General features: G+C 35.5%; 9 protein-coding genes across 12 annotated transcripts in view; 5 read left to right on the top strand and 4 right to left on the bottom strand.

The window, feature by feature from the left end:
- LOC132308619 (multiprotein-bridging factor 1a-like) overlaps positions 1–678 on the bottom strand; it is a 2,434-nt gene extending 1,756 nt beyond the window's left edge. Inside the window, exon 1 of the mRNA XM_059806749.1 lies at positions 465–678. Coding sequence (XP_059662732.1) covers positions 465–606 — 142 coding nt within the window. The 5' untranslated portion in view covers positions 607–678. The remainder of the gene's footprint in view (positions 1–464) is intronic.
- A 5,827-nt stretch (positions 679–6,505) lies between these two features.
- LOC132308618 (uncharacterized) lies at positions 6,506–9,514 on the bottom strand. Of its 3 annotated transcripts, none has more exons than XM_059806746.1 (4): positions 8,622–9,513; positions 8,309–8,497; positions 6,802–6,966; positions 6,506–6,712 (listed from the first exon to the last, which is right to left on the bottom strand). In XM_059806746.1, the coding sequence occupies exons 1-4, from the start codon at positions 9,441–9,443 to the stop codon at positions 6,686–6,688; spliced, it is 1,203 nt and encodes a 400-aa protein (XP_059662729.1). In that variant the 5' UTR covers positions 9,444–9,513; the 3' UTR covers positions 6,506–6,685. The 3 variants fall into 3 exon arrangements, with proteins under 3 accessions (XP_059662729.1, XP_059662730.1, XP_059662731.1); XM_059806747.1 differs by having other exon boundaries at positions 8,309–8,491; positions 8,622–9,512; XM_059806748.1 differs by lacking the exon at positions 6,506–6,712 and having other exon boundaries at positions 6,823–6,966; positions 8,314–8,497; positions 8,622–9,514.
- A 16,725-nt stretch (positions 9,515–26,239) lies between these two features.
- LOC132308617 (polynucleotide 3'-phosphatase ZDP) lies at positions 26,240–34,995 on the top strand. Of its 2 annotated transcripts, none has more exons than XM_059806743.1 (12): positions 26,240–26,733; positions 26,825–26,884; positions 27,783–27,845; positions 28,026–28,088; positions 30,385–30,456; positions 30,643–30,699; positions 31,249–31,325; positions 32,570–32,651; positions 32,827–32,982; positions 33,282–33,421; positions 33,641–33,710; positions 34,685–34,995. In XM_059806743.1, exons 1-12 carry the CDS (start codon positions 26,410–26,412, stop codon positions 34,730–34,732), a joined length of 1,212 nt encoding a protein of 403 aa, XP_059662726.1. In that variant the 5' UTR covers positions 26,240–26,409; the 3' UTR covers positions 34,733–34,995. The 2 variants fall into 2 exon arrangements, with proteins under 2 accessions (XP_059662726.1, XP_059662727.1); XM_059806744.1 differs by having other exon boundaries at positions 26,242–26,733; positions 32,827–32,943.
- Positions 34,996–35,271: 276 nt separating this feature from the next.
- Positions 35,272–37,423, bottom strand: LOC132308616 (uncharacterized). The gene has a single exon (XM_059806742.1). It carries the CDS (start codon positions 37,335–37,337, stop codon positions 35,514–35,516), a length of 1,824 nt encoding a protein of 607 aa, XP_059662725.1. The 5' UTR covers positions 37,338–37,423; the 3' UTR covers positions 35,272–35,513.
- Positions 37,424–40,673: 3,250 nt separating this feature from the next.
- Positions 40,674–45,286, top strand: LOC132308615 (uncharacterized). Its single transcript, XM_059806741.1, has 8 exons — positions 40,674–41,091; positions 42,485–42,619; positions 42,834–43,025; positions 43,237–43,298; positions 43,477–43,634; positions 44,223–44,371; positions 44,454–44,597; positions 44,971–45,286. Exons 1-8 carry the CDS (start codon positions 40,738–40,740, stop codon positions 45,154–45,156), a joined length of 1,380 nt encoding a protein of 459 aa, XP_059662724.1. The 5' UTR covers positions 40,674–40,737; the 3' UTR covers positions 45,157–45,286.
- Positions 45,287–45,996: 710 nt separating this feature from the next.
- Positions 45,997–49,015, top strand: LOC132308614 (peptide-N4-(N-acetyl-beta-glucosaminyl)asparagine amidase A-like). The gene has a single exon (XM_059806740.1). It carries the CDS (start codon positions 46,428–46,430, stop codon positions 48,255–48,257), a length of 1,830 nt encoding a protein of 609 aa, XP_059662723.1. The 5' UTR covers positions 45,997–46,427; the 3' UTR covers positions 48,258–49,015.
- Positions 49,016–49,593: 578 nt separating this feature from the next.
- Positions 49,594–51,844, top strand: LOC132308613 (peptide-N4-(N-acetyl-beta-glucosaminyl)asparagine amidase A-like). The gene has a single exon (XM_059806739.1). The coding sequence runs from the start codon at positions 49,746–49,748 to the stop codon at positions 51,588–51,590; it is 1,845 nt and encodes a 614-aa protein (XP_059662722.1). The 5' UTR covers positions 49,594–49,745; the 3' UTR covers positions 51,591–51,844.
- A 2,526-nt stretch (positions 51,845–54,370) lies between these two features.
- LOC132308612 (uroporphyrinogen decarboxylase 1, chloroplastic) lies at positions 54,371–60,085 on the top strand. Its single transcript, XM_059806738.1, has 6 exons — positions 54,371–54,496; positions 54,584–54,744; positions 57,766–58,148; positions 58,270–58,554; positions 59,072–59,307; positions 59,699–60,085. The coding sequence occupies exons 1-6, from the start codon at positions 54,474–54,476 to the stop codon at positions 59,865–59,867; spliced, it is 1,257 nt and encodes a 418-aa protein (XP_059662721.1). The 5' UTR covers positions 54,371–54,473; the 3' UTR covers positions 59,868–60,085.
- Positions 60,086–63,840: 3,755 nt separating this feature from the next.
- LOC132309979 (protein LIGHT-DEPENDENT SHORT HYPOCOTYLS 10-like) lies at positions 63,841–64,380 on the bottom strand. The gene has a single exon (XM_059808222.1). It carries the CDS (start codon positions 64,378–64,380, stop codon positions 63,841–63,843), a length of 540 nt encoding a protein of 179 aa, XP_059664205.1.
- Between the last annotated feature and the right edge of the window lie 5,953 nt (positions 64,381–70,333).

The raw sequence follows: 70,333 nt of genomic DNA, 5'->3' as shown, positions 1-70,333 counted from the left end.
TATCACTAACCATAAATATTTATTCCAACATCATTTAGCAACCACACCATGTAATTACATGATCCTTTCTTAGGACTTCCTCTTTTTCTTTCTTTCTTTATCATTAATTTTTTTTTGGTGTGGGAGGTGAGAAAATCAGAAATTAGAGGAACAATAAATTCAGAAGAGCCATAGGATATTTCAAATCCAATTTGTTCTTCTGTTATTATTTTTCTTCTAAACCAAATTAATTCTACACTAAACTTTGGCAAAAAGGAAATGAAAGGAGAGAAAATAAAATGTACACCAAGGTGAATTTAAATTACACAAACAAAATAGAGAGATGAATTAACCCTATGTTCAACAAATAAACGTCACTATCACATAGTGTGTGAGAGAGAGGAGATTAATTTTTTTGGAGGAGGATGCATAAGAATCAGAAACCCTAATTGAGGGGAAAAGGAAAGATAGAGAGAGAAATGAACATTTTTTGACAGTTTCGATGTCGGCACCAGCACGACGAGCAGCGTTGACGGCTTTCTCATCTTTCCGGGCGGCGGATGTCGGAGCCTTCTTGCGGATCACCACCGGTTCCCAGTCCTGAGTGATCGGACCAACTCCTGCCATTCTCTCTCTCTCTCTCTCTTTCTCTCTCTCTTTCTAGAAATCTCTGTCAATCGATTCAGGACCAAAGGGCTAGCTCACCCCCTTTTATATATAGATAAATATGTAGATTTAATTGGGTAGTAATTGTGAAATTTCAAAAATACCCATATGTGCAAAATGGCAAAATTAACCTTATTAACCATATAAAAATATAGCATAATAAATAAATAAATAAATAAAAGCCCTTTCAAGCCATAATTTGTTGGCCCAAAATACCCTTAATATTTTAATATTTTGATTATAAATAATTAATACTTTATAATATATATATATATATATATATATATATATATATATATATATAAAACTGAAACTAATATATATAATCAAGCTATAAGTAAATGCAGAGTGATTTTTCCAGACATATGTTAAATATTGTAATTAACATTGATAGGGAAAAATATAAACCTACCCTACCCTCGATAAGATCGATTAAATTTCATTATCAAGGATAATGAAATCAAATCTGACGTGGTTCAACAAGTAAAAATAATCCTACTATAACTGGAGGAGGTCAAAATGATTAAATCATATCCTGATAAATCTGGTAATAAATCTCCTATGATTTCGCACAAGCGGAAGATAAGGTCAACCATCGACATCAGCAGAACGATTTTGGTTCTAATCGACAGTCATAAATAAGGCATTAAGCCATTAAAGAAGATACGACGTAAAAACTATTATTAATTCCTGCCTTCTTTTTAGACTTCCGTGACTAATTTGATCGTCGGAGAGCTCTTGGCAGGTACCACACCGGTGCCGTCAAGGTTCATCGATCTTCTCCTCTCTTCCTTGCAAGAAAACGGTATCGTATCGGACTGCGCGAATTTCAGCCTCAACAGTTGGCGCCGTCTGTGGGAATCACGATTCCCTTGAATCAATTAATCGTTGGGTATATACGTTTGCAGTCCGGTATGGTTACCGAAGGAATACCGTCACAAGGATCTGGTCAAAGGGTAGAGTCAGGTGAAAACCTAGACGTCCCAAACGACCAGGCACGGCTTGCAGCGTTGGAACTACAGGTTCAAACTCTGAGTCAGGGTATGAACCAGTTGATCCAGTAAAATGCAACGCTCTTGTAACACCTTGTTCCACCGGCTTAACAAAACTTTCCAGGACAAGATCTCTCAAGTTCAAACAGAGGTAATGAAAATCTTGAAGAAAGGGATAATCATTCCCCCCAAAATGAGACTGAAGTAGAACAAAGCCAGGTGGGAACCCGACATAGAAAGGTGGTTCACCCATCTCTCCTACGGAGTTCCCGACCTCCTGAAAGCATAGCCTTCTGTCTTAAGGAAAAGACAAAGAAAGTTACCCATCTCGACTTGCAGATCAAGGATCTCAAGGGGAAAATGGAAAATGTAATGCAGGCTATGAAAGGGAAAGGTCCTGCCGCCGTAGATGACCTGGTACAAAGGACCAACTTGTCTTTCAGCCCCGCTGTTATGAAATGTCCACTATCTAGCAAGTTCAGGATGCCCTCGTTCGAAAGCTTCGATGGGACCAAAGATCCCCTCAATCACCTGGAAACTTTTCAAGCTCTTATGCATTTACACGCTGTGCCAGATGAAATCATATGTCGAGCTTTTCCCACTACACTTAAAGGATCAGCGAGAGTTTGGTTCAACAAGTTGAAGCCAGGAACCATCAACACCTTCGAAGAATTGAGTAAGCAGTTTGTGAGCCACTTCATTGCAGGTCAGAGGCATAGGAGGCCGGCTACCTACCTGTTTACCGTGGAGCAACAAAAGGAATAGTTGATTAGGGAATACATCACCCGATTCAACGCAAAGACGTTGCAGGTAAAAGAGGCGGACGACAAAGTAGCTTTAACCGCTTTCATAGGAGGACTCCAAACCTCCAGATTCTTGTTCTCCTTATCAAAAGAACCTCCCACCAGCATGATAGAGTTGCTGGTCAGAGCGCAAAAACACATCAACGCTGAAGACACCATGAGTGCACGGAAGGAAGGAGAGGACAAGAAGAGGCCAGCCCCTCTCGCCAGGGATAAAAATAATACCAAATATAAGAAATCATTCTTCAGCCAGAGTGACAGCACATATCATGAGAATGACTCAGATGAGTATATCGACTAGAAATTGTCTCGCGGCTGGAATTAGCCTTATCAAGTCATTCACAATAAAGACTGGGGGCATTTTAGTTAATCATTTTAAATGGATGGTAGCTCCATCACGTGTTAGTTTTTAATAATGATGGTCTTTAATAAAATTCCTTTTAGTTTATACGTGCAGTATCCCCGTACTATAAGGGATAGTAAATGAGTGTCCTATATTACAAGGACCCGGGCTGAATGAATCCCGTAATCCGTATCCCCGTACTGTAAGGGATAGTAAATGAGTGTCTTGTATTATAAGAACCCAGGCTGAATGAATCCTGTAATCCGTATCCCCGTACTATAAGGGAATAGTAAATGAGTGTCCTGTATTACAAGGACCCGGGTTGAATGAATCCCGTCATCCATATCCCTGGACTATAGGGGATAAGTATCTTGTATTATCAAGACCCGGGTTGAATGAACCCCGTAATCCATATCCCTGTAATATAAGGGATAATAAATGAATGTCCTGTACTATAAGGACCTGGGTTGGATGAATCATATAATTAATATCCCCTTATAATAAGGGATAGTAAATAAAAAACCTTTATTAAAGAGGTGAGCTGAGTAAAACTCGTAAAGTTCAATTCCCTTACTAAAGGGACGAGCTGAGTAAAACTCGTATAATTTATTCCCTTATAAAAAGAAGAGTACTGTTCCCTCGGGGGTGCAAAAAAAAAAAAAAAATATATATATATATATATATATATATATATATATATATATATTATTACTATTCATGAACAGTACCCGAGGGTACTGTTCCCTCGGGTGTAAAAAAAAAAAAAAAAAACTATTCAGGGAACAGTACCCGCGGGTGCCAAAAAAAACCATGAGTTACTATTCACATGAATAGTACCCGTGGGAATAGTACCCGCGGGATATTGTTCACAGGGGTATTAAAAAAAAAAAATTCCCTGAGTTACTATTTACGTGAATAGTACCCGCGGGTACTGTTCACCAGGGTTGAAAAAAAAGAAAAAAAAAAAAAAGTATTATTATTATTTATTACATTCCCAAAGCTAGACGTGCAAGCTTGGGAATGAGGGGCAATTGATAAGAAAAAATATAAACCTACCCTACCCTCGATAAAATTGATTAGATTTCATTATCAAGGATCCCGACAAATCTGGTAATAAATCTCCTATGATTTCACACAAGCGGAAGATAAGGTCAACCATTGACATCAGCGGAACGATTTTGATTCCAATCGACAGCCATAAATAGGGCATCAAGCCATTAAAGAAGGTACGACGTAAAAACTATTATTAATCCCTGCCTTCTTTTTAGACCTCCGTGACTAATTTGATAGTCGGAGAGCTCTTCGCAGGTACCACACTGGTGCCGTCAAGGTTCATCAATCTTCTCCTCTCTTCCTTGTAGGAAAACGGTATCGTATCGGACTGCGAGAATTTCAGCCTCAACAAACATTATGTAACTTTTTAAGTGTAAAATTTGTGAAATAATTAACAAACTTTGCAAAGTAAATCAATATTCATAGTAAATTAAATTGAAAATTTAATATGTTTATATAACTGAAAATTTATAAAAGGCGATCAAAACTTACATACGAGGAAGTTAGGGATGGCAACGGGGCGGGTTTGGAGCCGGTTTCCCTAAATTCCGCCCCACCCCTTTTATTTTTTGTCAAGTCCATGCCCGCCCCGAGACCCTCGACAGGTTGGATTTTCATGTTCAGCCCCGCCCCGTTGGAAAATGCTGTGCCCCCGTGCCCGCCCCGCTAACAAATTTTTTTCTCCCACTTTTTGGAACTTAAGCTCCTGCTATTTAAATGTGGAAAGCCTGGGAATGGCACAACATAAATGAAATTATGTATCCCAACAAAAATAAAAAAAATAATATGCACATAACATAATTCAGAGAATATAATAAATAAAAATAAAAGTTTAATACAACCAAATCACAAGAAGTTCTAAACTCCAACTTCCACCATAACCAAAGCAAAAGCAAATTAATACCAAGTTTATATACCGTTGGGGCGGGCATGGATACAAATTTTGTACCCGTCGCGGGTCACGGGGCGGGTAAGGGTTCAGTATACATATCTTAGGAGCGGCAATACAACCAAATCACAAGAAGTTCTAAACTCCAACTTCCACCATAACCAAAGCAAAAGCAAATTAATACCAAGTTTATATACCGTTGGGGCGGGCATGGATACAAATTTTGTACCCGTCGCGGGTCACGGGGCGGGTAAGGGTTCAGTATACATATCCTAGGAGCCCCGCCCCCGCTCCTAGGATATGTATACTGAACCCTTACCCGCCCCGTGACCCGCGACGGGTACAAAATTTGTATCCATGCCCGCCCCAACGGTATAAAAAGCATATATATATATAATACAGTTATATGCTTAGGAGGGCGGGGCTCCTAGAATATGTATACTGAACCCTTATCCGCCCCGTGACCCGTAACGGGTACAAAATTTATATCCATGCCCGCCCCAACGGTATAAAAAGTATTTCCATATCCGTTATTAATGGGGCGGGACGGGACGGAGCTCCGGCAGGGCGGTAAAAATTGACATTCCTAGAGAAAGTAATTAAAAACGATTTAAAAAAATTAAATCTAAGAGAAACATAGTATAAAATATGAAAGAATGAAAAAATAAAAGAATTTATATGGTGGATTATATCCATAAAGCATAAATGCAAGGATGATGATAATGAAGAATTGAAAATTTATAAATTCCATACATGTTCCATTAAATGTATCACAATCATTTACTTACATATAATATAACATAACGTGTGTGTATAATATATATATATATATATATATATATATATATAAGTAACCAACCCTCCACTATTGTCACCTCCATCGCCACAAGTGTAAAAATTTCGGTGAAACAAATAAATCAAATCGAATTGATCCGGACTAATTGGACGATTTGATCCAATTAGTCTAATCCTAATTCTAAAAATACGAAACTATTTATAAAACGATTCATTTATGGTTTTGAATTCTTCAGGACCAATCCAAATATAAATTAATAGTTTGCTTTAAGACTGGGATTTTCATATTATTATATATTGCATTAAACAGATAATATATTATCATCTATAGTTGTTGGAGGAGAAACTTCTCCAAATTGAACTGATGTGGACATTTGATTTTCATTAATGAAATTGTATCTTTTGCCAGGTGTTAAAAAAAAAAAAAAATCAGGGACTGATTGGGTTGATTATTGGCCTTGAGCTAATTATTAGACAGAATTATGCAAAAGCCCAGAAAACAGCAGCTTGATTTGGTTTGGTTTCATCGGGTTTACAGTCCAGGACCGTTTATTCCTCAACCGACCAAATCCAAAATTTGTGCAGCCTTAACAACGGCTTTGACTATGTTTTGATCTCCACTCTTTCCTCCAAAATCCTAATCACAACCGTACGAAGATGCGTGTCTATTGTTATCTTGATTCAATTTTGTTATTTTCATAAAATAATAAAGGTTTTATGAGTTTAACTTTCAAGAGAAGAAAAATTGTTCAGAGTAAAATAAAGTAAAAGTTGATTCGAGTCTAAAACATTAATTATTTGTTAAGGGATTAGATTTATAATTAATTACTTTCTCATTTTCAATCTTTTCAACGGAGTTTTAGCTTAAAAATTGTTTAAATTTGAAGTCAAAATTGACCACAAAATCTGAACTCAATTTTCAATGGGTAACTTTTGATCCAAGTTATTTCAGATGAATTGATGATATGCTAATTGAACAAAAAGATTTGAAAATACACAATCCAGAGTTGGATTGTCGCATGTTGTCTTTGAGAGAGACTAACTTTTCATTGCTGCTATTACAGGCTTACAGCACAGTCCTCGCAAATATGTTCCACCAATCCCCTTAATTTGTTTATTCACAGGAAAAAACAGCAATCCTTTCATCTAAATCTTCAATTAGAATTCAAACCCCATCTTCATTCAGAGACACCTGCAATTACATCAAATAATAGATATAATCTCAGTGAGGATTTCAACCAAGCAATCGCTGATCCACACAGGTGATAAAGATCATCTTACCATCCAATCCCTCTCTTCATTCGTATCCATCGCCACCACCTCCACTACTTCCTTGTCAATTCTGATTTTCATTATTTCCTTGTCACCATCAAACACTATAATATCCTTGAGATTCTTATTCATTTCATTTACAGCACTTCGAACATCCTCTACCTCAACAGGTTCCTGCGTTAGACATTTGTTTTTTTATGGTAAGAAAAGATATTTTCGAAACCATCATAAAAAAAATAATAATTCAATCAACCTTCTAATAACCCATAATCATAATTGCAGAAAGCAAAATTTATCAATTATAAATACTAGACACTAGTTCATCTCCAGAACTTGCACAATGGAGAAGTCTCTCTCAGGCACACAATTTTTTGTTAAGGAAATGAGATTTAACCTGTATCTTTTCATCTAAATCTCAAACCTTGTACTAATGTAAAATGTGCTCAAAACCAGCTGGTATGTATTTGCTCCTAGTGCCATCATTGACATAACAGGGTTATCACAACTGAGAATGATCTTGAACGTTGTAACAAGAAGGGAGAGAAACGAGTAAACAATCACATATCAAAAAGAAAAAATGTACGGAGTATGATAGTGGGTCATTATAGGAGCTAGCATTTTGAAGGCAGTTTACTATCGGCCCTGTCAATCGAGGGTGTTGTGCCTGGTTAGAAACCGAATCCTTGGCATTATTTGCTCAACGTAATTGTTTTCAAATTAAAACCTTTTTTTCTTAATTGGCAGGTCGAATTCTTACAACTACCCCAAACAATGGGTGGTGGCTCCTATAGGAGGCATTTAAAATTGAACAACAATGGCCTTGCATACTGCCAGATAATAAGCTCAATTAATAGAATCTGAATTAACTATATAGTATTCATGCCAAATAATATGGCAGGAATTTTCAATTGCCAAAAACATGACACAACTGAGTTAGACACTTAAAGAGTAATGTTTTCAAATTGTTCATTGACTAACATAGGATCTTTCAGGGGGAGAAAATTAACTAAATGTATAAGAATAGTCAAATTATCTACCATGAAACATAGTCGGTTCCATAACAATTGTTTCTTATCACACATTGTTAGCTAATCAATGAACCACTCCCTCTCTATTTCCCTCCATATCACACTCGAGACCCCCCTGTCAAAATCTTGCATATATTTTCAGGCATTACTCATCTTCGAAGAATTCTATAATGCAAAATAGTTGAGAGTTAATTAATACATATACCATTTCCAAAGTTCCAAACCCTTTTCCAGTTTCACAAATCTATGAAAAAACTAGTCCAAACGGGCAGCTTAACTGGTAAGACCTTTGGGGTACTGCTGAAGGGATACTCCCTTTAGGTCTCTAGTTCAAGTCTCGGTGAAGTTGAGGTCTGGGTGTGTTTAAATGATGGTTTGCTGCCTACTGCTGCAACCCAGAGTCTGAATTGGCTACTTGATTCTTTGTTACCAATAAAAATAAATACCATGTACAGATATTCTTAAAAGTCATTAAAAAAATAACTAACCTTACCAACACTCCAATCATCAGTAGTAACATTGGACGTGCCTAACAGAGTTCTATTGAGTAACTCTTTCTTCTGAGAAAGATCTGAAACCTCAAGCGGAATCATTTCACCATTTTTGTAGTTCTGCAAACTCGAATCTTTGTTATGCGCATCTGAATGCTCAGTACCACCATCCACATTCGCCTGTAACTTTTAAAACCAAACTATTACATAAATTTCAAATGTGATAATCACACACGTATATGTATGCAACAGCTGTAATGAATTATATATATATATATATATATATGCGCAAAAGTTGTAATGAATTTACCTGAGACTCGCAAGATTTAGGCAAAGTGTGACTGAGGGGATCGCCCAAGGACAAAACTATGGTGGGGAGCCGATGTACATCCCAACCAAGAACTTTACATATAACCTGCCCGTAAGCTCGATGTGCCCTTCTCTTCTTCGTCTTCGCTATCGTAATTGAATGCTGAACAAGCGCAACGCAGTTCTTGAACCTCTTACCAACCTTTGTTCCTATCCCACAACATACCAAACAACCAAAATCACCATTTTCGCAGTTCTTCTCGTAGTAACCTCTCAATTCATCGTCCTCCTTAAACACCTTCAAGAAAAAACTGTACTCTTCACAGTCACCGTAAGCTACATCATCTTCATCTTCCATGTCTTCGTCATTGTCATTATCACTGTCCTCATGGCTAGCGAAGAACTCTTGGGTAAGCTTCAAACCCTTTTGAAGGACTTGATTTGCAGCGAATTTGACTTGTTCTTCGGCTGAGGGTAACCGGATCGGGGTCGCGACAGTCGGGTGGGGTTTCAAATTGGGCCATGCGGACTTGGCTTCCGGATTGGTAGGTGCCGGCAACTTGCAAGGCCATTCGACGTCGGAGACTGGTGGTGGGTCGGATTCCAGAGGCTTTTTCTTGAATCTTGTGGTACCGATCCTCTTAAAATTTGTGTGATTGATGGGTTGAAGCTGGTGACTTGATGGATTGTGAATGGCAATAGGATTAGGACTAGGATTAGGATTAGGATTATGATTGGGGTTAGGGTTTCTCGGGGGTCCTTGGTGCCAGAGAGAGTGGAGGTAGATGACTTCATCTCTCAATCTTTGCTCGTATGGATCCATTGGAAGACACAGAGGATGGAGGAAAATCTAGGGTTCAGAAAGTGACCGATTGTCAAAAAAATAAATAAATAAATAAATCGTAAAACTGCTACATGGCAATGCCTTATATCTTCCCGCAAGGAGACACGTGTCCTTTTAATTTTTTTCTTCCTAAAACTATTTTCTAAATTGATTATTGAAAGGGAAAAAATATCTAAAAAATTAAACTATTTTCTAAATTCATTATTGAAAGAGAAAAAATATCTAAAAAATTAAAACCTTTGATATGCTGTTAAATAATTCAATCTTCTTTTCTATTCGTGTCTAAATAATGTATTTAATCTTGTCCAATAATTATAAAGTAGTTCTTGTAATGTATTTTCTTAATATTTTTACACCAGCATAGAAGGTCGATGATGTCACAGTAAAGATAAAAATAAAAATAGGTATACAATTGTAAATTTTGCTAAAGAAAAAACGATGGGAAAGGTCAATAAGGGTTACTTATTGGCTTTCATACAAGTACAAAGATATTAAATTGATTATTCAAAGGGATTATTTGTAAATGTGAACAAAATTAACAGGTTTTGGCAATTTGGCAGAAGAAATTCTTATTGTATTATTTTGGGAGATCAAATTTTAAATGATTTGTTGTAGAATAACTTCAGTGCTGAATGATAAATAGTAGACCCAAAAAATAATCTTCATACATAAAATATTACCATCTAATAACTTTGAATATTTATTATTTAAGTATCACCCCGTGATTTTGTCCTATTATTTAATTTTCACTCCTAATCAACCATTCCCACAAGTTTTATAATCTTTTAACTTTTGTATTTTGTATATTCCTTTAACTTTTGTATTTTAATTTTTTTTTTTTACAAAGGGTAAATTGCACCGACACCCACCTAGATTTGGGTTAAAGATAGTCATATACAATTTCGACACTTTTCAGACAATGATATCCTCCAAATTTAAGAAACTCAACAAAGACACCCAACCATAATAAAAGTACTTACTTGCTATTTGAATTTTGAATTGACTTATATAAATCATTAAATTACTCTTATAATATCTTATTAATTGACCGAAATAACCTCAAGAATAAAAAAAGCAAATAAATCCATCAGCACCCCATCACACCTACCACCAATGACGGATCTAGGAATTTTTTGAGGGGGGCGTGTCGAAGAATAAATAAATAAATAAATAATTGTAGACAAATTAAATTTTTTTTTTTTTGGAAGTAGTGTCATTTTTTAAATTTTAACTAAAACTTTAGATAATAATATAAATTAAAAAAATTTCAGTGAAGAAATAATTGAGATAAAAATTAGGGGTGCACACGGTTTGGTTTGGAAGGATTGGAAGTATTTTGGGACCAAACCATTTATAACGGTTTCATTATTTTTGGAACTAGACCGAACAATAATGTCCATGGAACCAAACCAAACCGAAATCGCAAAAAACCGGTTTAGTTCGGTTCGATTTGTCGGTTTCAGTTGATTTTTATTTTATTTTATTTTATTTTAGAGGGGGCAAAATTATAAATAAATAAATAAATAATATCAACTAACATTGATATAACACGCAAAAAACAAAAAAAAATTAAGAAGAAATAAAGGAAAGAAAATTGAGATATATTTTAAAAGGAAAATTTGAATTTTGTAAAAAAAAAATTAAGGAATTTAAAGAACAAAAGAAAAAAAGGGGGCACGTGAGAACTTTACTCGATTTAGGTTTAGGATGTGATATACATATATAAATATATATATATATATATATTATAACATAATAATGGTTCGGTCCGGGCTAGTCCGGTCCAACGTGACCCTAAATTAGGACCGGACCAAAAAATTACAGTTCAATAATTTTGGGCCCAGGACCGGACCAAAGCGTTATACAATTAGCTCAAACCGCTCAATTCAGTATGGTTCCGTTCGGTTTTTCGGTTTACCGGATTTTTTAAACACCCTAGTAAAAATGTGAAGGAGGGCAATTTAAAACATTGAGTGGGGGCATTTTTTAAAATTTAACTGACATTATAAGTAATAATATAATTTAGAAAAAATCCAGCCTCTCTAAGCCTGAATTGATTGAGTCCGTCCCTGCCCACCACCACCACTACTGTTTTAGATAGTTGCATAAAATGTTTATTAGAAGTTTATGTTTTTTCTTTTATAACATTAAACTTTGAATTGTAATGTAATATTGCAGTGATTGAATGATTTTATTATTTTAAATGATTTATTTCTTTCGCGTTTCCAAGCTAAATATGGATTCAATTTAAAATCTCCAATATTACATATGTTGTTTTTTTAAATGTAATATGTATATGATGATTTAAAATAATGTAATTACTAAGTTGTCTATATAATCAATGTTAAGGAAATGTAGATGTGAACAGGAACAATGGGACACCAATTTCTATGTGTGGCCTTACAATCGCATGTTATTAGTGATATAATGAATATGATAACTCAACTCAACAATTTTATAACCTTTACGACGCCAATTTTATAATTCTCTAACACTAATATTCTCTCTCATGGGGGTTCTCAGGTGAGCTGAGGTTCTCTGTGTGATCAGAGTGTGAATTTCTGTTGGATTTCTTGTTTTAATCAGTGTTTTGGTTTGTTGAGGGTGGGTTGTGATGTTTGTTCCTACTTATTCGTGATTCCGGTATCGCTATAATCGTGAGGGGTTCTTCTTGTGGGCATGGTGGCTTCTTCGATTTTGTGTTTTCCTGTGACTGGACTATTGGTGGCGTTCGTTGCGAGGTGTTTTCCCCTCTGCTATGTCCGGTCTGGTTGTTGGAGTTCCTTGTCGGCGAGTGAGGTGTTTTTGGGTTGTCTGGATCGAACTTTAGTGGACGTTGTGTAGGTGGGTCAAGTTATGGTGGGGTAGGTGGGGTTTGTGTCGTGGAGATCATATCCACGTGGGTATGTGGCTGACCATGTCGCTGAGATTCCGTTGTAAGGTTTGCTTATTTGTGTGTGTTCTTAATTGGTGCTACGTGGCTTTTCCCACTTCTCTTATATTCTTCTTTGTTTTACTGGTGCATGTGGGTTGTTGTATAATGTGTTTCTCAATTGTGGTTCTATCTATTAGCTATGTGGGTGGCAACATCCTTTATTTCCATGTGCGTAATTCTTATGGTTCGGATAGGATTCTTGTTACCCACGATTTGACCGCCTTCTATAGCTTTCTAGGTTATTCTTTTGGTGTGATATCTATGTAGGGTAGCATGTGTTTTTCCATAGTGGGTCAGTGCTCGATGTTATTGAATTGCAGACAGTTCCGGGCCTCTGTTTGTGGTCTTGTTTTTCCTTTGCTCTGTGTTGGGTTGATGGCAACCTCATTAATTGCTCAAATAAACGGGTTAACTCTTACGAGCATCGAGAAGTTGCCGGTTCAGTTATCGGTTGAGGACACTACTTGTAATACCCCGTAATTTTTAAAGAATGTATTTAAATTAATCTTGTGTTAGGTTAATTAATTTTATTTATTTGTGCATACTACATTATTATATTAAGTTCATTTAATTGTGCATGTAAATTAATTGTGTATGTTAAAATAGTAAATTTATTCATTTAATTATGCATGTATTATTAATAATAATTTCATTTGTTGGTTATGCTTAAATTAATCATTATTAGTTAATTAAAGTATTATATTTGTGTTATATAGTATTATGATGATATAATGTATTATTTGGTAATAATAATAATTATATTAGTTTAATAATAATAATAATAATAATAATATAATAATAATAATAATTATTATAAAAGTTTATTAATAATAATATTAGTAATAATAATAATAATATTTATAATAATAATAATAGTATTAAACCAAAGTCATGATGAAATTAGAGATTAGGATAGGATTGCATCAATGGTTATGGTTGGAATTAAAGCCATATAGGTAGGAATATGAGAAATGGGTGAGAAGTTATTATAAATTAGATATTTGTAATATTTATATTATATATTTTGTGTATAAATTAACTAGCTTGCCTTAGAAAAAAAAAATAAAAGGGAGTTAGAAGCAAAGTATAAATTCTAGTGAGCTATTTTATAAGAGTGAAAGGAAAAGAGAAAGAGAAAGAAGCTTGGACCGGTGTAGGCGATTTTACCCGACTACGCGCAGACCGGCGGATTTATTTTAAATCCAAAAAGGCAAGTTATTATCTACTTTTCCCCTTTGAATTAATAAATTAATTGTTTAGCTTAGTTTTATGCATAGAGCCAAGGTTTAGAGGTTAATAAATTATTAATTTTATTTTATTCAATTAATGGAATTTTAATTATATAGGATGGTATATATTTATTTAATGTCCTATGAAATTAATAATGGCTAAAAATAATTAAATAAGACTTTAGGGATTTTTCTAGAATTTTCTAGATTTTTCCGGGCATTTTCTGCAATTTCCGGCGACCTTCCGGCGAGTTTTCCGGTCGCCGGCAGCGGGGGAGACGACCGGAGTGATCCGGTGCAACGCGGCGCACCATAGGAGGGTGTACGCGCGCATCTTGGCCATTAGTGGAGTCTGATTGATCCGGTGCATCGCGGTCCATGATACCGCGGTACACCCGGATCTGTGGGCGTTGGATGGAGGGAAGATAGGGTGAGATGATCCGGTGTGGCGCGCATGTAGGAAGGATGATGCAGCCAACCAACCGGAGAACGCCACGTCAGCAGGAAGCCATCAACGCGCGCGTGGCAGCGCGTGCGCGCGCGTGGGACTCTCCAAACGCGCGTGGGAGCGCGTGTGCGCGCGTGGCTGACGCCAGACGCGCGTGGAGGCGCGTGGGAGAGGGGGAAAGCTTGGCGGCGCGTGTGGGGAGCTCTGGGAGGCGCGTGGGGGCGCGTGAAGGGCCTCTGCGGCTGCTGGAAAAGTCCAGAATACCCCTAGGGACTGTTTTGTCATTACCAGGACCTTCACTATACATTTTGGGGCCTCGGGTTGGCATTTTTGGAATTAACGGGACATTATATTATTATTTTATTTCTCGTTAATTATTATAATTGTCCGATTAATATTTCTAAATATTAATTGTATCAGTTAAAGTGCGAATCGCTAGTAAACATATGTAATTGATTTAACGACTATTAATGGTATTATTTTATTAAACTGTAATAACCATTAATGTTAAATTAATTAGTGCTTGGTTTTCTTCATATAAATAACCCATTATATATTATGGAATATTTATACTGTTAATCGTATATAAACCATGATTATTATGCTGTGTGCATTTCAGGGAATAAATGGACTGTTTATTATGTCGCATTTATATTATATGGATGTGTTGCCATATAGAACCATGTGAGCTGACTAATAAGTTTAGACTCATTTATACCTTATGCATTCGTTGCGATAGACAGATGTGTGGCTGTCGGGGTATGTGGTTTAATATTATTGGCATGTGTTGCCTAATTGACATACTCGGTATATTTCTTAATATTGTTGGCATGTGTTGCCTAATTTATATGCTCAGTATATTCATCAGTACTTTGCGAGGTGTTATCATTGTGTAGTTCGTTATAGTCTGTGTTGTCAGTACCGTGCACCATGTATAATAGCTGATTTCCCGGGTAGGGAAAGGCGACACTTAACCACCTAGTGTGAGTCTAAGTGATCACCGTCTATTCTGGTTGAGGTCATGTTATACATCGGATAGTTCCCGTAGGATGTATACAGATATAGTACTCAACCGATTCATAATGATTAATTTATTTGATTCTCTGATTTGGGTCATAGTAGAGAGGACTTGCTCGTGGGGTTGACCCACCATTGTTGTTATTTCAGGATACGGTCAGTATCCGTTTCAAGGCTGAGGTTAGCAGTGTGGGACCATCATCCGAACTCATCTACTCCTACGATCCAGTGCAGGGTAGAAGTTTTATGTAGTATTTCAGTTTCAGTTTTTATTTACTTTTGACGTTGAACTCTCAGGGTTATATTTAGGGATCCCTGACGTAGGATTTCCAAGTTGTAATGAAGTACTGTATTAAATAAAGGATGGATGGATGTTGTATTATTTAATGTTTCTTTCCTGTCTAAATTCTTTTATTTCCATCATTTTGTATTCCATGCTTGTATATTGCCAATTGTTTTTGATATCCCTCGTTTTTCGTGTATAAGCCTGATCAACTTATGCGTGGGAAATGTGGGGGTGTTACACTACTCAAGGTGTCTCTTTGTGTTGTAACAGCCTGTATGGCCGAGTCTGGGCTACGAAAACTATTACGTTGGTTGGGGCTAAGTATACTTTTGGTAGGATGCTTTCGAAGCTGTGGCCCAATGAGAGACATAAATACGCTATCTCATCTCGTCTTATTATTTATAAGATTGCCCGCAATTTATTTCAGCTGGTTATACCGGACAGTTCTGTTCATTACCGGATTTTACATGGCTGTCCTTAGCTGTTTGACAGGCATTTTGTAATGACCCGGTTATTTTCATTTCTTTCCCTTTATTCAAATTTTGCGAATAAATTTTTTCCATTATCTTTTCCTTTTCGGGTTCGATTTTCCGCCTCTTAGTGTCGTCTCGATTGCTTGGAAATGGTTTCTGAGACTCTTTCCTTTGGATTGACAACTTCCTTTGAGGATCGAGTCATTTCCACATTTTTTGTTTTTCAACACTATTCATTTTTTCGTCTTTTCCCTTTTTCGTCCTTTAGTCGATTTTCATTTTTCCTTACTTAACCTCACTTTTTGTGCTCTGATTTGATTCCGGCTTGGTATACATCCATGATATTTCATTTCTATGATATCTACATTTTTACTTTTGTAGAAAAACAAATTGGATGTTTACTTTTCTTGTAAAATGCATGAAAGCATGACTTTTTGGTAATTAACCTAAACTTGAGGGGTTTTAGTGTAATTATGCAAAGTAATTATTTTTCGTCTTAGGGACCATTTTGTAATTTAATTTGAAAGATATTTTCAAAAAGGACTTGTTTGTAATTTTCGAAAAGTGTGACAAGTGTCACACTCTCATTGGTCCACTTGTTAACATTTGTGTAGAAATACTTTGATGCCTTGGATGATGACATGTGGAGGGTGGAGATTCACCCACTTGTTAGCCTAGGATTGGTACACTTGTTAGCAAGGATGGTTGACAAGTGTAGGTTCAATATTAAGTCTTGGAAGTTTACATAGGATGGTGACAAGTGTAGGCTTTAGATTAAGCATAGGAATGAACCATAGATTCATGATAAGTGTAGGTTCACCATTTTGTCTTGCATTGTGTGTGTGTGAGAGGTAATGTAAGAGCACATAGTGAGTGGAGGATTTCTAACCCTTCCACTCACCATTTTACAGTTTATCATTTTCATTTTCACTTGTCTTCAAGAACCATAACCTAGCCATCATTGGAGAAAAGCTTGGTTAATAGCTTTCTTCTTCATTTTAGCCTCCTTCCACTCACCTTAGACATAAAACCTTGGAAGACAAAAGCTTCCTCTCACTCCCCTCTTCATTAACCCTAAACTTGTTTTCCATTTTAAGCTTGGTTGCTTGGATTATAGAGATTCAATTCTCTATTGAGGTATGGGTGGTTATATGTTTATCTTCTTTGGGTTTTATATATATTGGAGCTTAATATATATTGATTACATGCCTTTTTAAATTCTTGTACTAGCATGTAAATAAAGATTTTATATGCTTAACTTAAGATTTGTGGATTAAAGCATGTATGTGACTATTAAATTGTATAGGTAGGCTATTGTCTAATAAATTGCCTAATACTTATGATTCTATTGAGGTTTTATTATGAATATCTGGAGATTACATTTATGATGTTAAGTAATATAAATTTCATTGAAAGCTTAGTATGAAAATCTTGTGTGTGGCACTTATAATTACTTGTAGGTAAATTACTATATTTCATGATTTGCAATTATGGCCTATATTGATTGTAAATTGATATAACATGATGTGTAATATCATTAACTTGCCACTTTAGACATGTAACCTTAAGACATGGGTTGTGTGGTTTTACCCTTCTTGTGCTTGGTAGGTAGTTTCATGCATTGAGATTGCATAGATGTCATGAACTTATTGATTTTTGGAAGCTTGTAAGGATATGAGATGTTGATGGCTAGGGTTTGGCTCTAGTACGGAGGATAGGAATTCTCTTAAGTCACAGTGCGCACTAGGCAGTACCTTGTAGGTCGTAATTATCCAAAATAACTTGTATGGTCTCGTAGCCACATATCCTAGTCTTTCCATTATTTGATTTACATTATATTCCAAGTTGTAAATCATGGATTTCTTGTAACTTGTGATTTGGTGATTTTAGTTTCAATGCGGTTAGTGTACTTATTCATGTATACTTGAATGCTATATGGTTGTCATTTCAAATATTTGTATAGCTTGAGATGATCTCTTAGAGTACCTTGAAAACATAGACATTAGGTGGATTGCACCCTTGTGATAATCTATGTTTGGTTCACATTATATTTGAAACTATAGGGTATGTGCATGCACCACATCCTACGAGTAACTTGATTACTCACCCTAATTGTGTGGGTTATTTTACAGGTAAGGAGACAATAATTGTGGATGCTCATCATCCATAGGGGTTCACGAGTACTTGAAGCATTTTTGTATATGGACATGCACTTGTTTAGCATGTTTTATCTTTTAGATGTTATATTCTGTATGCCATGGATGTATGGTATTTTAGAAGCTAAGGTGGCTTCCTTTTTGTAATAAGTATCTAAGTACATTTGGAAGTGTTCATTTTACATGTATGACATGAGGCCAAGGGCCATAAACTTGAAAGGTTACAAGTATGTTTCCTCTAAAACTCAAGTATTGCCATTGTAGCTTATTTGTGATAAATGGAGGCTTTGTATGCTAAAACTTGTTAATGGAATGTAAAGAGGCTTTAGGCCATGTTGGTACATCTATTTTATCATACTGCATACACTTACATACTCACTTTGGCAAACAACACCATCCTTGATGAAACAAAAACTCTAAGTAGCATTTTTAGGGAGTTTTACCCTATTATGTTCCAGGGGCATTTCGGGTATTTCACAATGCTTTTTTTTTTTCATTTTTCCTTGTGAGTCACGTAGAAACTCAATTTTGAGGGGGGTTTCTTCTTTGTATTTTTCCAGAAAATGCCATCTTGACCCTCAAAAATCCAGATTTGTCCGAAAAATCCTTGCCGCCAGGTTTTGCAGATTTTTAGTGCAAATGTATTTGGTACTATTCATCGACTTTTTTTTGAAAAGTATGACGACCGATCCGAAACTTCCGGGGGTCTTGTGGGTGTATTTTAAGATTGCATTTTCAATTTAGGCAATTTAAAAACCTCCCGAAGCCCTATTTCCTTTCTTTGGGCAGTAGCTCGGAGAAATTTTTACCCCCTTGACCAAATTTTCTTGGGGGCATTCTGGGCGTTTTACAATGTATTTTTTTTGTTTTCGTCCGCGATCGGGGTAGGAAACTTGATTTTAGGAGGGGGTTCTTCTTTAAGTTTTTCTAGAAAAGTCCGTTTAGATGCCCGTTTTTACTCTCAGTTGCAGCAGTAGTGGGTTGACGGCACTGTAGCTGTCACGGCTTTCGTCGGGCCGCCGCGACGTTGATTTTGTTTTTGACCTTTCTCCTTCATCCGAACTCCAAATCAAGTGAATTTTTTTTTTAAATTGATTAATTTTGCATTTTCTATCCAACGGTGTGCTCAGTTGCACCCAAATATATCTGAATAATTACCAGTTTACCCTTTTAGCTTTATTGCTAGTTTTTCTTTGTTTTGTCGTTTCTCCTTCGTCCGGAATCCGAATAATGAAATTCTTGAGTCCATTATGATTAGTTTTTCATTGTCTTCCTAGTGGTGTGCTTGATAGCACTTGAATCCATTTTTTTACAAAATGACCATTTTGCCCCTAGTTCATTTTTGTCCGTTTTTGAAATGACACTTCCGCATTTGTTTTCCTTTGGGTTCCATGACCTCATTGAGGGTCACATTGGTGTCTTAGAGACGCATTCTATCTCTAGAGACCGTTGTTTCATCTTTCGCTTCCGCATTTCGGATCCGTTATCGGATCATCTTTTGGTCATCACTGACGTACCAGGTTTACAAAACTTAGGCCGCGACACATTTGTTAGTTCTTAAAGAGTGGGTTGATGATCTCATTCAGTCTGAATCAGCCTTCCAACTTTCTCCTTTTTGGGTTCAACTCTGTGATGTTCCAGCGAATTATCTTTCTGAAATGGTTGGCTGCCGTATTACTGAGGCCTTTGGTCGTTGCTTGAAGGTTGAGTTGCGAGACAGGGGTATGATGGTATGATGGAGAGTAAGGAGATGATGTTGGGTGATAGTAGGGTTTTACGTCTCAAAGTGGAGTTAGATATTTCTAAACCGCTTCGCCGGAATGTGCGGTTACTGGGTCCATCGGATACGGAGGTTTGGGTTCAAATCCAATATAAAAAGCTTCCGTCATTCTGTTACACTTCTGGTATTATTAGGCATCAATGGCAGAATTGTTCAGAAGGTGCTTCTCAGGCACAGTCGAATATCATGGCGCATGGGTCATGGTTAGGTGTAAAGGGTTACTTGGGCAAGGATATATGGAACCCAAGGGACGATTGTAATACCCCTAATTTTAAAAAGGATAAAATTGGAATTTCAATTATCTTTATTGCATTTTTATGTGACTAGTTGCTTAAATGTTTAATTGTTTTATTTGTTTTAAACTGTTAGTCTTGTATTTGAATTGCCTTATTTGGTTAAATATATTTTAATTAAATTAATTGTATTTTTGGTTGCTGTAGTTACTTTAATTGTATTATTAATTATTTTCTTGCATGGACGTAACTGCTTAATTAGATTAAGTATATGAATTATCTTTTAGGGTTTTAGTATTTTTATGGGCTTGCCGACATAATTAATTGGGTTTTAAGTTTAGGGTTTTTATGGACTTTGGAGTTGGAATTAGTTATAAATATATAACTTATACGCCCCTAAGGTTTGATAACCCTATTCACGGTATAGTGAAAATACAGAGAGTTTTGAGAGAACTGAGCGAGAGAAAATAGAACAAAACTTAGGAGGAGAATAGAGAGGGCCAAGGGAGAGTTGTGGTGGCTTAAACCAAAACCATAGGAGGTTTGAAGATGGTCAGTGGTTGCCAGAAATTAGGAAGACGACAACACAGTTTTGAGACCAAAACTACAGGCAAGTTCTTCTCTTTCTCCTTCTCTTTGGCTCGTGTTCTGTGCACCTAGATAATCTCTAGGGTTTAATCAATTAGTAACTGGACTTTACATGTTCAATATATGTTATATTAATGATCTGGTTGTGTTGAAATCAAAACTGTTACAATTTCTACATGTCTCATTTCAGTTTTCAGTTCTTTAAGCATGTTGCTCTGTTGTAACTTTAGACTTTGTAATTAATTTCAACTACTGCAAACGAACCATGGGGATGTCATAGGGATTTATATAAGATCCTTAGGTTGAGTGGTGAAGAGGAACAGAGGGTTTGGAAGAGAACTGAAATTTCTTAAATTAGTTTCAGTGTTGTTCTTCAAACATACTGGTTTAATAGCTTTGTTTAATCTCTGTAATTGATTTCAAATTGTTGTAAACAAATCATGGGGATGATTCTAGGCTTAAATAAAACTCTTAAATTAGTTTTAAAACCAAACTGAAAGGCAGCAACTGGCCGGAGTTGGAACAAAGGTCAGAACGAAGCTGAAACGGAGAAAGCTTACAGGGGGAGAGAGAGAGCCGGCTCTGGAATGCCAAGAGCCGGCTCCCACCTGTTTAGAGCAGGCTCCAAGGTGGTTTAGAGCCGGCTCTATGCCGCATTGAGCCTGCTCCATTTTTCTAAAGCAGGCTCTTTCCTTGTTTTGTGCGTACAGGATCTTTTTAGCTAATGTTTTGAGCACTTGGGGTTCCTGAACAGTTTTAAAATTCTAATGGGCTTTTCAATAATTAATTCAACATGTAATCAAAGTCTTAGATTGCATAAAATACCCTCTTTGTATTAATAAAATTAACAGTGCGCTAATTAACAACTTGCGCGCGGTTAACTACTGGAAGGAAGTTAAATTGCCTAATTTCAATTTGACAATTTAAGGTGCTACAATATGATTCTAAATTAAAGTTTAGATGTATGATGGAGACTTTTAATTAACAAAATTAGACTTGTAGCATATTGTGGCTTTGTGCTAAAAGATTAAACCGTATACTAGTATACAACTTAGCACGCTGTTACCGGATGGAGAGAATTAAATTGCTTGAATTAATTTAGCAATTTTATTGGACTATAATATGATTGAAAATAACTTATTTTAATGCATGATAGAGTCATTGATACATTAGATGTAATCTACGCATGCTTTGGATGCTAGTTGTTGAGCCTTTAAACCGTTTCCTGCAAAATCATGGTTTAACTCTTGGATTTAAATTGCTGAAACTATAAAAAAATAAAAAATAAAAAAAAAGGTCTTCTGCAATTCTTTGAGATGGTTTTGGATTGTAAATTGCTCTACTGTTATTTATATGTTGTAATTTACATGGTTTGGATGTTAATAGTTAAATCTTATATATTATTCTACAAGAAATTGGATTATGATTTTGAACTGTAATTGTTGCAGTATTGTATAAACTATTCTGCAATTACCTAGCTTTTGGTTTTGGATATTAATCTGCTACACTGTTATTTATATGTTGTAAATTACATGGTTTTGGATTTAAATTGCTGAATAAATATATTCTGTCAATTACATGGATATAGAGGATTGTATGCACCGGTATGGGACGGTGACATACTAGGGACAGTTTAGCTCAAAACGCCTAAACCTAACCTAACGGATTAAAGGAATGGATTTAAAAATATTGAATCCTAATTGTGTTAAGTCAAATCAACTGCAACTAAGTTGAGTGGCTTCCCGAAATAATGGATGATAGTTAAGTCATATCAACTGAATAAGTTGAGAGACTAACTAGCTGGTTTATTGTATGTCAGTTCAATAAATATTTGAACTACATACCCTGGTTCTGGACGGACTTTATATATATGTTTATGGTACCACGAGATGAGCTTGAGTCTCAGACTCGTTGGTTAGGGTGCGCATATGCAGTGGATGCATAGCTGGCTATAGTAGTTGAGGTGTACCCTGTTAGGTCTAGGTACTCATGCCCACCTCTGGGTGCGTTTTCGCATGTTGCCTTCTATTCAGGTTGAGACCCCTGCTGTAGTTCAGTGAATGTCCCTTAGTGTGGATATATATATATATATATATATATATATATATATATATATATATATATGTATGGACTAGATAGCTATTGTTGAGATATCTAGGGTGTATCTGCGTATCAGGTCACTGTGTGGATTGTAGTTAGAGAAGAATTTGCATGTGGGCCTGACCCACTCTTATTTTTACAGGTGTTCGTTAGTTCCAGTGGTAGAGCTGGATCGTGCTGAGCAGATACAGTCATTCACTCCACCGATGCTGTAGAACTTTGTTTCCTGTTTTAGGCTTTGGTTTTATTTCCAGTCATCTGAGTTCAGTGGGGTATTTTAGGGGTCCACTAGATGGATTCCCGAGTTATATAATTTGGAGAACGATTTGTATTCGTGGATGATCAGTTGTAATAGAATAGTTTATTTATCAATGGAATTAATTATTCTGAGGTTTCAATTATTGGATTATCATTTTAGTTTTCATTTCAGCAAATTTTATTTATCTCATTTGTTTTAATTGTATTCCGTGTTCGATTATTGCTAATTGGTTTGATATCCTCGGGTAATCGGGCGTGGGCCTGGCCAACCTGCATCCGAAAATTCGGGGGTATCACAGTGATCGTAATGATGTTTTTGCTGTTAGTCCTGGTAATAATTAGCTATATGTGGAGAGTGTTGATTATGAGAGAGGGGACATCACTGTTCTTGTGTTTCATGGTCAGTTGGCTGCTACTTAAGGAGCAACCCAGATTGTGTCAAATGCGGGGGTGGTGGCTGGGGACGGGGTTGGTAATGGTACTGCTATTGGTGCAGTGTCTAAGGATTCTTTTGAGGGGTTTCAGTTGGGTGTCCCGGCGGTGGTTAATATTCCAGAGGGGAACGGTGTGGTTGGGTCTGTTAATGCTAATGTTCCAAACTCCCCTACTCAAAGTGTTGTGGCTTCCATTCATGTGGAGGAACATGTTCAGTGTTTGCCATCCATATCTCATGTTAATGGACGGAACCGTTGTGATCATAAAGCTCCAAGCGATATAAAAGGTAAAGGCCTGTGTTGTCTTGTTATGGGCGTAAAGGTCGTTCTTCCCCTTCGTCAGAATCATCTTATAATCAGGGTTCCCTCTCCGCGAGGTATAGCCGTAAGCGTCGCTCTAATAATCCTATGGTGGTTACGGGCTCATCTGTGCTGGATAGTAAGAAGCATAAAGTTTGTGAGGATTCCATTAAGGAATGTTGGTTCTAGATCAGTTTGCCTTTGATGTCGTTGGTAATATTTTGCTTGGTGCTCAGACTGCTGATTCTGTTGTTTCGAAGTCATCTCAATCGCAGTCTTTTGCGTCGCAGCTCACTCTGTTGGTTGGAAATGGCAACCCTCCAGTTGCCCCGTCTCACTGATCCGTTGTGTAAGTCTTGTTAGAGGGTTTGTTTTGGTTGTTTTGTTTAGTGGTTGCTTATGTATGGTTTATGCTTTTGTGGTTGTAGATGCCGTTTGGCTTGCTTTTACCAGGAAAAATATATATATATATATTTTCTAACTATCAGAATTGACTTTAGTTTTTTTTTTTTTTTAATCAAAATTATTATTCTCAAAACATAAATTGGGGTGATCGAAATATTTATATTTAGTGCTGGAAATTGGTGAACCACTTAATTTGCTCCATGATTTTGGCTGGAGGAAAGTTTGCAATTTATTTTTTATTATATATATTTTTTATAAGACAAGAAGAAGAATTAGAAGTTAGATTATTAGATGCAAATAGTCAAAACCTGACCTTCCAAAATTTACCAGAGGCACTAACACCCACACTAGCAAGGACGGATGTAGGAATGGGCACTGGTGTGCTTGAGTCCACAAAAAAAATTTGCTATACTAATTTTAGCTTAACCCCCCCAAAAAAAAAAAAAAAAAAAATATTATTAATAGTATTACGGTATTACCCACCCCAAAATCAGCCCACCCAATCAAGGCCAAGTCAACTCGCCACCATACTAAAATAAAGGCCCAAGTCAAATAAGCCAAGGATTGGTCCTAACCCAAGACAACAAAGGCGGTCGCCCAGGGCCTCACAATTTAATGGGCCTCAAAATTTATAGGCCATGAATGATGGGCCACCAGGAAAAAAAATATTTATTTAGGGCAAATCATTCCAGCCTCCCCCAATCGCCTCCATCTCTATTCTCGTTCTCAACTCTGAACTTGCTCTCTCTCTCTCTCTGTAACTGCAAACTACATAATCAACAAGAATCAGAAGTGCAAATCCCATATATTTTAGTTTATCTATCTGTGAAAGAATCAAAAGTTCAAAACCTATTACATATATCAAAACCCATATCGGCATACCATTTGAGATTGTTCCAAAAATCAAAACCCATATCTTTCAGTTTCCATCGCCCGCTGTTCCAGTTTGGGTTCGCCGTTTGCAAGCTTCAATCGCTGTCTCTCAACTCTCGAGCTTGCCCCTCTCCTCTTTGCAACTGCTAACTTGTATGTGTGGGTTTTGTTTTAAATTTTTTTCTAAATCAACTAATTAATGTTTGTAATTCTTGCTTTGCAAACTAAATCAACATGCTAAGCTTTTTTAAGATGGAAATCTTTTCAGAACTAAAAAAAATCATAAGAAGAACCATTTTTTTTTTTTTTGGGAAGGTAATCATAACAAGAACTTTGACAAGCAAAAGTACTTAATATAGGGTAAAGCTCTAAAGTTACTTTTTGAAAATTAAAATACTTACAAAAAAACGTGCTTTTGAGTGAATTCCATGGTGTTGGAAGGGGCTTCCCATGAACTAACTCACACTCTACTTCCACTACTAGATTCTCAAATAGGATTAATAAATTGGTCAAAAGAAAATATAGGGTACCGAGTGCTGAATTGTTCAGAAATAAATTGATAATTTTTTTTTATTATTAATTATCCAAATAGGATTTTTTATGCCTTAATCAGTCAATTGTTTAAAAAAATATTGTTAATTAACTAAAATTGAATTAAACAACATTTTATTGATATATTTTGATTTAGTCCATGAAAAATTTGAATTCACCCTTGTCCACTGGACTATTAAAGCATCTAAAATTACATGTTTGTTGAGATAGTTGTCGTTATTATGCAACAACATAAAAGGGTAATTGCAATGGTGGTTGTGATGGAATTGTGACGTGGTGCAGGATTTATTTGTTTTTTTTTTTTTTCATTTTTGAGGGTTATTTTGATTCTGAAAAAGTTATAAAGATAATTTAATACTTATATTATTAGTTCATTTTTCTCTTTTTACATGTTTCAAATTAGTTGTCTTCTTTAAAAAGTAAAAATATTTTTTTATTATATTTTCATCATTGTCCTTTATCTTTTTAAAATATTTAAAACTTTGTAATTATATATATTTAAATTAAAAATTTCAATTTAATAATTAAAAAAAAAAACAATGCATTAATTACGTATCTTCTTAAAAATTATAATTTCTAAATATGAATCTCTGTTATGGAATGGAGTGAGTAATTCATACAATCAATTTAAAAGTTAAGAGGATAAGTACATATTTTTATAATTGAGATATTTTACTAAATATAGAAGTGTTAACCAAAAATTGTCTGTCTTTAACCCAAGCCCTTGGCGTGCAGTGTCAGTGCATGCATTTTACAGAAGCAAAAAAAAGCACAGATACCACCTCGACGGCATCAAAATGGCGGGATATTGTTAATCCTGTCTTAGTTCGATTCAACCCATAAACCCTAGAAATCCCCATCGAGATCATGCTTTCTTTATGTTGACCATCTCCAATCTCTGTTCTCTCTCCCGTAACCCTCGCATTTCCAGCACACTCTTTGATCCAAAAAAACCTAGTTTCATACCATTCGTTTCTTCTTCGATGGCGTCTTCAAAGCTCATTGTGGAATATGCAAAGTCCAATCGGTCTTCGTGCAAGAAATGCTCGAAGATCATCGCTGCGAATGATCTACGGTTGGGTTTAGTGAGTAGAGACCCGCGAGGGTTCGACACGCCCAAGTGGCACCACCCGCGCTGCTTTCCGATGAATTCGGAGTCTATTACTTCGGCCGAGGCATTCAAGGGGTTCTCATCACTGAAGGTTTGATTTTATGTGCCATTAGGGTTTTGGGTTTAGGCCTTTGTGTTTGAGAATTTGTTTGAATAGTGGTCAATTGTTTGCAATTTTACAGAGTGGTGATAAGGAGACCTTGAAGAAATTGCTGGAAGGAGGTGATCTGTCTCCGGAAAAGGTATAAGCTGAATTCCTGAATCATGCAATATTTGCTACACATTGTGAAGGAATACAAATTTGATACATGCACAATTTTTTGACAGACAACTGTTAAATAGATTCCAGATTTGCAGTATATCTATTACACTCCGCCAAAACGTTTAGATGACAATTAGAAATTGGAGACAAGGCCTTTCTATATGATGCATGGCTTTCAATTTCTGTAATTTGTGTGCAGGTGGTTAAAACTAGTTACTTTATATTTACACAAATAATAATACACATAAAAAGTGTCTAGAAGAAATTCTGTGTTATATCTTATCTTTTATATCCAGATTTATTGAATTGTATATCTGACTTGTATACTTACGGAGTAGAAATCAAGAAAATTCTCAATTTGATCCTAATTTCTGTGCACATAAGTTGAGAATCAAGATTGAGAACTCGTAGTTCAAATGCTCAATATATGTCTTTTCTCTTTCACTTATTGCGTCTGAGTTCAAGATAGCCTGCATCTTCTATTCAATCATAATTTCTTGTATATGTTCATGATGATAGCTGGAAATAGAGAATCACTTACTAATGGAAAAATAAAAAATAAAAAATTGAAAATTGAAAACAAGAAATCAGGATCTGACAGTTAAGGATCTAAAATATTCGATGATGTTGTAGTATATTAGCAAAAACCTTTTAGTCATTAGTTAGCACCACTTCAGATGAGCACATTTACAATTTGTAAAACAGCTTTGCTTCTCTTCCTTCCTCCCTTCCGTAAAAAAATGTGGGCCAGGAAGGATGACTCATCCATCATCTCTTCCCTTCCCTCGTCTCCTCTCTATCAAACGAAGGAAACTTGTTCCTTCATTCCTGGTTATCACTTCTATATACTGTAAAGATATCTGTCTTATTATTTTCAGGTTCTTCAAAAAGATAAAGATGAAACAAGTGAGACAGAGGAAAGACATCCAAAGAAAAGAAAGGTAAGTGGATGCATCTTTGCTTTATAATTATTGCATGACATTTGTTCTCCACCCCTCTTCCTTCCTTCTTACCAAATGGAGCATGAGAGTTTGAGGGTAAACAAATTAAGTTTCTGGTTATAACTTCTATATACTGTAAAGATATCTGTCTTTGTCTGTCTTAACATTTATTATTTTCAGGTTCTTCAAAAAGATAAAGATGAAGCAAGTGAGACCAAGGAAAGATATTCAAAGAAAATAGAGGTAGGTGGATGCATCTTTGCTTAATAATTATTGCTTGACATTTGATCTTCAATCACACATGTATCTTATTGTTAACATGGTTACTTTTATGCGTTCAGTAATGTTATAGTCTTAAGATAAGACAAATGCAGTTTAATAACAGAAAATAAATGTCATGAGATTATAACGTATGAATCCTTGTATGAAATCTTTTTTTCTTTACATCAACATGCTAGTATAGAAAGGACCAATTAGCCCAGCGGTATCACCCCTTCCTTCCCAAAGGGGAGGTCAGGGTTTGAACCTTGGCTATGTTACATGGACTCGGGTACGGGTGACACGGGTATGTATCCATGCATCGGACGTGTCAAATCTCCAAATAGAAGGATACACGGACACGGCTAAATATTCATTTTATTAATTATTTTATTTTATTTTCTAGAATAAAGTAATGCTTTTAAAGTAATAATATATTGTAATTGAATGATTGGATATGCTTTTTAAGTACATATCCAACCAAAAGTGTCGGATACATATCCCATACCCATGTCCGAGGGATATGTGTCCGACACGGGTACTTCACTACTTTTGAAGAATCCATGTAACAGAGAACCTCGGTGGTGGTAGGGGGTGTGTGTAATTGCTTTAACTTCCAAAAAAAAAATGCTAGTATAGTTGTAACAAGTGTTACAAGAAACTCTTGCCCCTGGAAACTTGCTTCATTAGAATGCGTGTGAAAGACATACAGGGACCTCTTTTGAAATTTCATCATACGTTTACTCTAAACATATCACTTGCGGAAAGTGTGAACCCTTAAGAGAGATGAATTTCAATGGAGAAATTTCTTTTACACTTGTAAGTTTCAGTTTCTTCATTTATTTTCTAAGTAATACTTCTTGCCATTAGGGTTGCATACAAAAAATTCTATAGGATTGCACTTTGTTAGGGTTCTCTTTAGGATTGCATACAAAAATTTCCCATATTCTTTTGTGGGCAATACTTATTTCCATTTGGCATTTGGTCCCCTATCTAATTTCCCAAAGATACTGCGATTGCAACAATCTGTTCTATGAGGTTTTAACCTTAAACTTTCCGTAGTTCATTTTGATTTTGTAAAGTATTTTCACCTGAATTGCCATAGGCATCAGTTGAAGTTCTTTCTGTGGTATATCTTTTAGCTGAAGTTGATTGAATGATTGCTTTGGTTTGGAATACTTTTTTCCAATTTTACCTAGCATAAGACACCATGAAATATTATTATAGTGCCTGCAGATTCCTTTGTTGATTATTAAATTTTATTTTTATTTTTTATTTTATTTTTATTTTTTTAAAGATTAAAATTGTTAAATTGTGAGAACCAATTTGACTGGTCTACATTTAACTCAAAACACAAGTAGCTTATTTAGATCTCCCAAATGTGAGAAGTTTGGATCACTAAACTTCATACATATGGTGGATGACATTTGATGCTGTTTCATGCATGATAATCAGTGTCGTAACTATATCTGTGTGTATGTATATATATATACATGTACATATATTTAATATATTTCGAAATATATGCATATATTATTATTATTTTTTTTATAATTTATGCATATGTACATCTGATGAATTCCATTCATAATGCCTAGCGCTAGTGATTTTTGGCTGAGCCATTAACAATTCTACAGCTTCTCCGTGTTCTCTAGTGTCTTTTGGTTGATGTTCCTTTTTACTTTTACAGTACAATTTGACTTGTAAAAAATTAACTACATCTTTTGTGTAATAAATATTGAGACAAATATTTGTTAGTTTCAATGTTCTAGGGTCATTGTAGACTTGTTCAATTTATGTTCTTATAGATTCAGTCATAAAATGTAGCAGCCTTGGACTGTTTAATTGGCGGTGAGATATTAGCCTGGGTACTGGATATGCAGGTTCTGCTTTAGATATGGCTAATGGTTCAAGCAGTTACTCTGCTTTGTCACTATCTAAGCCTGACAGCTGTATATCAATCACACATAGTTACTTTTGACAAACCACTTTTAGTTATAAAGTCTTCCTTGCTAAAGTGGTATTGATAATTCTTTTGACTTGTGACTCCTGGCTAGTTGGTTTGTTTATTGGAGTGCATTTATGATATTCAAGTCCATGTGGATGCGATTTTAGAATTGCAGATTGCAGTTGACCTAATAGTTTAGGTTTTGGTTTGTTATAATTATCGTACAATTACTCTTTGCTATATGCTATTTCTCATTGTTTTAACTTTTAACATACCTTTGCACTGAGTTGGGCATTTACTTATTTATCATATTTTTTATTCAATGACTCTTAGTTGTCTCCACCCAATGAGGTGGCTGAGCTGGATTTAGCCTTTTCCACTTCTGACAGCAAGGACAAGTATAAGGTATGTACTACCCTCAAGGTTTCTTTTTCTTCATTTCAACATGCTTTGGAACTTGAATAAATGAATTTTGCCAGGGTAAATCTTTAGACTGTCATAATTACATTTTTATGGAATTTTGGTTGTCACTGGAACCTTCAATTAGTCACATGTTTTTACCTCTACCAACATCTCTTTTTCCTGATTCAGGATGCTACACTATTACCAAAATGGAAGGCATTCCAGACAATAATATTTCTTGAACGGGTGAGATATGGTTATTTATGAATAGTATAGTTGTACTGCTTGAAAAATCTTGTATAAAGATGAGGGTATGGTTTCGAAGTGTCATTTATATGCAAATGGCTGTAAGTCTGCTGGTTTGACCATGTGAGAAATGATGAGCTCCGATATTTGCTGTATAGTTCTTTTTTGTACCCAAAGTCCCAAACAAAATTGTTATTATTTTAAGTACAAGGTAATAGTACATTGTTTGACATTTATCAAATGAACGAAACATTCACTGCTGTTTTTAGTGCTATGTTTTATTTTTTCAATTCACTGCATTGATTTTTGCTTCCTGATAAATGTTATGTTTCGTACTATATAAAAGAACCAGACTTCTGCTGAAACTATTGTTGTTAGTGGATTTCTATTTTCTAGATAATGTTGATTCACACCTATTTGTTTGCACATGTATTGTCACGTCACTGATGCCTACACACATGCATATCTTATTACTTGGAGGCCATTCATAAGGCAAGTTTCAGGCATCTGATGTTGCTAGCATGCTGTTTAAACATTTCACTTCTGTAGGATGATGGTCTTCAAGATTCAAGAAAAATTGCTGCTTTTGACTTTGATGGATGTCTTGCGAAAACATCTGTGAAAAGGTATGAATATTTACTTTTAATAATGTCTACCTTTATAAAGAAAATATAACAATTGCTTGGTTTAATTTTCTAAGAATAGTTTCTTGTTATTAGAGAACTAAGAAAAACAGAAAACAGATAGAAAATTTTATTTTGTTGACAGTTTTCTGAAAGCTGTTGTATGAAACTAAGTTGAAAAAGGCAATTTCTGACGACATCCTTTTGTAATTCTCTGAAAACTACTTTCTGTTTTCAGAGTTCTCGAAAACTGTCTTCAGAGTTCTCCAAAACTATTTTCAGAGAACTGGACCAAAGCAACCCATAACAATGCTCACTGAATTATTACCTATAAAAAAAAAAGTAGTTCTGCATTTTGTTTTTCAGAATATTATAAATATAAAAGGAAGTGGTGGATAAGCTAATGTGAACTGTATTGTAAACAGCTGGTTTTCACTAGCATCTTATGATTCTTCCTTCTACATGTTGCCTAAAATTATATTCAGAGAACTGAATCAAATAAACCAGTAATAATGCTCACGAAGTCCTACTCCAAGTTGTGAAGCTCATGGAAGAGACATCTTTCGAAAGAAATGCCGCTGGCATTAATGAGAGAGTTTCCCCAGCTATAGGAAGGAGCCCTAACTAAAGAGAGTCCTTACCATTAGGCTATCGCCTTGAGGTTTTTCATTTGTGGTTGTCAATAATTTTATTTAATGAACAAAAGGTGAAACTAATGTCGATATGCGGATGGTGCTTCTCTAATTTTAGCATCAGTTACAGACTTTACCTATTAGGGTTAAATATTCAGCTGATGTTGACACATTGTGACTACTAGGGACCTTCCTAATTCAGTTTGTACAGGCCAGTTAATTGTATATTTGACCAGTCTTCTGTTTTACTGTTAGTTTTTGGAGGGTATTCCAACCTTGGTTGTACTTACTGATGAGGGTATCTTCCCTGTGATGTTAATTTCCGGGCTATGCCCCTTGTATCTTGTTGATTTTTTGTTGTATATAAATTGCTTGTCTTCTTGATAAACAAAATAAGTAAAAGGAATATGCTTTAAACTAGATTTACCTATGTCCAAACTTGTACTTTACGGTACAGCAGGAAGTCTATGTTTGAAAAGATTTCTCTTTTTGGAGGATTCTTCTGTAAATCTAGTTCTAGAGAGTTTTGTCAGTCATGTTGGATTCATAAATTCTGCTCACTCTAGAGTGAAGCATCCTTTAAAGTGATTGATGGATTTTACTTTTATATTCCAGAGCAGGTCCGGATGCTTGGTCACTTATGTATTCTTCAATACCAGAGAAGCTGCAGAGCTTGTACAATGATGGCTACAAGCTGGTTTGCTTCTTTTTCTGATTAAAGCTCTCTGAAATTTTATATGTTAGATTTGGAAAATGCTATTATTCTGGCACACTTGTTAGTAGATTGTGGTCAGTTAGGCTAATTGAGTTTTATGTCTTTTATCTATCCTTAATACTTTTATTTATCACAATCATCTTCTTCTCATGTATAGGTGATCTTCACAAATGAATCGAATATTGAGCGCTGGAAGAATAAGAGACAGGTAGCTGTGGACTCAAAAATTGGGCGTCTCAACAATTTTATAAAGCGTGTGGAAGTCCCAATTCAGGTGGTTCATTTGGTCAACGTATGCTGCAGTTTTTATGGGGTAGTAACTTGAGATAACTTGGCCCAATTTTCAAAAAATTTCACTGCATGTCACAATGACCGGTTCCCTCTTACTGATAATGGATGTGTCCAATTGATTTCTGGTATGGAGTCAGGTTCTACATCCATATTTGGCCACTGCCCTCCTGTTGCCGTGTGGCCTTGTTTAGACAAAACATCTTACAAATGATTCGTGCTTATTTTTTTTTAAATATTGTTAACTTCATCCGCATAAATATATATAAAAGAGAATGTTCTAGAAGAGAATGCTATGAGTAAATCACAATATTCTGTCTGCAGGTTTTTATAGCTTGTGGATTAGGTAAATCTAAAGGTAAATCTGATGGTCAAGCAGAGGATCCCTTCCGCAAGCCCAAACCTGGGATGTGGCATATAATGGAGCAGCAGTTCAACTCTGGCATTTCAATTGATATGGATCAGTTATTAATTCTTCTTTTTCTATCCCTTGCTTCTACTGTTCTTTTCATGCTTTTGGCTTTTTAAGACTCTATCCAAGTATCCAGTATTCTCCACTAGAAAAAGTTAGCTACTAGTATCTATTTGATATCACAGTTTTGTTCATCCATTAATTCTTTGAGATGACACTAATAGGAGATGGGGAAATTATTTGATATAGCCCTCTATCTTTGCATATGTAGATCCTTTTATGTTGGCGATGCGGCTGGCAGACCTGATGATCATAGCGATGCTGACATTAAATTTGCACAGGTATTGTTAAAGTTATCTTGTGACTTTTTATATTAACTTTGTGCTTAAATTGTGATTTTTTGTTGCATTACGAGTTTCAGTAACTTGTACTTGGTGTGGTTGCAGTTTGCCTTATAGCTTCGTTAACTTTTATTAATAATTCCTTAAAAAGAAGAATGATCTGACATTGAAAAGTAAAAGTAATATCAAGAAGTAAAATTAATGTGATATGGTTAGCTTCATGTTAAGAGTCATGAAGCCCAACTAAGATTTTTAGGATGAACAAAAGTTACATATTGATTTGGGGATGCAACACATGCCCAAATCAATGAAGTGAGAGGAAAATGGGCTATCTGGGAGACTTTAGAAAGCACATGGAAAAAAGAAACAGCAGCATGGTGTAGGTATGAGGGGGTTGATGTGTGGACACCGTTTGGGATCTGTGGCAAGTGGGCCTGGGATATTCAGCAATAAAAATGTGGTGTGACAAGGGGCTGCTTCGAGAAAGCATCCCCTTCACTTGATATATAGAATAGATGGGCATATCCACGGCTTGTAGGCTATATCCTTACAAGCATTGAAATTGCTTCATTTTGGAAATTCTGCAGCCTGTAACTTTGATTGAGGATTAATTTATGGTGCATCCAGTACAGGATGGTCTAAGTTGGTGTGGACTGTGTGTGGTAGGCAAGTCTTTCTATGGCAGCAAGGTATCACAGTTTTATCGCCCATAATAATTTCTGTTGTCACGATGAAGAATAACTACTGGAAAAAGAACTATATTTGAAAAACAAATGAATCATATTTCTTAAAGACCATTTCATCTGATTCTTTCAATTAATCTGGCAAAACCTTCAAGTGGTTGGACATTTTGTACACGAATCTGATTCAGTAAGGGGTGTTGGATTTACATAAACGATTTATTAAATTTCATCAGCTAACACGTTTACCTGGTTGAAACAGTTGCACTGACCAAACAAAAACTGTGGTTGCAGGCTGTTGGATTAAAATTTTATGTTCCTGAGCAATACTTCCAAATCTGAAGGATATGTTATTGGCAACTTCTGATGTATAAAAAAATATGTACTAATCCTTTTGGCAAAACAGAGTGCTGTCTAACCGGAGGACCTGATCAGGATATTACTGGTTGTAAATGTTAGCTCTGCTAAAACGTTTTTTTTCTCATTTCAATCTCTCTCTCTCTCTGGATGAATGATCGGGAACAGAAATGCCTGATTGATATTTTGTATGTACAACTTAATGTAGGCGGAGAACATCTATCTTAAATGATAACATTTTGCAAGCATGGCTACTCAGATTGCATATTACCAGTAATTAAGTTTTTGTTTGTTCCTAAAGGTTGATGGAGGGACAATTTGTCTTGCCTGTTGGCTGGAACTCAATCTAAACCAGTGAAGCAACAGCTACAACTTGGGAAACACCCGGAAAGTTACAATGAGGTTCTGCGTCTCGCTAATGTGTAAATCACCAGCATGGTTTTAGCATACCTGGTGAATATCCATGATTAAGAGTCTACCCATGAGCATATCTTATATATGCATTCGATACTATAATACTTGAATTAACACAATAAACACACTTTCCTAAGTAATTCAAGCTTGAGCTTTTTGAGTAGTTGACAAGGCTGTGGATGAAACGCAAAGAGGCGATGCTGTAATGATGGATTAGCACAAACTAAAATTGAAGGTTAAAAAAAAAAAAACAATACAATCATCAAACATGATTAAGAAGCAATGCTTAATAAACCTCTTTTGTTCATGGCAAATAATTGTCTCCTTCGTTTGAACAAATCATCAAAATGGTTCATTTCTTCTTACCAATGTCACCCTCCAATATTGCATGTCTGGTCAAAACGATCTCCTTAACAAGATTTCTGTAGGTAAACGGTCTCACAGCCGCTTTCAAGAACAGCTCAGGAGGGATTTTACTCTTCTTAATCTTCCTCCTGTATGGACCATATCCAACATACTTCCATTCATTCACACTTACTTTCGGTCTACTGCGCCTCATCGCCAATTCATCTCCATCTTCATTTCCCTCTTCTGAGAATTCTGGTTTTCCCTTCTCTTCCATCATCCTCAGCTGCTGCTTATACAACTTTGTGGACGTCTCTACACTTCGTTTCGCCAAGCCTTCCATCGCTTCATTGCTGCTCAATGCCTTCTTCAATTCCTCATCCCAATCCTTTTCATCATCCTCTGCACTTGAATCCTCCTCATCCTCTTCAATACCTAATTCATCATCAACACCCCCTTCTATGTCCACAACTATGTCATCTTGATCATCGTCCTCATCATCATAGTCGCCATCATCATTGCCACCGTCCTCTATCCAATCCGTGACCTCTCTCTCACCAGCACTACCACCTCGACCATAATCATCATCATCCTCGGGGGCATCACAACCCAACTCCATGTCCTCCAACTTTGCCTTCCACTCCTTAGTATACGGATGCAATAACTGAACCGGATGGTTTGTCAACAAAAACCGCAAACATTTGGACTTCTTCTCATCACTCAATTTCTCATAAGCCTTCACAACATCATCCACAAATGCCTTTGGATTCACCTTCACAATCTTACACAACCCACCAAAATAAGTACAAAACTCGAACCTCCCATCATCATCTTCAACCTCAAACAGATACTCCTGCTCTGTGTCCGGATCAAGCAATGGCGTCAGCGCCTGAAAAAAATCATCTTGAGGCTCAAACCTACACTGATACACAGGGCGCTTCACGTACACAATGTCTGGTCTCATCCACGCCGCGCATTGAGTAATCAATGCCCTAGTTTGGTTCCCAAGCCTACCCATCAAATTCCACTTATCCAACCTCTGCTTCCCAACTTCAACCACAACCTCGCAAACCAAAGTCCATTGTTCCCATGGCAATTCTGTGACTCTCCATCTCGGATGTCGAACAAACACCCAGTAGTACCGAAACCCAGTACTCCTATCCATTGAACTCAATCTGTTTCCAAAATCTTGAGCCATTTCGAATTGCTCAATCTTGTCCCACTCCTCCTGGTCACGAACTTCGCCTATCATCGACACGCACTCATCTGAAAATCGCCCGCGAATGGGCTCGCCCAAAACCACTCCACGCCACGAGTACGGCCCGAATTCCCCGTATTTATACCAATCGTAGGGATGTCGTAGATTCGGATCGTCTTTTTCCATGAACTGGACCATTCTATCGTAACCCAAACCGATCATCTGAAGCTCTTCTTCGGTGAAATTGTCAGGGTAGTTCTTGTGAGGGTTTTTCAGTCTGTAGAACAGGTTCTCCGCGAGCTTTCGGCTCCTCCGGCGAGCGTTGCGCTTCGCCTCCCGGCGGATCTCAGCACCTCCTTCGATGCGGCCGGTGGAGGGCCCACCGGGCTTTTTCTTGCTCCGGCCGGCGAATGAACGGACTTCTCGGCGGTGAGTGACATGTTGGCGGGAAAAGGGAAAGTTGAGGTTTTGAGAGAGTGATAGGATAAGGAGGGGCTTAGGGTTTTGAGGTGTGTAATGAATTGTGGTTAGGGTTTTGAACAGAGGGTTTGAGAATTTTGAGATGGATGGACATTGGAAGGTGGAGAGAGAAGGGTTCAGGGTTTTAGAGAGAGAAACGTTTTGAGACAGCATTTGGAGATATTCAAAAGTGGACTGCAAATAATCTGTTTAACTGTCCGAGTTTATGTCACATTGATAATGTTTGGATATGCTCCATCCCGCGAAATTGTAAATTTTGACAAAGAAAAATGTTACAATTCCCCCATTAAATCTAGATAGACAGAAAAATAATATAAATAAATTTGATGTTAGTCACACTTAACTAATTATAAATCCCACAATAATTTATGGCCAAGGCGGCTACTATTTGTATAGTCATTATGTCATTAGACTTTTAGGTTGATTCACTTATGTCATATAATCCCTTTTTATTCTCATTGGCTTGTTTTTGGTACTCATTCCTCACTGCTCATCTGTCATACAAAACTTCATTTTCCTCTACAATTTTTGTTTGAAAATAATGAATAAATAAATAACTAAATAAAAATCTAGATTTATTTTATAATTTTTTTTTCCTAATTGGTAGACACACACATTTATCTCTTCTTAAACTTGAACCTGACATTCCTTTAGAAAGTTAGGGACTGATATGGTTAGGTCACTGACCCGTTAATATTTTATTATTATTTTTAGTCGGTAAATCACACATGCAATTACTCATTTGTTTTTATATATATATATTTTTTATGTCTAATCTTTTAACTCTTATTTTCTATTCATTTGATTTCTCTTTTCTTCTAAAATCACATTACAATTGTTCTTTTTTTTTTCGTAAAAGAAATTATTTTATTTTTAATTATTCTGTAGTTTTTTTTTTTATTATGATTAGAAATAAACTTTTTAGTTTTTACCATGTGCATCCCATGTCTCTTTTATTAGTGTGTGTTTGTGTGTGTGTGTATATATATATATAGATATAATTTTAAGGTCTTCAACACACTATACAAAGCCAAGACAAAAAATAAAAATAAATAAATATACAAATGAGGCCCGATATAATCATTGTAAGATCCAAATAAGAAGTCCATTAAATAATAATTGTGTTTAATTCATTTACCACACTTAAGTTTCTCAATAATTTAAGAATATTCTCCACATTTGTAAAAATTCAATCAGACTCTATATTATTAACTAACAAAGTCAAATAAATGGATGAAATGACTGATTTATCTTTTTTTCTTGAACCTATTCTACCCAATTCCAATACTTTTTTCCTTAATTGGTATCAAAGCACATGTTTACCCTATCTCTAAAACCCAACACTTTTTTCCTTTTACTCCCGTTTATCTAAGATATTTTTCCTTTTTTACAATTAAATAAAAAATTCCAGGTATGGTCTTAAAAGTTGGCTAATGTCCATCAACTAATGACACCAAATCAAGGCCTAGAAGACCATATGCATCACTCCATCACAATAGATAGTGATGTTCTTCATGTAAATCATGCATGTGGGGGCTATACAGTTCACACATGAGCCTGATAATTGAATAATTCTCATTCATGTACTGTAATAACACAACTAAAATTGGATCAACATGTTATAAGGAATTCACGTTACAATTCCGATCTTCTTCTTCATAAGACCACAATATAAATACCTGTCTATTGCACTTCGTTTCTTTTTTCTCTTTCACGGCCACAAAAATCCAAAGTCCCAGTGGGACCAAAACATGCTCAAATTCAAAGCCATTAAGATGATGATCCAATTTTAGTTGTTCATTAAACATGGATGATAAGTAATCAATTATTTGGCTAATTAACCGCGCGTCCCACGCAAACACCACTGATGCCGATCTGTTGTCCTTGTCCCACCTTTGTTTGTAGGAATGCTGTTCTCTAGCCAGAAATATAAGATTCGGAATCGGATTTGAACTATGTGATAAAAATTAAAAAAACTATAAATTAATTGTAATATATATTTTTTTAAAATACTAGTTATAATATATATATATTTTGAAAAAATTTAAAAATTTAAAAAATATAATTTAGACAAACGTAAAGAAATAAACATGGTTAAAAAATCAGTTTTCCTTTATCAATTATTTCAGTTTTTCAAAAATATATATTTTAGAAGAAGAACATTAAGGCTCAGTTTGGTAGAGTGAAAATGGTGGAAAAGGGAAGGGAAGGTGATGGAGGGTGATTAAAAAATTGTGTTTGGGTAAAATTGGTGGAAGGAAAGGAAAGGAGAGGAAAGGGTTTGGATGGTTAACACAAGGTTTCTACAGTAGATTTCTTGACCTCCCGAAAATGGGTGGAAATGGAAGGAAAGGGAAGGAGAGGCTTGGTGAGTGATTCTTATGCCAAATATGCCCTTGATTACACACAAAACCCATACGTACAAGTTAGCAGTTGCAGAGAGAGAGAGAAAAAGAGGGGGGCAAGCTTGAGAGTTGAGAGAAAGAGGGCCGGTTGAAGCTTGCGAACGGCAAACCCGAATTGGAAGGGCGATGGAAACTGAAAGATCGATATGGCTGAAATTGGGTTTTGATTTTTTGAACAATCTAAAATGATGCTGATATGGGTTTTGTAGTTTTGATTCTTGCAGGCAAATATATAAACTGAAATGTATGAGTTTTGAACTTCTAATTCTTGTATTTGCAGTTGAAGAGAGAGAGAGAAAGAGAGAGGACAAGTTCAGAGTTGAGGACGAGAAAAGAGATGGAGGCAGGCAGGCTAAAATGATTTGCCCTAAAAATATTATACATATATATTTTACATACATTTTGTTATAAGGTTTTTTTTTTTTTTTTGACAAATATTACATACTTAAATTTATAAATTTTTCTTTTAAAAATTAAAAGAGTATAATAGTAAATTTACTAAGATACTTCCCTTTTCTTTCTTTTCTAAAGATAATCATTATCCTTTCCTTTCTTTTCCTTCATTAACCAACCAAACACGACAGGAGTTAAAATTATCCTTCCTTTTCTTTCCTTTCCCTTTCCCTCCTAACTAATGTTATCCTCCCCCTTCAAACCCATGGTACCAAACATAACATTAGTACTTTGATTTAGGAAGATATACTTAGATGAACGATTAAAAAAACATAATAAATTTTTTAATATTAATACTAAAAATTCTTTTCGAGGAAAACAACTAATTACAATTATAAAAAATAAATTATTTTATTTTTACAATATTTTCAAAGAAAAATACAAACAAATATATTCAATTATTAAAAGTACATCCATTAAAAGTACATTCATATTTTATTACCGAGAAAAAATAAATAAAACAAAAGATCATTGCAACCATATTTCATTGCCGACACAAAATATATATATATATATAATTTTATTGCGGATTACCCTTTTTCTCTTTCACTTTGTCTACTTTACCTTTTTTTATCTATATAAAATTTGCTTCAATTTATATATATATTTTTTAAAAATAAAAAATTTACCTTTATTCCTCTGTGTTCTGTGCCCCCTCCATTTCTGCATCAGTCATTCATGGGCTGAACCCTACCATGGCTCGACGAACCCACACGACGGAGCTGGGCTGCATAGCCTGCGACGATCTCAGCGATGTCGGCGCAGGCAAGGAAGGCTGGCTTGTCGAAAACCCTAACCTTCTCACCGCACTCGACGACAACTTTCTCGTCCTAGCCAACCGATATGTGGTCCTCGTCCTCGAAAGGTCCGACAATCCTCACCCTGCTACTTCTCGGGTCAAGATCCGGCCCAACATGTCCCCAATCGAGGCCGAGTATATCTCTGCCATTGAGTGGTTGGTCTTCGATGATATTCGAGTTCTTGCGCTCGGGACCTCTTGTGGTTATTTGTTGATTTACTCTCTTGGAGGCGATCTCATTCACAAACAGGTATCAAATTGCCCTTTTTGATTATTCATAAATGTGTGTATGTGTATCTATACGTACACTTATATGTATATGATTAAAAGGAGTTGAAAATCTAGATTTTTAGCGTTAATTATTGGGCTTTTGTCATGCTCTGATGGGATAGTGTAACAAATTGGAAAAAAAAAGAAAAAGAAATTGGAACTCATGTTCTTAGATTTATAATTTGTTTATTTGTAAAATTGTGCTTTATTCTTCCTGAATTTATTTGGAAAAATGTTGAAAGGAGGAAGAAATATTCATTATGTGTGTTCAGTTAGTTTGGTAGGAAAAATGTGACAACAGGAAAAGAAATAGAATTCTGAATCATAAATTGGGCCTGGGTTTCTGATTTGTTGGTGAGAAGCGATCTTGCTGCTGATTTTCAGAAACATAAATCTAAGTACACAAAGAAAGCTTGTTTTTCCTCTTCAGTGTAGGTAGTGGGTTTTGTTGGTGCTCTTGGATTTTTGGGAAAATATCTTTAAAAGGAAAGGAATTTGAACTTGATTCATAGATGATGCATTTATTTGGTTGGTGAAAAAAACATAGGAACATTAAAATTGATAATTTGAATCTTAGATTGGTTTTGAGGTTATTTTAGTCTTCTGTTTGATTGCTGAGCAAATGCAGGCAACAATAGAAGTACTTAGATCTGGTACGTGTTCTCTCTTTAATTGGTGACACAATCTGTCCATGTAAAATTTCAGAACTTAAACCTAAAGGCATAAAGAATACTTATAGATGTTGAGTTCAAACATATCCACATGATGGGTGTGTGTGTGTGTGTGTGTGTGTGTGTGTGTGTATCTCTATCTTATTTTCCTTTTCGTAATTGGATTCTGGCCAATGTGGCATAAGTTGAAAGGAAGACAAATACATGATTTTGCTAATAATGCCATACTTATGCTTAGTCTATTCTGAGGTAATAGACATATAGTGGTATCTGATAGTCTTGAACACGGAAGTTCTAAAACACTTTCAAAGATTTTTAAACAATTGTAACAGTCGATTTATTTGACCATGTCTAAATCGTGTGCGGTTCAGCATGTTCTTATGGGCCTTATGAGTGATTCATTGGTGGTCCCTGTACTTCATTTTATTATCATGTGTTCACTTTATATGTTTTTTTATTTATTTTTCTTTTTCCCCCTGCACATCTGAGCTTGTAAAATGATGGAATAATTGCTTATATTATTTCATTAACCTGAATGATGTCTCTCTTCTTTTTCTTCTTGCCTTTCGATACACTTAACTGTGACTCTAAGAGTAGAATACTATGGGAGATTTCATACTTAAAGTTGTGCAAGAAGCTTATTTTCTTTTGCGTAAACAGACAATTGTTATGGAGCTTAGTAGCAAGTTTCTGTGCATACAGATTGTAAATACTGGACGTATTCTTAAGTTGAGAGTTCGTGGAAGTAAGAGAGATATAACACAAGAAACATCATCGGAGGAAGTTTGTATTGTGATGCCTGGTGTAATTGCTCGCTTTGATGGAGCTGACATTCAGGTATATGATATATTTTGAGAATTTTGTTTTACTCATCATCTTAACATTTCATGTTAATAGAATGATAAATCAAGGCCTGGAAACAAGGCTACAGTTTTTGTTATTTTAAGTACATTTCCTTGGTCATCTTTCCATATATTTTCAATTTTGAAGATCTAGACATTAAGGATCATAGGTAGTTCTGCTTCTAACATTTTCCATGCTTGGAATGCAGAGTATGCTGCAGAGATGGTTTCAAGAAAAACACACAAATTTTTGGGATCAGACAACAAAGAAGAGAGATCCAGGGGATTCTGGAAATTTTTTTGGAAGGCTTCCTTATCAGCTCTGGAATGTCAGCAAGTATGGGGCATGTGCTGATGCAGCAATCACTGGTGTCATGCCCCCTCCACTGATGGAACTCCAGGTGGAGACTTACATTGCTTAACCTTATTAAGTTACAATTCTTTTTTCTTTATCAGGGGCCATGCTATAAATTACTTCAAAATTTGTGGACTGTTTTTATAAATTAACATAGTTTGTAGCCAATAAAGTTGCTATTGATTCATCCAATGACTTCTGGAGATTTTCTGAAGTTATTCTGGTATTTGAATTCAGCTGATTTTATTGTTGGGCAGTCAAGTCAACGTTACTATTGTGCAGTCACTGTTGGAGATGATGCTGTTATTTCAGCATTTAGGTTAGTGTGGTGGGATTTTGTTATATATATAACTACTGATCTTTTTCATCATGATGAGTTATTTTGCTTATCTTCATGCTATAATGATTTTAATTTTCTTGTCTTCATTGTTAAAGGGATCGTTTTGTCATTTTTTTGCTACTAATGGTAGTTTGACTTTTATTTGGTTTTGCAATAGACTTTCAGAGGACAGAAACCGGTCTTTAGTGGGAGCTATATTATCAAAAGTTGTGCCTGCAACAATTTCAACAATAGCATCGTTCTCTAAAATGATATGGCGTAGCGAACAAACATCCCCAAAGAAACGAGAAGCAAAGCCTCAACCATTTGCTCGAGGTGAAGTTCGTTGTTTTTTATTTTTGATATTATATATTATCATGTTGTAACCGCGGGGCCGCGGGGGGGGGGGGGGGGGGGGGGGTTTGTTATGTGTAAATATTCAAAATATTTTTTCTTCTTTCCTTTTGATATTCTAGTGTCTTCCAAGTTACTAAGCATGAAAAGTTATATGTTGGATACTTTAAAGTACCATTGCGGCTTCTAGAAGTCCTGGCCTTCTGCTTTTAATTTCCCTCTCTGCTGGTGTATATAACAACAATTTGGTAGACAAATAAATACAATTTTTTTGGTAAAAATTCAATTCATAAGAGTGCCAATTGGATTGGATAAACAGAAGATGTAAAAATATAGGAGCATTCTGCAGCACCTTTGGTGTGTTTCCAAAATTATTTTGTCCAGTCAAGTTTGCATGATGTACATCATTTCATTACGGATGTTCTATGGTGTTTTATATGTTGAAATGCTGAGTTTATGGTTTTTTAAACTCATAAATTTGTGTGTTTCAGCTGTTAGTAAAACTGATAGTATTTTTGGGATGGATGATAAGTCTTACCTATTGTTATTATGATTAATGTTTCGCGGCAGCTTCTCCTCTGACATGTTTAAAGGATCATCCAAGAAAGGGTGAGAAGCTTACTTTATCACCTAGTGGTACTTTGGCTGCAATAACAGATTCACTTGGTCGAATCTTGCTTTTAGACACTCAGGCACGTGTGGTGGTGCGGTTATGGAAGGTTTTTTTCTGACTACTCGAGTAATTGAATGTCTTTCCATGCAATTGGTTATTTCCTAAAGCTGAACTACACATCTCTGCAGGGATATCGCGATGCTAGCTGCTTATTCATGGAGATGCTTGTCAATAGAGATAATAAAGAATCAACTTCTGCTTATTATGAAAATGTGAAGAGTGATTATTGCCTATGTCTAGCCATTCATGCACCTCGGAAAGGGATAATTGAGGTATTTCATTCTTGCATTTCTTAAATTTAATGTTCTCTTTTGATCTCCCAGTTTAATTTTCAATAACCCAGGGATGAACTAGGAAAGCAAATAAACAACTGTGGCAGTGACATTTCCTTTGTTATTATTGATATCAAAGACACTGGCAATTTAATGTTGCTTTCTTATTTGTCCTTGCTTTTCCGGATAATTATGCAGTCCACCCTTTGGTTGATGCCTATATGGGTGTGAATAACATGCAATTGCTTTAATAACTTCCATATGTATAAGAAACTATGAAAGGTTGATCATAACTATTGGCAAAAAAAACATGCAATTGCATTTTCTGAAAATAGTATAAAACGACGTTCCCTTAGCAGCTTGAGTTATGCAGGTTTGGCAGATGAGGACTGGACCTCGCCTTCTCACTATTCCATGCGCCAAAGGTAGCAAAATACTGCAACCCCCTTACAAATTCGGTTCATCACTGGAGTCGTCTTCATCGTATGTACCATTGGAAATTTTCTTGCTGAATGGTGACTCTGGTCAACTATCAGTGCTAAACCGATCTCTTAATTGATCTATATTCTCTCTTTGAACCATCATATATCTAATTCTTGGTTTCCATTTGGAAAACATGAAATTGATCTGAATTTCGAAGTTCAAATAACTTGTGTCATCATCAATATATGTCTTTTCAAGTTTTTGTATGATACAATCTTCTGCATTTGTTATTATAGAAAGGCATGCCTTAAAAAGGGTACGTGACACAGCTATAAATATATCCGGAGCATTAAAAATTTACACTTTTATGTCCAGATTGCAGTCAAGATTCACCTAATGAAGGCAGTGATCAACCTGTGTGAGTTTATAGTAACGATTTTCCAGCTATAATATTGTAAAATTAATTGCAAAAATCTTTTGTCCTGTGACATGTATCATCAGTGTGGGGTTCTGCATTAGGAAATAAGTTTTCTTGAGAGGTAGTGAGCTTCAAGCAAAAGCTTGAACACTAGTTGCCGTTATAACTTATACATAATACAGAAAGCTACATATAGAATCATAGATATATAGCCTATAGATCAATAGTTCAACAAGGTAGATACCTGTGTGGTCTAATTAAGATTGATTTCAATGGAGACTCCTAACTTTAGACAAAATTTGTGAACAGCCTAAATTGAAAAAAGTTATCTCTAGATACATATACATAATTTGAACAATATACTGGATTTAATGAGAATACAACACCACATCGATTACGTTAAATTGATTACTTGATAAAAACCACAAACGCAAACACTAAACGCAAACACTCTGCTTTTTCCCCTTTCCTTTTAAACACACAAATATCTGATTCATTTACCAAATTTTGAAGATTTTGTGTGAAGTAATAAATTTAATACTTAACATTAAAAATATTAAGACATTAAAAATATTAAGTTCTCTAAAATGCTAAAATTATACTCCAAGCTAATTTAATAGGAACATCACATTTCAATTACTATTTAATTTCTGTGCTGGAGACCTGCTGACAAACAAACCAGTTGTCACTCGATTAAATTAAGTAAAATTACAATTCACCATTGTTTTACACCTCAAACTCCAAAGCACCATTCTTTTCTCGAACAGGTAGTGTATTGGGTGTCCGAGTATCCAAAAAAACAAAACGCAAATACTCCGATAATGTAGTACCGATCAATGGTAAATTGTGATGCTCTATTATTAACGAAAACAGAGGTGGTTCTTTTATTTTATTTTTATTTTATTTTATTTTATTTTTTTTACACCGCTTATACTAAATAGGATATTAAAAAAAAATCGGGCATTCTCAACGCAACAGTACTACCGTTCATGGCTTTCTCTCTCCTCTCTCTACTCCTCTTCTCTCTTCTCCTCTTCCACCAACCTTTCTTTGCCACCGCAAACATCCACAAAACAACCCTCCTCAGATCAAAGCTCATCTCCGAGCCCACACCCTCAAATGATGTCCCATTGACCAAATACTTTGAGGTCACTAAGCCCATCCAACTTCCCAAAACCAAACCGTGCTCATACAACATCCTCCAACATGACTTTGCCAATACATATCAGCAACCGCCTGTTCTTGCCAATTACGCACCCCTTTCGAATTGCCCGTCTCAAAATTTTGCCAAAATTGTTCTTGAATGGAACGCCACTGTCAAAGGAAGGCAATTTGATCGCATTTTTGGCGTTTGGCTTGGCGGCGTTGAGCTTCTCCGGAGCTGCACGGCGGAGCCACGACACACCGGGACTGTTTGGACTGTCAAGAAGGACATTACCAAGTATCATTCACTACTCATGACCAATCAAACACTTGCTGTCTATATGGGTAACATTGTTGATACTACTTACACTGGTGTGTACCATGTGAACATAACAATTCACTTTTATCCTCCTGAAATGCATCACAATTCTCATAAGCCAAATTCGAATGATTTGGGTGATGGGTATGGTTCTGGGGCTGATTTGTTCTTACCCATTTCGAGAAATATACCATTGAATGATGGATTGTGGTTTGAAATTGAGAATTCCACTGATGGAAAATCCAAGGAGTTTAAAATTCCCCAAAATGCATATAGGGCTGTGTTGGAGGTTTATGTTTCATTTCATTCTGAAGATGAATCTTGGTATGCAGATTTCCCGAATGAATACATTGCCGCGAACAATCTTTCTCATACTGCCGGGATTGGACCTTTATATTCTTACGGGAATGGACCTTTTAGGGAGGTTGTGGTCAGTTTGGATGATATGGTTGTTGGTGCAGTTTGGCCTTTTATAGTAATATATACTGGAGGAGTCAATCCCCTCCTGTGGAGGCCAGTTAGCGCAATTGGTTCATTTGATCTCCCTACTTATGATATTGAAATCACTCCATTTTTAGGGAAGATATTAGATGGAAAGACCCATGGGTTCACATTTAGTGTCACGAATGCCTTGAAAGTGTGGTACATTGATGCAAATTTGCATATTTGGTTGGACAAGAAGAGTGAAAAAACTGAAGGAAAGCTTTTGAGACACAATGCCGCGCCTGCTCATGTTTCTTTGGTAACCAGTTTTACAGGTCTGAATGGAACATTTTCGACGAGTGTGAGAAGATCCATCTCATCCAGTGGATGGGTGAAGTCCTCTTATGGGAATATCACAGCCAATGCGAGTCAAAACTTCAATTACAGTAACTTCATTGTAATGGGGAATAACATGAATTTGCAGATCTTGAATCAGATAATTGATGTCAATGACAGCATTTCTGCAGAGATGACGGATTCATCTATTCACTCGATAGAATCATTCAAAAGGTTTCCTCTTTACCTGTACTCTGACTACGCGGATCAAGAAGATGGAACTTATGCTTTAATTACAAACATAACAATGAGTTACAATGAGGAGAGGGTTAAGGCTGGTGGTTTTGGATTCTCTGTCAGTTCTCTTAATAATTTGCAGAATGGGCAGGGCAATATGGTTATCAATGGCAGCTTGGTAGTAACTGGACAGGGGAGCTTACAACAAGCATACCAATACGATGACAGTAAATTCTGCTATTTTAGGAATGTGAACACCTCGAACTACACCATTCTTTATGATAAAGAGGGCAACACTTGCAGCAAAAGAGTACACTCTCCTTCCAGATTTGGGCACTCGGAGGGTATTTCTAGCACATAATTACCATAACAACATGAAATGGCTTTAAACCATTCAATTCGGTTGATTCTTCACTTGCTTCATAAAATGCAGTTCTCCTAATAGATGTTTCGTAAAATTTCTGTATTTTGGAACGCCTAGTGAAGTTTCGGGAATTAGTTTCATGATGTTACTGAATTTTTCTAAGTATTCGTGTTTCTGTGAAGCTTGGGTTGTGTCTTTCAATTGGAGATGGTCAACAATGTTTTCATCTCCACGCACATTTCTCAGTACATTGAAATTTCAGTACAAACATTCTGGCTGAAACAACTCTTGGAAAATTAGTTTCAAAACAGTGAAAATAGCTGCTGTCACTGTTATTTACATTGAGATATATGCCATTAGAATTTCGAAGTTTATGGTACCAAAAGTAGTTTTTTGGATCTGCTGAAGCCACCGTGTTTTGGTTAACCAAAAGCTGTAATTATCTGAAGCTATGGTTTTTAATGAAATGGCCAAAGTGAGAGTGCTGCTGTCAAACCTGGTTGAGTGTGTCTTGGCAATAGAACCAGGCTTGATGTCCCATGTCAAATGAGTTCCTACTACCTATCTTGTATTGGAATGAGTACAACTTTTCACACACGCACACATTTCTGGGTTTCTGTTTGCTCTGCTTTTAAATGGTGTGCTTCTTATAAAAGTAATCTAGGAAATTTCAATTTGAGTTAGTTTCAATTTCTCATGTATGGAGCAGAAATCTGTAAATGTGTTAATTCCTGCAATTAAACTTGTTACATAAATATTTACATTGAGTTACATTGAGTTAGTGTTACGTTACAATCCAATGAAATGAAATATTGTAATACCTTAAATCATGTTTTATGAAATTAATTTGAGTGTAAAATTATCAATTTATGCAAATATGTTAAGAGTTAAATTGTAATTTGATTGTAATTTGACTTTTGATAATGAATTATATAAGGATTAATTATCAAACACATTTAATTTAAAATTACTTAATTTAATCAAAATACTAAATTGTGTGATCAAATAACAATCTATAGTACTCTGAGCACCTCCAACTGATAGAAACCACCAAAGTGGATAGTTGGATACTAACACTAATAGCCTGTCAAATAATAAATAAAAATACTACAACTAATAAAAACACTCGTCCTTTTTTTATTTTTCTTTCACACACACAAATATCTGATTCAGGACACCAAATTTGAAGATTCATCAAACACAATGTGAAGTAATAAATTTAATACTTGCACATTTAAAAAATTAATTTTAGCCTTTAATTATGACATCACATTTAAATTATTTAATTTCTGTGTTGGGTTGGACAAAAAAACCCAGTTGTCACTCGAATTAAATAAACTAAATCCAATCCAATTCAGCATTGTTTTACACCTCAAAATTACCAAAAAAAAAATAATAATAAAAAATAAAATTTGTTTTACCTCCTCAAAGCTTCCAAAGCAGTATGGTATTCACAAAGCGACAGCACCAACACAACTACCGTTCATGGCTCTCTCTCTCCTCTCGCCACTCCTCTTCTCTCTCTTCCTCCTCCAACCTTTCTCTGCCACTGCAAACATCCACAAAACAAACCTCTTCAGATCAGAGCTCGTATCTGAGCCCACAGCCTCAAAAGATGTCCCATTGACCACATTCTTTGAGGTCACCAAACCCATCAAACTTCCCAGAACCAAACCCTGCTCGTACCACATCCTCGAACATGATTTTGCCTACACATATGGGAAACCGCCTGTTCTTGCCAATTACACACCCCCTTCGAATTGCCCATCTCAAAATTTTGCCAAAATTGTTCTTGAATGGAAGGCAATTTGCAAAGGTAGGCAATTTGATCGCATTTTCGGCGTTTGGCTCGGCGGCGTTGAGCTTCTCCGGAGCTGCACGGCGGAGCCACGAGCCACCGGGATTGTTTGGACTGTCAAGAAGGACATTACGAGGTATTATTCACTGCTCATGACCCATCAAACACTTGCTGTGTATCTTGGTAACCTTGTTGATAGTACTTACACTGGTGTGTACCATGTGAACATAACAATACACTTTTATCCTCCTGACATGCATTACAATTCTTATAAACCAAATTCGGATGATTTGGTAAATGGGTATGGTTCTGGGGCTGATTTGATCTTACCTTTTTCGAGAAATTTACCATTGAATGATGGGTTGTGGTTTGAAATTGAGAATTCCACTGATGTTAAGTCCAAGGAGTTTAAAATTCCCCAAAATGCATATAGGGCTGTGTTGGAGGTTTATGTTTCATTTCATGAGAATGATGAATTTTGGTATGGAAATCTTCCGAATGAGTACATTGCCGCCAATAATCTTACTGGTGTGGCCGGCAATGGACCTTTTAGGGAGGTTGTGGTCAGTCTGGATGATGTGGTTGTTGGTGCAGTTTGGCCTTTTACAGTAATATATACTGGAGGAGTCAATCCCCTCCTGTGGAGACCAATTACTGGAATTGGGTCATTTGATCTTCCTACTTATGATATTGAAATCACTCCATTTTTAGGGAAGATATTAGATGGAAAGACTCATGACCTCGCATTTAGTGTCACAAATGCCTTGAATGTGTGGTACATAGATGCAAATTTGCATATTTGGTTGGACAAGAAGAGTGAAAAAACTGAAGGAAAGCTTTTGAGCTACAACACCCCGCCTAGTCTTGTTTCTTTGGTATCAAATTTTACAGGTCTGAATGGAACATTTTTGACGAGTGTTAGGAGATCCATCTCATCGAGTGGATGGGTGAAGTCCTCTTATGGGACGATCAAAGCCAATTCGAGTCAAAAATTCAATTACAGTAACTTTATGGTAATGGGAAATGACGGAAATTTGCAGATCTTGAATCAGACAATTGATTTCAATGATAGTGTTTCTGCTGAAATGCCGGATTCTTCTATTCACTCGATGAAATCATTTAAAAGGTTCCCTTTTTACCTGTACTCTGACTATGTGGAACAAGAAGATGGAACTTATGCTTCAATTTCAAATATAACAATGAGTTACAATGAGGAGAGGGTCAAAGCTGGTGGTTTGGTATTCTCGTCCAGTTCTCTTAAAAATTTGCAGAATGGACAGGGCAAGATGATTGTGAAAAACAACTTGGTAGTAAGTGGACTGGGGAGCACCCAACAAGCATACCAATATGGTGACAGTAAATTCTGCTATTTTAGGAATGTGAGCAGCTCGAACTACACTATTCTTTATGATAAAGAGGGCAACACTTGCAGCAAAAGAGAACAGCCTCATTTTAAATTTGGGCTTGCCAAATTCTGGCCTTTTTCTGCTCGGAGAGCATTTCTAGCACATAATTATCGTAACAATAAGTAATGGTATTAAACCATTCAGTTCAGCTGATTCTTCACTTGCTTCATAAAAAGCAGCTCTCCCATCGGATGTGTGTAGAATTTCTGCATTTTGAAACGCCTAATAAAGTTTCAGGAATTTGTTTCGTGATGTTATTGAATTTTTCTATTAATTTGTGTTTCAGTCAAGCTTGGGTTTTGTGTTTCAATTGGAGATGGTCAACAATATTATCATCTCAGTATATTGAAGTTTTAATATAAATATTTTGGCTTAAACAACTCTTGGAAAATTGGTTTTGAATCTGTGGAAACAGCTGCTGTCATATTTTTTTACATTGAAGTATCTTTCATTAGAATTTCTCCATCTATTGAAGTTTGCGCTTGCTAGTTTTTGATCTGCTGAAGTTGCAGTGTTCTGTTTCAGTTATTTATTCTTCCCATTTAATTTCTTATTGCTTATTGATTGTATGTTGCAACCTTCAGCTCCCCAATTGTTTCTGGTGTTACCTCTATAATTACTTTGACTGCTTTATTAAATGGAAATTTGTATCTGCTCATTTTTGGGTCCTTGAAGAACAACTCTTTTCTAAGTCTCTACTTGTTTCAGACATATGCGAGTTCCATCTTTCTAGCATACCTGCTGTACATAGTGAATGTTTACCTTAAGATACAATGTAGTTGGATCAAGATCCTAGGATCCAAGTTAATAGTGATGGGTATTGAATATACGGATACCTAGTTTAATGTTAATTCCCTTTACCCAATTTGATGAATAATGGTTATGATAAAAGCCACTGATCTTTGAACCCTAATTTTCATAAAGAATAACTTCTGTGATTAGCTTACATTCTCTGGTTTATGATCAGAACAACTGATCTTTGATTAAGCCCCCACAAAGCATAACTTTTGTGATCACCTGTGTGTTTGTGTGTGTGAGGCTGAGCAAAGCTCTCTGCATCCTAAAGTAGATGCATGGTCGAGGACTCAGTTAGTCAACAACTCTTGACACTGCAACGAATTCGTCTTCTGTACCAAAGGTCGTTGCCACATGAAATACAAGAATTGAGCAGAGCATGCTGCAGGTGTGTGCCAAACTTCAAGCGGTTAACCAATAGCAGTAATTATGTCAATGTGATGGCTAAAGTGATGGTGATACTCTTAAACCTGGTTGAGTTTGTCTCAACAATAGAACCTAGCTTGTTGTCCCATTTCAAATGAGTTTTTTCACTACCAATGGAAAGTTTTTATCCGATTCTAGAGTGAGTACAGCTTCACACACACATTACTGTTTCTGCTTTCAAATGGTCTGCTACTTTTATGTCTGAAACTTGGGTTTGTTCGATCTTCTAACATAATTGATGTAGTGAACCAAAATCTGCAAATTTCAGACAGACTAACCTATATATCAAGGAATTGATTTGATTTCCAATCTTGGCACAGTTCTGAATTTGATTTTTTCTCAAACTCAACTTTAATATTTGGTCTAACATATATAATTGAGTGCATATGTTTTTGTTTGAACAGGAAAACTGGTGCATGAACTATAAAATATGAGAATATACCGACCAAAATAGAATCTGAGAACATCTTCTGCAAATTTAATTGCTACTTTCTCTGGTTGCTTTGGACTGCCTTTATTAATTTTGTCAAGAAAGGGAGAGAAGAAGAAAACTAGAATGCCAAGCTTAAAATAAACCATGAGGGAAATATGTATACTGTGAGAGTATGGATGGGCAAAAAAGGATGATTTGTCCAAGATGGTGTTAATGCATAACAAATACTAATGTCGTAAAAAGGGAAATTTAAAGTTATGTTTGTGAGCATTGAATCAGCGGCGTGAATTTGAAATTTTAAAAAAATGGTCAAGTTAAATATTCTAGTGTAAACTAGTTTGATTGGTTCATTGTGGCAGTGGAATTTTCTAATTATTATTATTATTTGTCTGGGTAAAAAATTCTATTTTCTGTTCTTAATTGCCTAACTGGTATGAATGAATGATATCAATTGGTTGGTTTGAGAAAATTAACAAGCAATGAATGCAGAATAATCCAAGTTGCCAATTTATGGGAGCACCGGAAGAATGGGTGAATTCAATCTCTAATGCCAGTACTATGCTACGCACAATTGATGTTTCTCATTTATGCCATGACTGACATAAGAAGAAGATCATTATTCAGTTGGTCCGGGTCGTCAAATGACAAAAGGACAAAGTGATTGACATAATATCATTCATTAATTAAATATTTTCATTTTTTTTTTTTAATTATTGGTGAAGGAAAAATTTTCTTGATAAAAATTGAGTTTTCATATTTTGTGTATCATGGTGATTTTTAGAGAAGAAATATATAATCTCTTTATCTGGCTATATCTCATTCATCCTTCTTCTTTTCTCTTTTATTATTTTTTTTTGGATGAAAACATAAATACCAAAAAAAAAATAAATAAATAAAAAATACAAAAAGATGAATGTTACTCTCACTAAACATACAAAAGTAAACTATTTATATATAAATCATATAATACAAAAAGAAGAATAAAAAGGGTTTTTTAAATAAAAATAATGTTCACTTTGCCAGATCACACTGACTTTTTTTTGTTTTTTTTTTTTGTAGTGTATAATAATGCTACCAATTTTATCATTTTTGTGGTGGAAGATTAAAAGCTTCATTAGTCATTACTAATATATTATTAATATGTATTCTATTTCTAATAATATCCAGTTATTTCTGGATCGCTTGGAGTGGAGCCCGACCCAGTGGATCCCGACCCATTATGGCCACTGACCCGGAGGGAGTTGACACTTGACAGAAGAGAAGAGAGAGATAAGGAGAGAGAAAGGAAATGGGAGAGATGAGGGAATCAAATTCCATAACAGACACACACTCTCCCTCGAGAATTTCTTCATATAATGAGTTTTCCTTCCTTAACCAGGTCTGTACTTCCCTCTCATTTTCTCTCTCTAGAACTTATACTCTGATTAAAACCCTAATTCTGACATTGCAATTCCGTGTTTTGCAGTGGCGGTTGTTGCACCGTCGGCTGGAAATCCTCGAGCTTGTCCGTTCAGTTAGGGCTTCTTTCTAACGGTCATAATGAATTTTTGGTTCCCCATAAGCGGAAATTCAGCTACAATAAATCCCCTCGAGCTTGCGCTTCATCTTCAGCATCATCTTCTTCCGGTATTGTTTCTCTCTAAATGAGTGTTTTTTGTTATTAAATGCTTGTTATAAACAAACACATATATATGTGTGTGTGTATACTAATCCAGTAATGTGGTACTCTGCAAATTTTTCATTGCTTTTCAATTCTCCCTCAGCTCACACTGTTCAATTTTTCTTAACCAAAAAAAATAAATCGTCCTTTCATTTTTATTTGCTTAAATTTGTAAAAATTCTTAATGATAACTTGATTAGTTATGCCCATTTTCATACTCCATAGAAGCTTGTATTTCTAGCTATTTCAAAGGTGTCGAGAAACAGTTATTGGTTCTTTCGTGGAATCGCAAAGCCATCATTTAAATGATGGTCGTATTTCTACTCCTATTTTACCACATTGTGTTTTGTATGTTGTCTTAGTACGGCTTATCTCAAATGGTTTAATTTCTCAACCATTTCTCTATATTTGTAACTTGGAAGAAATAATACTGGTCTAGTTGTACCATGGGACACTTCTTGAATGTTCCCAATGGCCTCATTTGTAATAAATCTTTAATTAAGCCAATTGTGAAGAATTATTGTATTTGTTTGAATTGGGTTTTTGAGACGGAGCTATTAAATGTAGAATAATGGAGTTTTAGGAGATTATGTTGGGGTAAACCTAAGCAGGTGTTTGTGTATGAGAGGAGAATCCTGCTACTCTCCCTCTCTCTCTTTCTTTTAAGTTGTTAAAAGAGGTAGGGCAGTCCCTTTATTTGTAGTGTGGAGAACAGTTGCCGCACTTGCTGGGGCACTTAATCAAGTGGAGATGCTAGAAAGCAAAGGAGAGAGTTTATGCAGATGAGAAGCAGTTTGCTGACCGCAACGTGACAAATTTTATCCTAGAGAAGAAATGGCATCTCTCTCTTTTCGCTGACTGGCCAAGATGTAGATCTATGTTACATGAACTCGGGCACGGGTGTCGGACACAGGTATGTATCCATGCGTCGGACGTGTCAAATCTCCAAATAGAAGGTCATAAGGACGCGGCTAAATATTCATTTTATTAATTATTTTATTTTATTTTCTAGAGTAAAGTAATGTTTTTATCTAATATAATGTTCAATATAGGCATTTAACTCATTTTAAAGTAATAATATAATGTAATGGAATGATTGGATATGCTTTTTAAGTACATGTCCAACCAAAAGTGTCAGACACATATTCCATACTTATGTCCGAGGGATACGTGTCTGACACGGGTACTTCACTACTTTTGAAGAGTCCATGTAACAGAGATGTAGATAGTGGCTGGTAATATACTTTGTGAGTTTTTGATATTTGTTGTTGGAATAAAAATAAAATAAAATAAAATAAAATAAAAATCCTAGTATCTGATTGAAGAGCATGATGAATTGCAAAGGCCACATGACGACTAGCACTGAGATTTTTTTTTTTCCTAGTTGACTGGCACTGAGATTGAAGACCTATCTGATCCCTACTTGCATCAGAGTGCATGCATCTAGAGGCGGCTTAGGTGGGGGATCAAGATGGTGTAGAGCAAGATGGAAAACAAGTTAAACCAACCGTGATTTGAAGAACACTTTATGGTCATGAGATACTCTTCGCCTAAAGTGAACTCCAATTGTAAGAGAACCCCACTTTTGTCCCCACAAGTTGAGCTCCGAGTTGAAGGCACTAGATTTGTTGACCACTCAAGGAATGGATATGGCACACCTTAAGGAAGTGTGCAAGGATGGCGAAAGTCCACATTTCACTCCTCTGTTTGACCATGTGTCGCATGCATGTTCTTGTGGATCTCATTGATTGGTGAAGAGTGTATGTTGGAGATACAATGCCAACGCATGGGGGCAAGAGAGGTTAGGTCCATTACCCATATTTTGCTCCCTATGCAAATGAAACTCCTAGATTGAGAGCTTGCGTGTCTAACAAATGGGAGATAATTTGTGTAAGTTGACTCTTTGATGCCCTGACATCAACCAGTAGGGGGTCTTATTTTGTCATATGCCAATGCTGATGCAGCATTTTTCTATTGGCGGATGTAAATCACTGTCACATTTCGTGGTGATGTTTGAAGGTGCAACATGATGACCCCCTCCCTATATCAGAGGTATTTGGCATTTTTCATCTTCACTTTCAATACTTCTTATCGTGAAAGTCCAAATAGAACCTTGTGATTTGTTGACTTTTATTCGCATGCTCTTTCTTTTTGAAGTTCATGCATGCTTTCCTTAGTTTTTGTGGTTAAAAAGTCAAATGATTTACTTATGAGAGAGCATCAACTTCCCGATGTGCATCCAGAGACTAAGTGAAGTCAAGCGGCATATTTTGGTCTAGGAGTCTTCTTTTGGACAAGGGTATGAACTACTCCATCTTGGCATGTAGATGCCTGAATAGGGTTTTGGAGATGGAGGTGAAACATAAGAAACAGAGGTCTCAAAAGATCAGGTCAGGATAAAACCCTTGTTGGCCGTGGGAAAGAGAAGATGGCAGTGTGAAGATCAAGAGATATATGGGAGAATCCCAACTTCATTTTACTTTTTGAAGCTTGCGATTGCTTTTATCAGTGTAGTATTCTTAAAAGAGTCAGTTTGAGTTGTGTTTAGTTTATGTGGTCTAATTATTCTTTTAGTGCTGTATGCCAATCAAAATAGAGTATTTGTTATATTGTACCTTTCATCCCCTTATGCTATACAGAGCTCAGTGCCCGTCCCAAAATGATGATTGGTCCTAGTTGTGAGACCCTTGACAACATATTGGTTCAGTGATTATGGACCTTACTCCTGTAGACCTCACTGTAGTTCAAGACAGCCATTGTGGCAACGCATATGCATTACTAAGTAGCCTCTTTTTTAAAAAAACAAAAATTAAAAATTAAAAAAAAAAATCTTTTCCCCTTTTCTTTTTATCTATTTGTGGAGAATTCGGTGGGATTTTATCTTCAGTATGGTATTTTCTTGTGTTGCGTTGGATTGGATTATGGAGATACTGATACTGGGCCTCATTTTTATTCTTTTATTTTATACTATATGATATGTTTTTCAGATCCTCTCTTGGTGAAGGCTGCCAGAGGATATCCTGTAAGTCGTCCCCCAGCATGGATGATGCGTCAGGCAGGAAGGTATATGGCTGTTTACAGAAAGCTTGCAGAGAAACACCCATCCTTCAGACAGAGGTCAGAAACAACTGATCTCATTGTGGAAATTTCTTTGCAGCCTTGGGAAGCTTTCCATCCTGACGGGGTTATTATTTTCTCTGACATACTTACTCCTCTACCTGCATTTGGTGTCCCATTTGACATAGAAGAGGTGAGGGGCCCTGTCATTCAGTCTCCACTTCGTTCTGAAGAGGGCTTGAAAGCACTGCATCCCATTGACTTGGAGAAACTTAGTTTCGTGGGAGAGTCCCTTCAGATTTTGCGCCGAGAGGTATTTTATTTCCTTCAGATGGGTGATTAGCAGTAACAGATATTGATTATCTTTGTTTTTGTAGTGTAGAATGGTATTATTTTTTATTGACCAGCTAATGTAGGTTATTCTTCTGATTTAGGTTGGGGAGCGAGCTGCAGTTCTTGGTTTTGTGGGAGCACCTTGGACAATTGCTACGTATATAGTAGAAGGGGGTACAACTCGCACGTATACAACCATAAAGAGCATGTGCCATACAGCACCACATGTACTGAGGGCTCTTCTTTCTCATTTGGCAAAGGCAATATCTGACTACATTGTTTTCCAAGTGGAGTCAGGGGCTCATTGTATACAAATATTCGATTCATGGGGCGGACAGCTACCACCTGATGTGTGGGAGCACTGGTCAAAGCCTTATATTAAAGAGGTGAGTAGTAGTTGTTTTTGTTAGCTGAGCAAAATTTAACCCTTTCCTTTTCCTCCCCTATTAATGATGTATGCTTGACTGATCTGTTTCTTGCTGTCTTTCTGTTTAATTTTGTCCTTCATCTAGTTGAAAATGTTAAGCACTTTGCGTGTTGATTGACTTCAGGAAAGCATGCTTACACTCTCTCTCTATCTATATATATACACATACGTATATATATATTGGCCATGATTAGCACCGTTACAGCTTTTAAGTTTTTGTTGTGTGTTTTATTAGTTTAATAAGGAAATGCAGCAGTAATTACTACTTCTCAAGCTTTAGAAATTTGATAGACTAAATAAATATTTTTCTTTCTCAAGGATAGCAACTTGTTGAGCACAAACTACAATTACTACCTTCTGAATACTATTATCTTTTCTTTGAAAAACTGACATAGTGTGTGGTTTGTTATGTTTTTAATAATCACAAATTATTCTCTTTCCCTTTTGGTCACTCATTACATTTATTGAACTTGCAGATTGTGAGCGTAGTAAGGAAAAAGTGCCCTGAAACACCACTGGTACTCTACATCAATGGAAATGGTGGTCTTCTCGAGCGGATGAAAGACACTGGAGTCGATGTGATTGGGCTGGATTGGACAGTGGATATGGCAGATGGAAGGAAGCGATTAGGAAATGGAATCAGCATACAGGGAAATGTGGACCCATGTTATTTATTTTCTCCTCTTCCTGCCCTGACTGATGAAATTCAAAGGTTTGTGATACAAACTAATATCTGTTACTGAACTTATCCTGCAAGTTATTGTCTAAATCAGCTGACTTAGGTTGAACTATTAGATTTGTGGGGTACTGTGCCTTTGGAGTCATTTAGTACTAATTTCATTGCTTGGACTTTCTCAATTGTTCAATAGCAGTTAAAACTTGGATATAAACTGTAATTTTGGCAAGCTGTCCTGAATTGAAATCCTTATCCAGCAAGCAAAGAGTCAGTCAGTTGCTTGACACTTTTTTTCAATGTGTGTGATATATATATATAGTATGCACTTTTGTAGAGTCTGCAATGGTTGAATGCTTAGAGCAAATTTCAACTTTGAATGCCCAAATTTCAATTCCAACTGATTGAAGTCTTTGAATTCATTTGGCAGAGTTGTGAAGTGTGCTGGGCAAAGGGGTCACATTCTCAACCTGGGCCATGGTGTTCTTGTTGGGACACCAGAGGAAGCCGTTGCTCACTTCTTTAATGTTGCAAGAAGCTTGAAGTTTGATACAGTCGTTGAAGATCATGCAATGGAAGAACCTAAATTTGTAGTTTGAAGACGATTTTGGTTAAGCACAACTCAGTGGTTTTCCTGTGTAAATCGGCTGGTAGTTTTGAGTTCTAATCTCACAGCATGACTGCTTGGTCTCACTTTTATCTTGCACATTGTTGAGGGATTAACTAAAGCATGCCTGTGGGTGAGTCTAGTTTTGTTCAAATGTATCTGTAATGAACATATGGGACGAAAATCAATAATTTGCTTCTTGTTCATTTATGGGTGGTCCTTGTTCTACACCTTTGACTTACAGTGCTGTGTTAATTATTTATAAAAGTTATGACGAGCTTTGGCAAATATGTTGAGGGAGGTCACTCACTGGTACTGGTTTTCTCTGCATTTCTATTGTCACCCAAGTCTTTGATTGATGCCCCTTGAGTTGCACAAATATATGGTCCTAGCTATTATTAAGACAAGTTGCATTCATTTGGTTAAATGAAAATTTGGGCACTGCTGCTCATAATGACCAGAGAAAATGTTGTTTGGTAGATGAAAATGTTGTATGAATGGATGCATACACTGTTGTAGCAACTAACTTCCACACTTTTTTGTGGTGATGGAGATGGGCTGGTGCCTTCAACAGCAGATAATCACCGAATTACAGGGATTTGAGTAAAACGTTTTTTTTTTTTTTTTTTTTTTCCTTATCCAGATTTGAAAGCAGAAACATCTATATTTTCATATATTTGCAAACACACATGACAAATATTGGATCAATGTGGTCGTGGTCGTGGTCGTGATCAATTTGTTGAAGGCTATATTATTATAAGATAACCCACACTTCTGTTTTTTTTTTTTCAAAGGTTTGTGTTTTGAATTAGGGGCTATCTTCCAAAGTATTCTTAATAAAAGAGGAGGGTCTTCATATGCATACAAGTGAGAGGGCAGTGGCCAAAGGTACTTTTTTACTCTGACAATTTCTTCTTGAAATATTTGTTCTACTCTTTTTCCCTCTTCTGTAGTTTTTAAACTGCTTAAGAATAAAGCATTCTTTAATGTTAATAAGAATATCTATTGCTTCTACTAAACACGGTATATAAACATACGAGTCACACTTATCAAAAAAATAGTATATAAACATACGTGTCACGTTGATTATTTTAAACACCGCATGATGCACTTTTCCACAATCCTACAAAACACACAGGTTTCTCTTTGGTGCCATTGATACCCTTTAGATAGTGTGTGTGTGTGTAATTGCTTAATTCAGTCATGGATTAAGGAGAATCTATGGATTTGTTCCACTAATAACCTCGAATAGTTTCAACTTTTTTATGTTGATCTTAAATTCTCAGAAAATTCAAAATTTTGATGTGGTTGAGTGTAATTAACCTTTTGAAACAAACAGACTGCATTGCTATCTCCAAAACAATAGAAATGAGTGAAGTGAAGAAAAATCCAAAATCCCCCGTGGACCAAATAATATAGGATAGATCATAAGTAGGACATAGCATCATATAATCCACACGAAAAAGTAAAATTCCTCTCTCAATTATTATGACTACTTGGTACTAATATATATAGTTGAGGGACTTCTGACTCACCTGTCATTTCCAATAATGGCTCATAAATTTTTTTTACCTTATATAAAGTCGAATCTTACACCTTCAAACTACACACATAATTTCGTCTTAGATGTGTGAGAATGAGATTAACTTATTAGCTAGTATTGATACAACAATAAATATATATATCAAAACATATACTAACTGTTCATAGGAATTGAAATTTCACGAAATTTGGTGAGATTTATAATTGGTTAACTGATAAATTTTGTAACTTGCCCTTCTTTTTAATGAAAACATACATATATAAGATTGCATTTCAAGTCAATAAGGATAAAATGGGAAAAGAAATATTTCCTTTATGATCAAATTCCAGCTTATTCCAAATAACAAATGGGATTTCATTTCAAATCTAATTCAATCTGTTTTCCTTTTCCCAAGCTGAACAATCATGTAGAGCTCCAAACATACTGAAGCTTGCAAGGATCTGCAAAACTGTATGGAGCCTGCAATAATTCCAAGTAGAGGAGTTAAAAACATATACATTGGTGAAAACTAAAGATACTGAGAAAATTACCATTCAAAAAAAAGAAAAAGATATGAGAAAATTGATAAATTTTGCTAAAATAATTGGAATGGTTATTTGCAAAATTTTATGGATATTTCATGAATTATAGACCACTGTTAAGAGATTAGCTAATGATATCTTCAATGATTGAAGAAGATCCTTTCCGAATATTGGAAAGTTCATGCTTGATCTAAAAATGCCTAGCATCTGTCTAAGACATGTAAGCGCGATCTAAGGCTCTGTGACCCATAACTTGTGCGAATACTTGAGGAGTTAACGTAGCATGTAGCCAGCTAAGAAGAATCTGATATTTATTCTTCCATTCAAGTTATTTTGGATTGGAGCCACTTGAAGATAGTGGTTGGTGGAAGACTTGTGTTCTAAAATTACGGAAATTCGGATGTAGATCAAGAGTTCTCGCACATTATAAGGTAATTGTGTTAATAAGAAGAAGTTTATATCTTCAATTATTATCTATTCAATAAAACGCTTTCTAGGACAACCAACAACATTTCTTTTATCAATGCTAAATTCAAACTCGTAACCTTAACCTTGTTTTAAATGTCATACCAGCACTTTATCGTTGTACATTCATAGACAAGGTACCAAAAATATGTAAAATAAAAGGACTGAATTATTTTGGCCTCTTACCCTTTAACTAAAAAAAAAAAAACAAAAAAGGCTATAGAGAGATGATAGAAACAGATGACATTCAAGATGTTATATATTAGTACACTGATAGACAGCAACACAAGGGAAATAATTTCGTGAGGATCCAAGAATGATTAAATCTAGAAGAGTAGTTACGGCATATATTAGCTAAAAAAATGTTAGAATGTTAACAAAATTTGTGATTTGTTCGGATATATAGTTAATTTGGGAACCCTAGTGGAAATTAACTTAGAATTTAATCAATCTAAAAGGAGACTACATGGTTAATGTAGGAGGATATATTATATAGTTTTTTTGGCACTTATTTGATACAGACAAAAGGCAATCTGGTTAGCAATATTAATTACCAAAGAAAAGGTCATTAATGCAATTGGAACATTACAAAAACACGAGGCATACAAGCAAGATGGACATAGGGTTTTGTCTTCCATTTAAGATCTCAGAAATCTAAGACTATAGCTAACAGCTGATGTATCAACAATCACAAGCAAAGACATCAAATATAAGCATTTCTTTATTTTAATTTTCGATTACTTGCTATATATTATGCCCATATACCTATTCTGATCATACCTGATGGCCATGCATGACGGGCACAAGATCGTGAAGAATCTTGAAAGAGCCAAAAATAGAGAAAAGTAGAGAAACAAATGAGAAATATTTAAAAAAAAAAAAAAAACTGTTATTTTGCATGTGTGTGTGTGATAGAGAGAGAGAGAGGGGGGGATTTTCATCATTGCCCTAACCTAGGTGAGTGTAAAAGATATTATGATAAAGTCATATAACTTATTCTGTGTCTTTACTCTCAAAGAAACTATGCAGACTACGGTTTTGAAAAACCATTTTTGGGGCTGAGGGTTCTGAAACTCCTGTCCTAGGGTTTCTTATGAAGCCAATGAAATGGCCTCTCTATTTCTGATATATATATATATATATATATAGAACGTATCATCTCATAGTTCAATCATTCAATTTCATTTCTTTTTGTAGGATTTCCTAACAGAACTATAACCAATCTAATGTCTAACTCTCAAGTAGAATACTAATGAACTAACACCACCTTAAAATTCCACATCACCACCAATACACCATTGTATCTCACAGTTTTATCATTTATTAAAGTAATTAACGGAAAATTTCATGCTATTCCTCAATAAAATAACTAGCCATTTTTATAGGAGTAATAAAAAATGTAAAAAATTACCATCATGTTGAGAAGCCAAAAACAATCAAGGTGACTGCTTAGGACATTTTAAGGGTTGGTCGTTGGCCATCATTTGATCCATCATCTTCTTCTTCTTCTTCTTCTTCTTATACTGTATGCCCCGTGCCTTAGCTTGAGAGTCCCTCACCTCGCGCAGATAGATCCGTATAGTGCTGCTGGCAAAAGGGTTTGTCTCTGACAAGCCACCATTTTCTTCATAAGCAGCCCTAAGCCGGCCTATGAGGGCATCGAGGCTTCCCCAAGCTTGCCTGAGGGGGCAAGTGCAAGGCCCTGCTGGTTGGGGGTGTCCAAAGAAGACACACCCTTGAAAGTGCACCTTCGTCTTCCCAAACTGATCAAGATATCTAAGGAAATCTAGAACATGGTTAGAGTTGCACTGTGACATCGATACCGGTGGCCTATGGTTCTTCAAGTAGTGACCAAAAGTGTTCCAATCACGCCGCTTCTGAGACTCATAACGGCTCAGCTGAGTTGGTTGTTGCTGATGATCAGCAGTGGATCTTGAAGATCCTTCTCCTGATTCTTTTCCTTTGTCACTTGACATTGCTATTGGAAAATGTTTGGCAAGAGAATGGAAAATACTATTGGGGGTACAAGCTAGAGAAGAGAATTGGAGTGGAGAAAGATGGAGTAAATCACATAATGGGACTACGGAAGAGACATGAAAGGGGTCCAATGGAAGTGCTTTAGCTCCTTTTTTTTCTTCCTCCTATGGCTTTATTTTCTTCCTTTAGTGGCATAATTAGCATTATATATATATATATATATATATATATATATATATATATATATATATATATATTCTGGATGGCTAATAGTTAATTTATTAATATTTATGTTACCATCAGCTAAGCAATCATTATAATTTATCAAGCATCATATTATCAAAATTAGCATTATGATTTTGAAACCTAGGTAGTGGTGCAAGTAAGATAAGTTAGGATGGGATTTAATCTTAGTTAATTAAATAGTAAAATGGGGGGGAGGAACATAAAAAAGATGTAGCATACATCCTCGGAGTGTTTAAGGTGATGAAACTTGTCTGCCTCTATTTCTAGATGGACTAAGGATGACTTCAAAGTGGACACTTATAATGGCTTTAGTGGAAGCCCATATAAATATATATGTGTGTGTGTTTATATGAAAAGGGAAGTGTGTCTTCTAATTAGTATAACTGAATTTTACTAAAATCTCATCCCTAACTATATGAAAAGAACAAATTTAAAATTAGTGAAAGCATGATTTTTGTAATTGATTTCAAGCTTAAAAACTGGAATTAGCTATGCAAGTAATCAAGCATTTGTTAAGGTCAGGTCATTTCCCTTATTAATTAATATTAAGATGGATTTTGCTCCATTAGAATGTCATATATATATATATATATGGGATTTTAAGAAATGACAACAATTGAAACTTTCTTTATTTTATTTTATTTTTTAGAAAAAGAAGAGAAAAGAATATCAATTGTTATAATTGTTTCATGCATTTTGATCGATCTAATGCCTCCTACTTTGTCCTAGGAATGGAGTTGATTTTTTAAAAAATAAAAATAAAAATAAAAATAAAAATAAAAAATGCAGGGGAAAAAGAAAAAGAAGACACTTGTATCTCAGTTGTAGTTTTAAACCGTTCAATATTTTTGACTCTGGGAGGGGAGGGTTAGGCACATAACATATTCTGAGATGATGTTGACTATTAAATATTTTCAGTGTCCAATAACTAAAATAAAAAACAATGATACAAATGGGAGTACTGTTACACTTAGACTATTGATTTTTTTAAGTTATTCTAATCAACAGTCAACAAAGACTCTTAATTAGTGATGAATAAAGACATGTTTCTCTCTTTTCAAAATATTCAAATTCACATTGAATACTTTAATCGGTAAAAATACTGAGTCCGAACTTTTATCACTTTTCCTATTAATAATTATACTTTACACCAAAACTATACCCATAAAATAAAATAAATTAAAATTAAATCTTTTTAAAAAAAAGAAAAAAAGAAAAGAAACTACTAACTGTTACATTCACGCAGGTTTCAAATGATACATTTCTACAATGTATATTATTTTCTTTTGGTTTGGTTATTGATGCAAGTTTTTAGTAGTGAGAAACAACAGCAATATTATGGATCTAGTCATCATAAACAATCAAGCATTTAGTTGTAATCACACAAGTGTAAACATATATATATAGCTAAATGCTTGATTGTTTATGATGACTAGATCCATAATATTGCTGTGACCACTTGACAATTTTCTAGTATATATAAGTTGCAGTGGTAATTGCCCCCACTGTCATTACAATCACAAACACTAGTGATAATGCTTACTTATATCAACAAACAATCACCAACAACAGTACTACAGCTATGTGTGTGTATATGCTTATATATATATATATTCTATCAGTAAGCAGCATCATCATCATCATTTCCTAGCTTTGTCGCATTCCTGACTTTTGTAACTTTCACTCAAACATACCTTCCTACTGTTGGTTAAATTGAAGCTACATTTCATTTACTATCCAACTTTCACATTTGAGTAAGACAACTCCAGGGCTGCGAAACTGGTGGCCCCATTTGAGTTTATGCCTTTTTTTAGTTTTGCTTGATTAGGATGTCCAATTTCCAGAACCATTTTTTCAATCAAGATTTTTTATTGAAATTTTTTTAGGTTTTATTCTTTTTTTCTTTCTTTCTTTCCTTTTTTTTTTTTTTTTTTTAAGTCGGGTGTCCGAAAAGGCACGAACTTTAGGCCATCAACAACTTGACTAATCTCCGAGGATTCAAAAATGTGTTTCCCCACCCGAACCGGCTAAATCACCGTAGGAATAGCGGAGACTAACCACAAATAACACTCGTTAAAACTTGAATCTCAGACTTTGAATTTCTAAGCTCCAAACTGCTGGGCCACCATTCCTTCTTTCCTTCCTTCACAATGATATCTCACCATTGTTAAAAAGGGTAACAATTAAATTAAACTATCATGGTATCGGATTGTTGCATACATATTGAATATGCGACATAGACATTCTGATTTGATGGCATTTTTTGACTAAATTTAAACGAAGATAGTGATGACTCTATCATCTAAGACTCATAAGACTGATAACCGAGATTCAATGTTGTGTCTATCATTTATTTATTTCGACTAGGACTGCTGAACAACTACGATTCAATTCATCAAAGCTTTCTTTAACATTTCTTTAATATCAAAGTAAACAAGTTAGTTAAATTCGAGTTTAAACTGAGTAGAGGATTTCAATTTGAATAGCACATGTTTGTTTCTGAGTACATGCATCAAATATTTTATTTTTAAAAAATTTCATCTTATTTTTATCATTAAAGTTACTAGTAAATGAGTTGAATCCAGAATTTTCAGTCAAATTTTTATCATTACATTGTTCTTAAATGTACATTCTAAGCATGTAGACACGTGTGGTAAAAAATAAAAAATTATACAAAGCGAATAATATTTACAAAATGGGAATCAATTCATAATGTTATCTCTATTTCAACTTGATTTATAATTATTTATAAACCATGCATAGCTGATAGCGTATAATCTGTGAGTAACTTAAAGTTTGAAACATTGAACCATGAATGTGTTTAATTACCGGTATTCATTCAATGATTTACATAGCAGATCATGTCACGTCCTTTCACTAATCGATGTGTAGTTGAACATATATAAAAATTATAGCGAACAAGTCTTAATCAAGTAGGGTTTTAACTTTTCAGTCTTTACTTCCCATTTGATTTAATTGTGCTGATCAGATTGTTTTTCATTTTGTTGAAAATAATTTTTACACCCATCCCTCGTTTTGTGTTATTTTATTCCTAGTGGGACGTATAACAAACTAACATAATTAATAATTAAGAGTCCTTTCTAAAAAAGAGTAGTGATAGAGAAATCGAATGGTTATTCTCGAATTCTCATCGATCTCCATGTAACGAAATCATATCACATTACATTCATTAAACATCCGTAAGATGAGTTTTTGAACATTTTCTCTCTCCTCACGTGCCTTGAGTGGGCTCTTCACTGTTCATCGTCCGTCTTCAACCTCAAAACATAGGTTAATCTGACCTCAAAGCTCAAGATATGAGTTTTGTTTACAGAATGAGGATTTTCACCCACAATCTAAATTTGAACTTTGTTCGATCACCAATCTCGAAACGAAAAAAAAAAAAAAATGAAGTGGTTTCTTCAAACACTGCAATTGATAAGAAAACACAAATATCAAATCAGCAAAGAAAATATTACATATATTTGTATATATACACGAATATCACCACAAACCCATTATAAGTTATGTCATCTATTTATTTATTGGTTATATCTATTAATTTTATTCACATAAATTTTAATTTGGGCATGTAGGTTAACCGTATATAATTCGACTTTTTTTGGTAAAAAAATTTGAAACTCATCGTCTGATTCCGAAAGGTGGAATTGAATAACACACTCTCTCACGACCCCTCCTTTTTTTCTTCTATGTTTTTGGTTGAATCGCAGTTAACTGGGTCGCCATTAAGTGTTAGGGTACTGTTTGTAGGGTTAAAGAAGAGACAAACCTACACAAGCCATGTGAGGTTAGAGAACACGTTAAAATACTCACGTTAAAGACGTTTAATTAACTTGACGTGGCTTGGCCACGTCATATTCGGGAAAAGCTCGAAGATAATCATTCCATTTTTCTATCATTATTCTTTTAAAAATAGTTTTCTAATTTGAGAGGATATAAAAAAACTTAAATAGTTCGAAATTTCAATTGATTGATTAGGTTTGTTTGAATTGTTCCGTGAAGTAGACTTAAAAAAGGACTTTGTAAATTATTTTCAGTTTCATAATTTTTTAAAACCATTTTTGAAGATGAAACCATGCACACCCAATATTTTAATTTTCAATTTTTAATTTTATACTAATTCACTATCAAAAAAGAATGTGATTTAGCAAAGGTTTTAACATAAAAAAATTAAGGGAAATGATAGACATTTAGAAGGTTTCAATATTTTGAGCATTGTTTTCTTTCTAACCAAACAGCCAGTAGTAATACAATGGTTGCTACTTGCTAGTCCTCGTAGGATACTATTTATGGCAAGAACATATCTCTAATTCATTAGGCTTTAACTTTATTTGTGGACTACTCCAACCACTTTAGGAACCAAAGACGGAAAATTAGTTTAATCATATGACTTAAAGCCTCCAATTATGGGCTAACCTCATTCTTTATATCCAATTGTTGGTACCTGAAAAGTTTAAATTGTCGACATTTGTATGATACCTTTCATTATGGTCAAGTATCATCCGCCAAGAAATTATAGTTGGATGGTACTTCTTTGCTAAAAAATATACAGTGTAGAGTTGAAGTTGGGGAGTACTTATTGAAATTAATTAAAATTATTATAAAAAAAATTACATTTTAGTTAATGCCAGTTTATGATAATGGATTCAAAACTAAAAGTAATTAAATAATAGGAAAAGTTAAGTATGTAACAACTCTATCTTATTCAAAATTCCAATGCTTTCAATTAATAATGTAAATGAAATATCCAAATTATTAGAGAATGAAGTTCAGTCAAATTTTCTTTTCCTTTTTTTAAGCTGAAAAGAGACTTTTTTCCATCCAAATTCATCTAAAACATATTTCTTGCGCATTTTGTATAGGACAGGGTTTTTTAAACTTAACCCTATAAATGATGCCAATAAAAATAAATAAAATTAAAATAAAAGTCATCCTAAACCATTACTACTGTGGTACTGGTCCTAAAATGACTTCGATTTCATATCTCACTCACTCACTCACTCACCTTCAAGCAAGCCTGAAAATGGCCCAGACGTATATTGAAGCACAAGCCTGACTTAAAGGCTAGTTTCTTTTTTATGAATATTTATTAGAGAAAAGTGCAAAAATAAACTTATGTACTATTGGGATTTTGCAACTAACCCCCTTCAACTATATAAAACCCCCTTAAACTAACAAATTGTTGCATTTAATCCTCTTGAACTAACAATAGGGTGCCGAAAAAGCCAAAAGACAACATTACCCTCAATAAACTAACCCCCTTGTCTTTTGGCCCTCATTTTTTTGCAGAGGGAAGGGGAGAGAGAGAGAGTTGAGTTTGAGAGAACCGGCGAGAGCCGACTGGAGGAGGATTCGCGGGACTTGGTAGCGAGTGGATTGACGGGAGAGATGACAACTCCAATTCGGTAATGAAGAGCTCGGCTTGGCGGTGGAGTAGCGGCAGTGGCGGCGGCGAGCTTAGAGATGGAGAGTGAAGACGGCTGTGAGAATGTTGATGGCGTTGGCGAGACAGATTCGGTGGCGGCAGATCCAGCGGAGACGACTGGTTCGACTGTGGCTGTCATGAGCTCTGTGAAGAGGGAGATGACTTGGTCTTAGAGATCCGGCGAGACAGATCCGGGTCTTGGATTTATAGATCGAACCGGGTTAAGAACTCGGAAGCGAGCTGAGAAGCGATCGCCGAAT

The sequence above is a fragment of the Cornus florida genome, unplaced genomic scaffold, assembly GCF_030987335.1.
Source record: "Cornus florida cultivar Cherokee Brave unplaced genomic scaffold, ASM3098733v1 CherokeeBrave_3.0.0_Hap2_Chr05, whole genome shotgun sequence".
NCBI lineage: Eukaryota > Viridiplantae > Streptophyta > Magnoliopsida > Cornales > Cornaceae > Cornus > Cornus florida.
This window is presented reverse-complemented; position numbering and strand designations above follow the sequence as displayed.

Coding starts and splice junctions, on each gene's coding strand:
- LOC132308618 (XM_059806746.1), bottom strand. CDS start 9,443: ATGGATCCATACGAGCAAAGATTGAGAGATGAAGTCATCTACCTCCAC. Junction 8,498..8,621: donor CTAAATCTTGCGAGTCTCAG/GTAAATTCATTA, acceptor TGGTTTTAAAAG/TTACAGGCGAATGTGGATGG. Junction 6,713..6,801: donor ATGAAGAGAGGGATTGGATG/GTAAGATGATCT, acceptor ATGTAATTGCAG/GTGTCTCTGAATGAAGATGG.
- LOC132308617 (XM_059806743.1), top strand. CDS start 26,410: ATGTTGACCATCTCCAATCTCTGTTCTCTCTCCCGTAACCCTCGCATT. Junction 28,089..30,384: donor GATATTCAAAGAAAATAGAG/GTAGGTGGATGC, acceptor AATGACTCTTAG/TTGTCTCCACCCAATGAGGT. Junction 30,700..31,248: donor CAATAATATTTCTTGAACGG/GTGAGATATGGT, acceptor TCACTTCTGTAG/GATGATGGTCTTCAAGATTC.
- LOC132308616 (XM_059806742.1), bottom strand. CDS start 37,337: ATGCTGTCTCAAAACGTTTCTCTCTCTAAAACCCTGAACCCTTCTCTC.
- LOC132308615 (XM_059806741.1), top strand. CDS start 40,738: ATGGCTCGACGAACCCACACGACGGAGCTGGGCTGCATAGCCTGCGAC. Junction 43,026..43,236: donor CTCCACTGATGGAACTCCAG/GTGGAGACTTAC, acceptor ATTGTTGGGCAG/TCAAGTCAACGTTACTATTG. Junction 44,372..44,453: donor TGGTGGTGCGGTTATGGAAG/GTTTTTTTCTGA, acceptor ACATCTCTGCAG/GGATATCGCGATGCTAGCTG.
- LOC132308614 (XM_059806740.1), top strand. CDS start 46,428: ATGGCTTTCTCTCTCCTCTCTCTACTCCTCTTCTCTCTTCTCCTCTTC.
- LOC132308613 (XM_059806739.1), top strand. CDS start 49,746: ATGGCTCTCTCTCTCCTCTCGCCACTCCTCTTCTCTCTCTTCCTCCTC.
- LOC132308612 (XM_059806738.1), top strand. CDS start 54,474: ATGAGTTTTCCTTCCTTAACCAG. Junction 54,497..54,583: donor AGTTTTCCTTCCTTAACCAG/GTCTGTACTTCC, acceptor CGTGTTTTGCAG/TGGCGGTTGTTGCACCGTCG. Junction 58,555..59,071: donor CAAAGCCTTATATTAAAGAG/GTGAGTAGTAGT, acceptor TTGAACTTGCAG/ATTGTGAGCGTAGTAAGGAA.
- LOC132309979 (XM_059808222.1), bottom strand. CDS start 64,380: ATGTCAAGTGACAAAGGAAAAGAATCAGGAGAAGGATCTTCAAGATCC.